General features: G+C 51.0%; 1 protein-coding gene across 1 annotated transcript; it reads right to left on the bottom strand.

Annotated features, from left to right (window-relative positions):
- Window positions 1-11,077: 11,077 nt before the first annotated feature.
- On the bottom strand, window positions 11,078-45,363 carry RBM28 (RNA binding motif protein 28). The gene is made up of 19 exons (XM_079992425.1): window positions 45,203-45,363; window positions 42,320-42,472; window positions 39,833-39,927; window positions 38,663-38,738; window positions 36,988-37,080; window positions 35,614-35,688; window positions 34,081-34,207; window positions 33,238-33,404; window positions 32,761-32,839; window positions 31,333-31,442; window positions 29,022-29,095; window positions 28,738-28,873; window positions 28,391-28,455; window positions 25,673-25,831; window positions 24,579-24,728; window positions 24,326-24,400; window positions 20,599-20,942; window positions 19,688-19,784; window positions 11,078-15,667 (listed from the first exon to the last, which is right to left on the bottom strand). The coding sequence occupies exons 1-19, from the start codon at window positions 45,342-45,344 to the stop codon at window positions 15,521-15,523; spliced, it is 2,364 nt and encodes a 787-aa protein (XP_079848551.1). The 5' UTR covers window positions 45,345-45,363; the 3' UTR covers window positions 11,078-15,520.
- Window positions 45,364-58,337: the final 12,974 nt, after the last annotated feature.

A 58,337-nucleotide genomic window follows, 5' to 3' on the forward strand; every position in this document is an offset into this window, starting at 1 on the left:
CGGCTCTGGGGACCCGGGCCCGGCCTTGGCAGCCGGCCAGAAATGTGGGGCGGGGGGCGCCCCCGACCTCCCCTCCCGGGGGCCCGGCAGCCCGCGCAGCGTTGCTGCTGACTTTGCAAAGGGGGTGGGCTTCGCTGGAAAGGCGCCGCCGGCCCCCAAACAGGAGCGGGAGGGTGGAGTCTGTTGCAAAGAAGAAGCCGCCCCCAGCCGCGTCCTCCCGTAACCTCCTCCCCCCCCCCGCCCCACGGCATCAAGGAGGCCTCTCGCGTGTGTCACGGCAAGAGGCCACGTCGGGACGCTCCTGCACCTGGGACTGGGGCGGGGAGGAAGAGGGGCTGCTGCTGTCACCGCCCTCTCCTACCCCAAATCAGCTCCCTCCCCGCAGAGCGCAGGATTCCTCCGGGGTCAAGAGGCAGGCTGCGGAAGAGCTTGCAGGATCAGGCCCATCTGGTCCGCATCCTGATCTGGAGCAGGACCCCCCTCTTCCCCTCCTGTGGTCTCCCCAAGAAGATGATTCTACGCTGGAAACTGCCCTGCGGTCTTCGGGTGATAAATAAATAAAGTAATAATTAAGAAGAGCCTGCAGGATCAGACCAAGAGCTCATCCAGTCCATCGTTCTGCTTCTGGGTTTCCCAAATGAGGCAACTTGTTGGCCACAGTGAGAACTCAGGATGCTGGACTAGAGGGGCCAGGGACCTTATGGGGGACAGTTGAGGGAGCTGGGTTTAACCTGTAGAAGAGAAGATTGAGAGGTGCTCCTTCTGAGATGGTCTGTCCACCTTTGGTCCCTACCCTGCACTCAGTTCTCACCGGTCAACATGCAACAGTAGCCACAGCCCAGGAACAGCTTCAACCGGCCAGCTAAACCAGGTGAAGATAGCTGATGGCTCTCAATTCCTTGATGGGTGGGGAATTCTGCCGCAGGTGAAGGCAGGCCCTGGTGGGTGGAGGAGGAGGAGACTGTCAAGAAGGCAGTTTCTGCAGGTGCTGTAGAGGGAAGTGGACCCCATCAACCAGGGAATGGAGCCCGTCCGGGAGAAGCAGAACTCTGATCCTAAAACTCCACTGCCTTGTGGGACATCTTTGGGAGAAGAGAAGGCTCAGGAGTAAATGCCACGCAAATCTGGAGTGGAGTCCCTCAGGTGCTTGGTCACACCTCATATCGCTCCTTTCCACAAAGCCTCTCCTAGCCCTGTGGCCACTGAAAAATCCAGGAAACTCTTAAATCGTGTGGTGGCACGCAAATTGCGTTATATGTATGGCCATGTGAGTCTGCATGCTGACATTATGGTTCAGCGAGTTGTCTTTGTTTCTTGAGGACGGTGTTCACCTTTCAGACCTCGGCAATGATATTGGGCTGGCCGACATCATCAGAAGTCTTAGGGATCGCTTGCAGCTGTGAGGGTATTGGCAGCCAGCCTCTTTTGGCTCGGGTGGCGGTTAGGCATTGGAATATGTTTGTGTATTGGAGGGCAGGGTGTGGCCATCGCCTACCCCTCCACTTTATGGGTATTCCAGTAAAGGAATCCGGCGGTCGGTCGTAGATCCTGTCCGACGCCCTGCTGGTGGCTAGGCACGACCCCCCCTCCCCGGTGACATCAGGGGGAGCTTTCAGTTGTATTTGCATCAACAGGCTCCTTCCACTGGTGGTTAGAATCATAGAATCATAGAGTTGGAAGAGACCACAAGGGCCATCGAGTCCAACCCCCTGCCAAGCAGGAAACACCATCAGAGCACTCCTGACATATGGTTGTCAAGCCTCTGCTTAAAGACCTCCAAAGGAGACTCCACCACACTCCTTGACAGCAAATTCCACTGTCAAACAGCTCTTACTGTCAGGAAGTTCTTCCTAATGTTTAGGTGGAATCTTTTTTCTTGTAGTTTGGAACCATTGCTCCGTGTCCGCTTCTCTGGAGCAGCAGAAAACAACCTTTCTCTCTCCTCTATGTGACATTCTTTTATATATTTGAACATGGCTATCATATCACCCCTTAACCTCCTCTTCTCCAGGCTAAACATGCCCAGCTCCCTTAGCCGTTCCTCATAAGACATCGTTTCCAGGCCTTTGACCATTTAAGAAGGTTAACCCTTCTTAGACTCACCCCTCCCTGAGGGGGTGGAGTCACGCTCTGTTGTTTTATCCAATGCCTAAGCCAACACAGTGGTACCTCAGGTTACATACGCTTCAGGTTACAGATGCTTCAGGTTACAGACTCCGCTAACCCAGAAATAGTGCTTCAGGTTAAGAACTTTGCTTCAGGATGAGAACAGAAATCGCACAGCAGCAGCAGGAGGCCCCATTAGCTAAAGAAGAAGAAGAAGAAGAGTTTGGATTTGATATCCCGCTTTATCACTACCCTAAGGAGTCTCAAAGCGGCTCACATTCTCCTTTCCCTTCCTGCCCCACAACAAACACTCTGTGAGGTGAGTGGGGCTGAGAGACTTCAGAGAAGTGTGACTGGCCCAAGGTCACCCAGCAGCTGCAGGTGGAGGAGCGGAGACGCGAACCCGGTTCCCCAGATCACGAGACTACCGCTCTTAACCACTACACCACACTGGCTCTCAACCTGGTGCTTCAGGTTAAGAACAGTTTCAGGTTAAGAACAGACCTCCAGAATGAATTAGGTACTTAGCCTGAGGTACCACTGTACTTCTCACATGCTGTAATCAATAAAGTGGTGGCCTTTTTTAGCCCATTAACCTAATATACTGTGTCCATGTGTCTTATTCCGAAGCGGGTGGCGGGTCCTTGAATCACAACCAGCCAAGCTGGTGCCAAACGTCTTGCTCTGCTTCCATCAGTGAGGCCGGGAGAGGGGTCTTGTCTTCTGGGCAGCTGAGGAGCTCCAGCCACACTGCCCAGGTTTTCGCCCTGGGGAGGCCACTTCAGTGCTGTTAATGCAATGGTTTGACTTCACCCCTGGAGGCAAATTCCATTGTCTCTCAGAGGCAGATGGATGCCAACAGTATGTCCCATGGAAGATAGAACAAGCTTGTTTTCTCCGGCTCTGGAGAGCAGCACCTGAAACGGTGGATTCATTTTCCAAGAAAGGAGATTCAGAGGAAGCGTTAGGAAAAGCTTTCTGAGCGTTAGAGCTCTTTGACTGTGGAACAGACTCCCTCGGAAGGTGGTCAAAGGTGTCATGGATTTTGAAACAAAATAAAAAAAATCCTTCCAGTGGCACCTTTGAGACCAACCAAGTTTGTGATTGGTATGAGCTTTCGTGTGCATGCACACTTCTTCAGATGCATGCTGAAGAAAGGATTTTGAAGATGCTTGAACTCAGGACAAAAGGGAGAAACGTGCTAAGAGGAAGGCTTGGCAAACCCTCATCTTTAAAGCCCTATACAGCCTAGGACCCTCGTACCCACGGGACCGCCTCTCCTGGTTTGTCCCATGGAGGACCATACGGTCTTCAAACAAAAACATCTTGGAGGTCCCGGGCTACAGGGAGGTTAGGCTGGCCTCAACCAGAGCCAGGGCTTTTTCGGCCGTGGCCCCAATCTGGTGGAACGCTCTGTCCCAAGAGACTAGGGCCCTGTGGGACTTGACATCTGTCCGCAGGGCCTGCAAGACGGAGCTGTTCCACCAGGCCTTTGGCCAAGGCACAGTCTGACCCCCTCCTTTGGTAATCCTCATAGAACTCTAGCCGAATGGTTGCCATTAATCTGATTTGATCTGATTTTAGAATGAAATGATTTTAGAAATGCTGTGTTACTTTTATTGTTGTTAGCCGCTCTGAGCCCGGCTTCGGCTGGGGAGGGTGGGATATAAAGAAAATTTTATTAGTTTTATTATTATTTATCTTAATCAACTCCCACTTGGAAACCAATGTCCCCACTGTGGAAGGACGTGTGGATCCAGAACTGGCCTCCACAGTCACTTACGGATTCACTTTTAAGACCGTGTTCTTGGAAGACAATCTTACTCGGCCACGAGGGATCGCCAGAGAAGAAGACGTTGTGATTCCTGCATTGCAGGAGGTTGAACTAGAGCAGTGTTTTCCAACCTTGGGCCTCCAGATGTTTTTGGCCTACAACTCCCATCATCCCTAGCTAGCAAGACCAGTGGTCAGGGATGATGGGAATTGTAGTTCAAAAACAGCTGGAGGCCCAAGGTTGGGAAACACTGAACTAGAGGATCCCCTTCCAATTCTACCATTCATTGAAACTTTGCTGCAGTTGCAGTTCCCGCGAGGAGCACCACGTGCTGGGAACCCCAGGCCTGCAGGGTGGAGATGGCATCAGCCAGGCGTTAAGCTGCAGCTGGCGTCTCCACGGCAACCCCAGGTCAATGGAGGATACTCAGAGTGTGAACACCGGCCAAGCCCTTGACTCCTCCGAGGAGAGAAAGAGAGAGTAGCTGGCAGGCAGCCAAACCAGGGCTGGGGGGAGAAGAGAGGGGAGACACACAGGGGGGGAGGCTGCCAGCGCACACAGAGCGAGGAACAGGGGGAGGAGGAAGATTAAGAGGCAGGCCGGGGGCTGCTCCTTTTTGGCTGCCTTCCCAGCAGCATCACCTGAGCCAAAAACTGGTGGCACTTGGGATGACGTGGCGGGGGAGAGCTCAGTCACCGACCCCACATGACCTGCTGAGGAATGAGAGAAGCTGCCTCATCATCTCTTGCCCAGAAGCCGCCGTCCCTCGGCCAAGCTCTCTGCTTCCCTCCAACCACCCCTGCTGTTCGGCTGCCTGCCCACAGCCCCACCCGGCAAGGGTGTCGTCACCATGCGCCGCTCAGCCTGCCTGAGCTGCATCCTCCGTGGGAACTGACAGCTCCTAGGAATGTCAGAAGAGCCGGCTGGATCAGGCCCAAGGCCCAGCTAAGCACAGCATCACAGTGGCCAGCCAGATTCCTCAATGGGAAACTTGCAAGCAGGATCTCCCCTCCTGTGGTTCCCAGAAACTCGGATTCAGAAGCACGGCTGCCTCTGGCTGTGGAGGAAAAGCAGAGCCGTCCATGAATTTGTCTAACTCTCTTTTAAAGCCATTTAGGTTGGTGGCCGTGGCTGGAGTAGATGGGCCACTGGCCTCATCCAGCAGATCGTCTTATAATCAACTTCTTAACAATCTCAGTGTGGCAGCCAACTGAAGCCCCATGAGCTGCTTGCTGAGCCAAACACAGGACTCCCCCCCCCCCCTAGGCAGACTTGCGCTGTTGGCCAGCTGCCTGGGGGGAGAAATTCGCCAATACATTTCCAGCATTCAGCCCCTGCTGCAGCTGAATGATCTGAGAGCGCCTCGGGGCAGGGACCCTGGCGTCCGTCCCCGCTGCTGCCTGCCCAGCACGGGTGTAGCGTGGGTTGCCAGTGCCCAGGGCAAGGCAAGTGTTGTGGTCTGTCCCTTCGCCGGCCAGCGCCTCATCAAGGGCATCTCTCCTTGCAAACTAGCTCCAACCTAGGAGTAGAGATAAAGCAGAGAAAGCGCCGCTATGTCACCTCACCAGGGCCGTCTTACCCACAGGCGTTAGGGGTGCGGGGTGCTCAGGTGCCGGGCTCTCTGGGGCACCAGGCCAAGAGTCCGGGGCCTGAGAGCTGTCCGGGGAAGAGCCCACCCATCGGTCGGAGCGCCACGGCAGGCTCTTCTGCTGTGGGTGGCTCCGTGCCACGACTTCAGGGGCAACCGAGCCAGTGAGACGCTGAGGCGGCTGGCCGGCTCCGCCCGCCTGTGCGCCTGGGACTGGGTAACCTGGTGGGCGCACGGCGCCAGGCGGATCTTTTCACCCTGGCACTGCATATGCTTAAGACAGCCCTGCACCTCACCCTCCTGTCCTTGCAGTGAGGCGCTCTGGGCAACGCACATGGCTCCGGCAGTGCTTTCCCACCTTCCTCTTCCTCCCTTCCTCTTTGGGGGGGGCAGTGGTGCTCTCCCCTCATCGGCAGAGTATGCGGGGGCATCCCTTGGCCAGCTGCAAGGAGGCGGCACTGCAACCTCCCAGCCTGGGTATGGCTTGCTTCCCTGCGGTTCTGGTCTCGACGAGGGAGCCTTTGCTGGGGGCGCTTGGTTTCACCCCCTTATAAATTCGCACTTGGGGTCACAGCCCCATGTTATTGCTGCCCAGCTAGAGGTCTGGGCTTTGAGGTCAAGGCCCACGGCTTGCAGGGTCCCTGGACGCCCCCTGGGAGAGCGGGAGGCGGCGTGGGCAAAGGCAAGCGGGGCCAAGTCACCCCCTGGCCTGCTGACCTCCGTAGCGGATGCCTCTGGTCACCACCGCACATTCCCTTGTTTCTTATTTTAAACAAGAGGTTTCAAGGCCGGAGGATGACGTTTGGGCACGCTCATGGTTGCAGAAGCCCCTTTCGTTCTGCTCGCTTGGAGAAGAGCCTTATCTTCATTCTGCTTCCTTGAAACATTCCGAGGCTGCTTTTCCCGAGGAGATGCCCTTCGAAGGAAGCTCGCAAGCAAAAGAAAAGATGATAAAAATAGAGCAAAATTTAAATCGGGGCAGGCCAGCTGTTCTTTGTTGCTCTAATAGGAGGAAGGTTGAAACCGCATGGAAATGTGGGGAGGGGAGAGAGAGAGAAGGGGCATGTGAATGAATCTGTGCCCCACAACGGAAGGAATGCTCACGGCTGCCTAGAGCCTCCCCCCACAACCCGTCCCAGCAACGCCACCAGGTCCTTGGGTCTAGGACAACCTGCCCGCCCCTGTCACCCTCATCCTATTTCACCATGACGCAGAGCTTGGCTCTTGCCTGAGCCAAGGAGAAACGGCTCCCTTCCCGCCTCAGGGTGAGGAAACAGATCCTGGGCTCCCGGCCCAGACTGCGTTGCCCGGGCCAGCCCAATGCGAGCATTTGGGGGGGGGGCCCTCCGGGAGCTTCCCTGGCAGACAGGAGACGGAGATTTTAATGAGGCAAAGCGAGAGGCATGAAATGGCGAAGGTGCTTGACGTCAGCCGTGACGCGAGGAGGAGATCGACCGGCAAGTCAGCATTCGGGGACTGCGCTCCCGTTTGACCGCAGTAGGTTTGTGTGTCGGGATGAGAACCGTTTCCCTGGAATTTGGGGAGTTACCGTATGTTTTGCTCTATAAGACTCACTTTTTCCCTCCTAAAAAGTAAGGGGAAATGTGTGTGCGTCTTATGGAGCGAATGCAGGTTGCGCAGCTATCCCAGAAGCCGCAGCAGCAAGAGGGATTGCTGCTTTCACTGTGCAGCGATCCCTCTTGCTATTCTGGCTTCTGAGATTCAGAATATTTTTTTTCTTGTTTTCCTCCTCCAAAAACTAGGTGCGTCTTGTGGTCTGGTGCGTCTTATAGAGCAAAAAATACGGTAATTTGAAATTGACGTGATCGGTCAGAGGGGTTTGGGTTTGACATGGCAGAGAGCTCTCTGTCTCCAGGCAAGGAGCGAAGGTCCCCGGGAAGGAAAGGCAAGAGTGACTGGGCATCTAATGCATGCAGAAAAGGAAATGAACAAATCCCACGAGATGAGCCTGCAAGACAAGGCCAATGGCATCCTATTCTCACTGTGGCTGAACAGTTTATTTATTGAACTTGTGTACCCCCCTTCATTCGCAAATCTCAGGGGGCTTCGTGGCATAAAAATGCAAGAAAAGAACACAAAATACATAATAAAAACAAGAACAAAACAAGCCACTATTGCTCCTCCGCCACCACAACCTCCTCTGCGCATTCGCCTCTGCAAAAGGCAGCAAGCAGGATTCGAACACAAGAGCAGCTCTCCCCTCCTGCGGTTCCCAGCAACTGGGATTCAGAAGCACAGCTGCCTCCGTCTGCAGAGACAGAGCAGAGGTGGGCAGGAGACATCCATCGCCCTCCAAGAGTCATTTTAGTGCCTGGAGGGGTCACTTTCTGGCTTGCATGGAGAAGCTGTTTTTAGCAGAGCCCAGCACTGGCCGGAAGAGCGCAGCTGTATGGAGGCAGCACCAGATGTTGAAATTTTGTGCTCCAAACAATTTTGCGCCCCTGTGGGCCCCCCTCATGCTATGCCACTGTTCTGGTTCTCAGGTCTTCCTTGGGGGTTTCCCATTGGGGCATCTAGTCAGCCACTGTGAGAGCAGGATACTACTACCATTACTACTACTAAACATAAAGGTACCCCTGACCGTTAGGTCCAGTTGCAGACAGCTCTGAGTTTGCGCACTCATCTCACTCTATAGGCCAAGGGAGCCGGCGTTTGTCCGCAGACAGCTTCCAGGTCGTGTGGCCAGCATGATTAAGCCGCTTCTGGCGAACCAGAGCAGCGCACGGAAATGCCGCTTACCTTCCCACTGGAGCGGTACCTATTTATCTACCTGCACTATGACATGCTTTCGAACTGCTAGGTTGGCAGGAGCTGGGACCGAACAATGGGAGCTCACCCCAGGGATTCGAACCGCCGACCTTCTGATCGGCAAGCCCAAGAGGCTCAGTGGTTTGGACCACAGCACCACCTGCATCCCACTACTACTACTATTACTTTATTATTTATACCACGCCCATCCGGCTGGGTTTCCCCAGCCACTCAGGGCGGCTCCCAACAGAATTAAAAGTACGATAAAACATCAAACATTAAAAAATTCCCTAAGCAGGGCTGCCTTGAGATGTCTTCTAAAAGTCAGATAGTTGTTTATTTCCTTGACATCTGGTGGGAGGGCATTCCACAGGGTGGGCGCCACCACCGAGAAGGCCCTCTGCCTGGTTCCCTGTAACTTCATTTCTTGCAATGAGGGAACTGCCAGAAGGCCCTCGGAGCTGGACCTCAGTGTTTGGGCTGAATGATGGAGGTATATCCTTCAGGTATACTGGACTGCGACTAGGTGGGCCATTGGCCTGATCCAGCCAGCTCATCAGAGTTCTAATGTACTTATTTGCATCTTCAGCGCCCCTTGGCTCTTAGCTACTCGGCGGGTGGCGCTGTGGGTTAAACCACAGAGCCTAGGGCTTGCCGATCAGAAGGTCGGCGGTTTGAATCCCCGCGACGGGGTGAGCTCCTGTCGCTCTGTTCCTGCTCCTGCCAACCTAGCAGTTCGAAAGCACATCAAAGTGCAAGTAGATAAATAGGCACTGCTCTGGCGGGAAGGTAAACGGCATTTCCGTGCGCTGCTCTGGTTCGCCAGAAGCGGCTTCGTCATGCTGGCCACATGACCCAGAAGCTGTATGCCAGCTCCCTTGGCCGGTAAAGCGAGATGAGCGCCGCAACCCCCGAGTTGTTCGCGAGTGGACTTAATGGTCAGGGGTCCCTTTACCCTTTACTATGTAATCCTACTGCCCCCCAGGGGGGTTGTACCACCTGCAATGGGAGCCAGGGCATTCGATCTCTCATGTAAGGCCTGCAAAGTGGAATAAAGGGATATTTTATTTGTGTGCATGCACACAAAAGCTCATACCAATAACAAACTTAGTTGGTCTCTAAGGCGCTACTGGAAGGAATTTTATTTTGTTTCCAACTATGGCAGACCAACACGGCTACCTACCTGTAACTAAAGCAATGCTTGTTCCTCCTACATTGCAGGTGGCTGGTCTAGATGGCCCCAGGGAGGTCCCTTCCAACTCTATAATTCTGCAATGGATGCTCAAGAACCACAGTGCCTCCAAACGCCAGCACCCCTGACTTCTGAAGCAGGAGCAAGAGCAGGATCAGAACCGGTGAGTCAGGGCTCTCTCCCACGTCCCCATCTCCCCCTGCATTTCTCTTGCATCAGCTTGCAGTTATAACACCGCGTGTCTCTGCTCTCAATTACCCAGCGAGGGAGAGCGGCTGGCCTTGCCCCTTCCCAGAAATCTGCCCGAGGTGCCAGTCCCCTCGGGACGCTCTGGTGCGTAAGAGGCATCCGACTCATTGGGCTGGCTAAGCCTGCGCCACTGGCAGCCGCAGGGGTGATAAGGACAGCCGACACCTCCCCGGGACAACCTGCTCTCCCACACCTGGCACTGCCAAGAGGGGATGGTGCCAGAGCCCGGGCCAGGGACCTCTTTCCCCGCCTTCTTGGCAGGCGAGAAGCCAGGAACGCATCAGGCCATCCGCCAAGGAGGCACAGCGGCTGGGGGAGAGACCCAGCCAGAAGGAAGCTTGGCTGGCAAAGGGCTTTTGGCAGCAGAGGGCCAGAGGGAGCAGCCGCAGCAGCTGTCGCAAAGCCACTGCACTTTGTTGTTATCATTTCTTATTTATGAAAGTCTTTCTGTACCGCTAAATCACAGAACACACTGAGGCGGCTGACTACATTTACAAAGATTTTAAATGAAAGTGTTTTTTAAAGCCATTCAAAAGCAGAAAAGCAGGCATCCATAAACCAAGATGCGAGATGCACTCGATTGCCTGTGTGGGTCCTGGAGGAATGGGAAATGCTCCCAGCACTTGGCACGGATGGTGCTATGGGTTAAACCACAGAGCCTAGGACTTGCTGATCAGAAGGTCGGAGGTTCGAATCCCCGCGACAGGGTGAGCGCCCGTTGCTGAGTCCCTGTTCCTGCCAACCTAGCAGTTCGAAAGCACGTCAAAGTGCAAGCAGATAAATAGGTACCACTCCGGCTGTGCGCTGCTCTGGTTCACCAGAAGCAGCTTAGTTATGCTGGCCACATGACCCAGAAGCTGGACGCCGGCTCCCTCGGCCCATAGAGCAAGATGAGCGCCACAACCCCAGAGTTGGTCACGACTGGACCTAATGGTCAGGGGTCCCTTTATTTACCTTTACCTTTTACTTGGCATGGAAGGAGCCTGTTGTCAAATGAGCCTCGCCAACTTGGGGAACATTCCCTCTGAAAGCCGAAGGTGGGAAAGAGACTTTGCCTTTTGTGTTAAGCGCAGGGCTACCAGGCATGTGGTCCACACATACAGGGCGGCGGGGGGAGGGGGGAGAGAATCTGAATCTGTTTCACTAAGGACCACTGGACAGATTCCCTTTCAAGTCTGCGGTTCATAATGGCCCAGAAGTCACAGCTTTACATGATTAAGGACTCGCATCCATAGAATTCATAAGAGTTGTAGAGTTGGAAGGGAACCCCAAAGGTCTTCTAGTCTAACCCCCTGCAATCTTTTGCCCAACATGGGGCTCGAATCCACGATCCTGAGATTAAGAGTCTCCTGCTCTACCCACTGAGCCATCCCAGGAAAGATTGACGTATTAATTCAAGTTCAAGTTCAAAAGTTTATTGCTCCAGCCAAAGGCCATGACAAACCTGTATTAGGCGATAGTATTAATAAAATAATAGAGAACATCTATCCATAATATAAAAACCCCTAACATTTAAAAGACTTTGCCAGGTTCCTGAGCATTAAAATAGCTTCCTTTGTGCATCTCCGATAGCTCCCATTCTAATATTCTTTTGCCATTTTAAAATCCAATTTGCCAACAACCATGAGATAAGAGAAGTTACTAGAGAAACCAACAAACTCAAATCCAGCTTGATTCCAGGTTATACCTATGAATCATCACAACTTGTGTGATTTAATCTAACTCCTTTTTCCTGATTTTTTGTTTGTTTGCTTGTTTTGCAGCCAGTGCATAGGAGGGCCACTGTGTTGTGAAGCTCTTATACCCTCTCAAAAGAAACCAAGCAGATTCTGCCAGGTGTGCCTGCTTCCTTGTGTGAACAAAGTTTTCAGAAAGCGATCTCTTGGTTCTCTATATAAGGGGCAGGCTAGTGGGTGATGAGTCATGCCTTCCACCTGAGAAGGTTACGTTTAGCCTGGAGAAGAGGAGACTGAGAGGAGACAGGATAACCATCTTCACATATCTCAAGGGCTGTCTCATGGAAGAGGGAGCAAGCTTGCTTTCTCCTGCTCTGGAGGGGAGGACTCGAACCCGTGGCTTCAAGGCACAAGAAAGGGGTTTCCGACTCAACACCAGGAAGAGCAGAGGATGGACGGCCATCTGTCACAGATGCTTGAGCTGAGATTCCTGCATTGCAGGGTTGGACTGGATGCCCTCTGGAGGTCCCTTCCGACTCTACCATTTTGTGATTCTATGGTTCTGTGTTCTTCCCTCTAGCAGCTTTTTGTTCCATGGCACAGAGCAACATCTTCAGTTCTGCTAATCATGCCGCTTGACTAGTCCTCCAGATGCTTTGGGACTACAACTCCCATCATCCCTGGCCACTGGTCCCTGTTAGCTAGGGATCATGGGAGTTGTAGTCCCAAAACATCTGGAGGGCCGAGTTTGCCTATGCCTGGCCTAGACATAGGGACTGGTTGGGAAAGCTTGTTGTACCCCCCCCAGATATGGGAACCCAAGAACTGGAAGAGACCCACACCCTGAAAAAAACCCCTATGTTGCTAGGCAGACACCCCACTGTTCTGCACAGATTTTCAAAATCTGACAGGCAGGCAGGAAGCAAGCAAAGCATCGCTGCCCTCAAAAATCTACGTGGCTGTTTTTCAGGCAGAGGGTGTTGTGAATTCAAACAGGCCCTGCCTCTCTTGTAAACCCCAAACCTCCCCCTTGGATCTCCTGGTCAGACTCGCCCAGCCCTGCCAGTACGACAGGCCAACTTAAAAAACCGTAGGGATCCTGCAAACAAGTCAGCACACGGATCCCCATTTGCACAGTGGGACTTTCCACCTCTCCGCGATGGGAGTCCCACGCCCTCCCCAAACCTGCTCCAGGGGGTTGGGGAAAACCCCGGAACAGGCTTTTTTTTGGGGGGGGGGGAGGGAGAGGAGGGAGAATGTCCATCCGAGCAGCAATCCTCACCTCACACTGACCGTAGTGCCACATGGCATTAAACCCAGCTTTCTTAACATTCAAAAATGCTTTCCCGATGTTTGCAATAGCTTGCAATTGGGTTTCATTCTTAACTGTACGGGTTTTTATTGCTTTGCTGCCCAGGGCTCCTGGGGGAGGGAGGGCAAGACGGAATTTTAATAAATAAGGAAGGAAAATGAGTCAGGAGCCTCGGAAGCCACAGCTGCCTCTGGCAGAGAAAAGGAAGGCCATTCACATCTCCACTGAGAACTTGGCAGAAAAAAAGACCGTGGAATGTTAAGAGCGCAAGGAGAGCCCGGTGGATCGGGCCCATGGCCCCTCTGGTCCAACATCCTGTTCTCACAGTGGCCAACCAGATGCCCCAAAGGGAAACCAGTGTCAGGATCCGAGCGCAAGAGCAACACTCTCCCCCCTGGGCAAAGAGGTCGCTTTCTCTCATCTGTCCTGGCTGAATGTGGTCAAGGATGGAGCAGCACTGCTACCTTGTGGAGCTGTACGGAAACGAACCAGAGGAATTTGGAGACCCCCCAACGCCTGGCTTTGGGTAAGGCCTGTATCAGGAGAGGGAGACTGTGGAAGTCATTTGAAGTTGCAATTTCAGCTGAATCTGGGGGAACCATTGGAAGCGTGCGTTGTGTTGGGCAGCTGAGCTATTTCAAGGGCTTTTGTTTGATTTGCTCATTGCAAACAGCTGAAGGTCTGTAAATTTTGATAAGAAACCTGATTTGCAATGGGGGGTTGAATATTTTTTGATTGCAACTGCATACAGGACAGCTGTCTACCAGCTCCATCTGGGACGCAGGCTGAGACCCTACCTGCCTGCAGACTGTCTCGCCAGAGTGGTGCATGCTCTGGTTATCTCCCGCTTGGACTACTGCAATGCGCTCTATGTGGGGCTACCTTGGAAGGTGACCCGGAAACTACAACTAATCCAGAATGCGGCAGCTAGACTGGTGACTGGGAGTAGCTGCTGAGACCACATAACACCAGTCCTGAAAGACCTACATTGGCTCCCAGTACGTTTCTGAGCACAATTCAAAGTGTTGGTGCTGACCTTGAAAGCCCTAAACGGCCTCAGCCCAATATATCTGAAGGAGCGTCTCCACCCCCATCATTCTGCCCGGACACTGAGGTCCAGATCCGAGGGCCTTCTGGCATTTCTCTCCCTGTGAGAAGCCAAGTTACAGGGAACCAGGCAGAGGGCCTTCTCGGCAGTGGTGCCCGCCCTGCGGAACACTCTCCCACCAGATGTCAAGGAAATAAACCATTATCTCTTTTTAAAAAGACATCTGAAGGCAGCTCTGTTTAGGGAAGCTTTTAATATTAAATGCTGTATTGTTTTTAACACTCGATTGGGAGCCGCCCAGAGTGGCTGGGGAAACTCAGCCAGATGGGTATAAAATAATAATAATAATAATAATTTGCACCTTGAACTTGGCCGAGTAGCAAATGGGCAACCAGGGGCAAGCACAGGTGTTTTCAGCTGTCAAGGCCTCCCTCCTGGCAGCAATTGTGCTGCAGCATCCTGCACTCCCTGTGGCCTCGCGGTCGAACGCACGGGGAGCCCCACACAGAGCGCATTGCAGGGCTGGGATTTAAGAAGCTGCATTTCTCAAACCCTTCGAATGTGGCGATGGCTTCCCTGAACCCAACGTACAGAAAGCCTGAGATACACCAACAGCCTTAACTCCAGCCGGTCCCAGCTGTGCTGGCTGGGAGCTGATGGGAGCTGGAACAGATTTGGGGACGGGCAGTTGCGCTTGTAGCAATATTTCCGTGCGTGCAACCGCTGGAGGGATTTTGGCGCTCCACCACGCCTGGCCTTGGGTTGCTGGGACATCCCAGGAGAAATCGTTAAAGGTGCTGAAGGGTGGATTCGAACTCGTGCGCACACGACCTCCAGCCAGCGTGAGAAGGAGCCCGCCAGGGCCAACCGGAAGAAGCTGCTCATTTATATATTCATTGCACCTTTTTTCCTTCTAAGGGGCTCCCAGGTGGTGTGTGTGGTTCTCCTTCTTCTCAATGTCACCCCCACTGCAGCCCTGTAAGGTAGGTGAGGCTGAGAGGCAGGGGCAGGGCTCACCCTGCAAAGGGCACACACCTGGGGAGCTTCACGGCCAAGTGGGAGCATTCAAAGCCTGGTCTCTACCAGGTCCCTGTAGTCAAACTACTCTGACCACTGCACCACACTGCCTCTCAACTGCTCTCCCCTCCCCCCAAAAAAAAGTGGTTGGCTGTTTTACAATAAATGAAAGTGAAAGAGTAAAAAAAACCCAGCAGGACTTTGGGCTGGGAGGGGAAGGGGGAGAGAGAGAGTAAGCCAGAGGTGCCCCCCATGCCCTCCAGCTAGCCAACCTTGCCCAGAGGTGGAGGGTGGTGGGGGCTGGCGACATCTGGAGGGGCAGAGAGCCTGCCCTCAGCCCTGTTCTGGGACTGAGCGAGGGAGCTGGTTCCCAGAGACTCCCTCTGTTCCTGGGGGGGAAAGGTAGATTTTTAATAAAACCCTTTTATTAAAAAATGTTTGCGGTGATAACAACACAGGCCTCTCTTGGTCAGAGATGGCAAAAATATATAGGGCAAATTTTCACCCGCTGGTGTGTGTGTCTCTCCCTGATCCTGGATCCTGCAAGCACTTGCCGAAAAATCTGCCGACTAGCCTTGGCCAGCAAAGGGGGGCACCTTGGGGACCAGACCCCCCCCTCTATGCACCCCTGCAAAGAGAGCTCTAGAGGCTTTTAGCTGCTTCCTTGCACAGTCCAGTAGTCCGAGATGGCAGAGATGGGGGTGGAGGGGTGGACGATGCCCTTGCCTGGGCTCAACCCCAGCCAGCCGTCCCTCTCCCCCCCCCCCCCGGTCTCCCCCAGGGCCTCCCTCAGCTCTCAAACCATTTGCTCCTCCTGGCTGACGCCGCAGCCTTGTTGCCGCCTCCACCCAGGATCTTGCGTTTGTACTGCTCCACCAGCTGCTCAAAGCGAGTCTCCGCCTGGCTGCGCTTCCCCCGAGGTTGCTTCCTGGGTACCTGCGAGGAGAAGGAGGAGGAGAGCTGCGTCAGGAAGGGGGTGCCCCATGGTTTGGCCAGGGAGGCTGGGGGCAGGGGCACTTGGGCAAAGCCAGGGGGCAGGGGCAAGGGAAGGAGTGAGCCGGTGGAGAGCAGCAAAGGAGGTTTTATCTCTGGCACCCCCTTCCCCGGGGAGGAGAAATTTGTCCAGTATAACCTTCCTACGTCGCAGCGGGTTGGACTAGATGACCCCAGGAGTCCCTCTCCTCTGCAAAATTCTAGGGTTCTGCAAATGGATCAGAAGACAGGCATATCCACCGGGTTTTCCGAGCTTCTCCGATTTTTGCAGTTTCAGCTCCGGGTTACGGGGATCCACGCGGAAGTTGCCTTCCCTGAGGACAACCCCCCTCCTAAAATCCCATTGGTTGGCTTTATTTTTCAAGCCAGGGATGGAGAACATGGGGCCCTCAGTTGGTTTCAAGAAGGTCTGGGGTGATGGTCAAAACACCCTTCTGCGTGCTGTTTGCAAGGAATAAACGGAGGCAAGCTTCTATCACCTCCTAGAGACACGTCCATTCACAGAATTGTAGAATTGCAGAGTCAGAAGGGACCCCGAGGGTCATCTAGTCCAAGGACTGAACCTGCGACTGTGGCATTATCGGCACTAGCCACGCTCTAACCAGCTGAGCTAACTGGATTCCATCAGGCATTAACGGGGCTCCTAAAACCCATCACGTGGGACGCGGGTGGCGCTGTGATCTAAACCACTGAGCCTCTTGGGCTTGCCAATCAGAAGGTCGGCGGTTCGAATCCCTGTGATGGGGTGAGCTCCCGTTGCTCAGTCCCTGCTCTTGCCAACCTAGCAGTTTGGAAGCATGTCAAAGTGCAAGTAGATAAATAGGTTCCGCTCCGGCTGGAAGGCAAACGGCGTTTCCGTGCGATGCTCTGGTTCTCCAGAAGCGGCTTAGTCATGCTGGCCACATGAGCCGGAAGCTGTATGCTGGCTCCCTCGGCCAATAAAGCGAGATGAGCGCCGCAACCCCAGAGTCAGTCACAACTGGACCTAATGGTCAGGGGTCCCTTTACCTTTACCTTAAAACCCATCACACCCTTCTGTTTTATTGTTTAGTGATATCTAACTGGACGTTTTATTCTTTTTTTCCTGGTGCATTTCCTTGTATGTTTGGTTCTAAATGCCTGCATGTTGATTTCTCTTCTGCTTTAAAATCTCTTGCTGTGCTTTCTGTAAAAACCACCTAGGAATTCTGTGTACTAAACGGTACATAAAATAACAGACTCCTCCTAGAGCTGGAAGGGACCCTAAGGGTCATCCGGCCCCACACCCTGCAAGGCAGGAATCACAATAAATATCAGACGATGAGAATGGGCTCCAAAAATGCATGCAAAAATGTGTGTTCTATGAAAGAAACGCAGAGGAAATGGCTTCCTTTAGGGGAAGAGCGTGTACAAAATACGTGAACAGTTCCTATGCAGTTTTTTTTTGGGGGGGGGGGGGCTTTTTGTTTTTTTCCTGCAGAAAACCCAGAGAAGAACTGATGGTTGGAGAACGCTGAAGGACCTCGCGATGTGGCCAGGAGCATACAGAGCATACAGAGAGCTGGTTTTACTATCCATTAGGTCTTCCAGGTTGGGAAGATTCAGGGCCGAGAAGAGAAGCAGCACACAGTTGAACCTGTGGAACTCACTGCCACAGGATGGCTTTGACAGAGGAATAGACTTTGGGGGTGCAAATATCCAGAGTGTGGAGGGGTCAGGTGGGATTGCTAAGAGGAATTATGAAATATGGAGCAAGCCATTGCGTCAGCAGAGTATTCTGCTCTGGTCAGACCTCACCTGGAGTACTGTGTCCAGTTCTGGGCACCACAGTTCAAGAAGGACACTGACAAACTGGAACGTGTCCAGAGGAGGGCAACCAAAATGGTCAAAGGCCTGGAAACGATGCCTTATGAGGAACGGCTAAGGGAGCTGGGCATGTTTAGCCTGGAGAAGAGGAGGTTAAGGGGGGATATGATAGCCATGTTCAAATATATAAAAGGATGTCACATAGAGGAGGGAGAAAGATTGTTTTCTGCTGCTCCAGAGAAGCGGACACGGAGCAATGGTTCCAAACTACAAGAAAGAAGATTCCACCTAAACATTAGGAAGAACTTCCTGACAGTAAGAGCTGTTTGACAGTGGAATTTGCTGCCAAGGAGTGTGGTGGAGTCTCCTTCTTTGGAGGTCTTTAAGCAGAGGCTTGACAACCATATGTCAGGAGTGCTCTGATGGTGTTTCCTGCTTGGCAGGGGGTTGGACTCGATGGCCCTTGTGGTCTCTTCCAACTCTATGATTCTATGACTGGGTTTGATTCATTGACAATAATTTCTGATCGAATCCCACAAGCCCCTGCACCGCTGCCATTTGCTTTCTCTACACCTGGCAGGCACGTATAAGCATTCTAAACACAGACCAGTTGCCAGTTGCTTCATCAGGCACCCTGGGTCATAAAGATAGTAGGTAGCTTCTTTGATGTACCTTTCTTTAGTTTTCTTAATCTAAGGGCCAGGAAGAGAGTTCCTTCCTCTCCTGATTACTGCTGTTTGTGACCTCTGGGGTTTCCTAAAGGCATTCCTCCTTCCTCCTTGATTCCTATTTTATTTACTCTGAACTATGTATGCATGCTCAAGTAGGAAATAGTTTCTTTGTAGTTTTAACTTTAACTTTGTCCCATGTGGGGTTTTTTGAAATGCTCAGAGGAAATCTGATTGGTTCTTACGAACACTGTGTACAGTGGTACCTCGGGTTGAGTACTTAATTCGTTCCGGAGGTCCGTTCTTAACCTGAAACTGTTCTTAACCTGAAGCACCACTTTAGCTAATGGGGCCTCCTGCTGCCAACGCGCGATTTCTGTTCTCATCCTGAAGCAAAGTTCTTAACCTGAGGTACAATTTCTGGGTTAGCGGAGTCTGTAACCTGAAGCGTATGTAACACGAGGTACCGCTGTATAAAGGTTTTTTTTTGAATAAAACTACTTGGGCCAGGGGGTGGAGAGGATTATTATTGGCACCTCCTCCCAGAGTTTTGCTGGTCAAGCCTCGTGTGTATTCTATTAATCAGGGTCCAATCCTTCCTCTGCTTTTGGAACGCAACAATAGACAAATTCATGGAGGAGGAGGAGGCGGCTACAGGATGGCTCCGCCTCCACAGATAGAGGCAGCCAGGCTTCTGAATCCCAGTTACTGGAAACAGCCGGGGGGGGGGGCTGCTTTTGTCCTTGCAAGCGGCTTGCAGGATTCCCGTTGGTGCATCTGGTTGTCCTCTGGGAGAACAGGATGCTGGACCGGACGGGCCGCTGGGCTGATCCATTCATCTAACCTTGGGTTCTTATAATAAAAATAATAATAAATTTTATTTATACCCCACCCTTCCTGGATCAGAAAACTGGGTTCAGGGCGGCTAACAACAAATTTAAAACACTTAATTGATGCAACAAAAAACAGCATAAAATACAATATAAAATCTGAATAACAATAAATTCAGAATTCAAACTTCAATTTAGGGGGGAAATCCATCCAATAAACATTAGATGATCACCAGGGCTAGCTGGCTAAATGAGTCCTGTTTGGGCCAGCGAGGAGACAAGGGGAGAATTAGCTGTGGGGTCCCAGAGCGGGTAATCTTCATAAAAAGGGGAGGGGGAGGGAAGGAAGGAAGGGGAATAAAAGATCAGGCTAAGGTCAAATTGAAAGCCAGGTGGAATAGCTCTGTCTTACAGGCCCTGCGGAAGGAGGTTAAATACTGCAGGGCCCTGCTCTCATGGGACAGAGCATTCCACCAGGTCGGAGCCACCACTGAGAAGGCCCTGGCCCTGGGGGACGATAGTCTGACTTCCTTAGGGACCTCTAAACTATAGTTATTCATGGACCTTAAGGTTCTCTGCAGGGCAGACCAGGAAAGGCGGTCCCATAAATCTTGACAAACCCTGGGCTGTTGGCATGAAAGAGGTCCCCCCCCCCTGCAGTGTCCCCACAACCGACTGACCTGCTTGGGCCCCTGGCTGATCTTCTCCTGCCTGCGCGTTGGGCCGGAGGGGGCCATCTTCTTCGCGGGGGGCTTCACTCTCCCCTTGTCCCGCTTCCTGCCAAGAGAGAGAGAGAGACGCAGTTCAGCAGACGGAGGGGGAGGCCGGGCCACGGCTGCTCTCCCTGATCCGGGGGAGACCCAGGACCCCAGAAGGAGCTGCTGACCCCCCCCCCCCGGGACCACCTTCCCAACTCCCCCTCCAGCTCCCTCTCCCTGCCCTTCAATGCACACCACACCCCCAGGGAGACAGGCTCTGGGTAGCCCCCTGACCAGACCCTGCCCTGTGGGGATCCTGGAGCTCAGGGGCCAAATGCGGCCCCCGAGAGACCCTCTCCCTCCAGTGCCCCCGCCTGGCTGCAACATGTCCCCCATCTGGGACGGCGCTTCTTCCTTGCTAGCAAGGAAAGGGCTGTGTGTTGTGTTGCTGCAAAAACCGCCACTTTCCGAGTGGCCAGAATGCCCCCCCCCCCGTGCCAAAACTGCCCCCATTGCTCCGTCCACTTCTCCACCTTGCCCCCGCCCCCCACGGAGACATGCCCCCCCCCGAAAGCATGCACATGATGGAACATGGCCCCTTCTCTGTAACAGCTTCCCCACCCCAAGGGCTGTGCTCCCTTAGTGGGAAAATTCCTGGAAAAGGGGGGGGGGGAGGGGAGCAGAGCAGGTGAAGGGCAGCCAGGGGGAGGAAGCGGAAGAGAAGGGCAAAGACGGAAGGGAAACCGAGGCAGGGGGCAGGCAGGAGGGGAGACTGGTCCTGAGGCCTTGACACAGAGCAAGGGGATGTTTGTGAGTGGCAGCGGCAGCACCCTGCTTACCCCCCCCCACAGGCTCATATACTCCCCGCCCCCCCTTCCTGTTTTGGCTGTTACCTGATCTTGGGGCCCCGTTTGGAGGGCAGAGGCAGGACTTTGCGCCGCTTCCTGCCGTCCGGCAGCTCCACCTGTTCTATTTCCGCCCGTGTCTGGAAACCCGCCCAGGATACGGCCCCCTCCGCCGGCCGGGGGGCTTCCGGACGCTGCTGCTTGGCTGCTGGGGAGACCCTGGGCTTCTTCTCGGGGGGCTCTGGCGGGTCCTCGTGCCCCTGAGAAGCCCCCTCTGCTTCTTTGGCCTTGGGGGGCTTCTTCTTCCGCCTTCTGGGCGGCTTTTCAGAGGCGCTGGCATTGGGCTGCTTGCCGGCCGCCTCCTCGGGGGGCTGCTTCTGCCTCAGCTTTTGCTGCACAGGAGAAAAGGGGGGCAGGGAAGGTTTGTCCCACTGCAGGACCCCAAGGGAGCTCAGCGAGGGAGGCCACCCACTTCTCTTTCAAATACCATATATTCCCCTCTCCCCCTGAGCACCCATTATTTTTATTGATTATAGTTTGGTAATTCTTTATTGTAACTGTTAAGTGTAAACTGTTTAATTATTATGTGCTGGTACTTTACTGTTTAGGGACGCAGGTGGCGCTGTGGGTTAAACCACAGAGCCTAGGACTTGCCGATCAGAAGGTCAGTGGTTCGAATCCCCACGATGGGGTGAGCTCCCGTCGCTCGGTCCCAGCTCCTGCCAACCTAGCAGTTCAAAAGCACGTCAAAGCGCAAGTAGATAAATAGGTACTGCTCCGGCGGGAAGGTAAACGGCGTTTCCGTGCGCTGCTCTGGTTCGCCAGAAGCGGCTTAGTCATGCTGGCCACATGACCCGGAAGCTGTACGCTGGCTCCCTCGGCCACTAAAGCGAGATGAGCGCCGCAACCCCAGAGTCGGCCACGACTGGACCTAATGGTCAGGGTCCCTTTACTGTTTACAATTAGAATGGATGCTCGGGCTGCGAACGTGATCCGTGTGGGATGCACATTTGCAACCCGCGTCTGTGCGCTTCTGCGCATGCGTGACCATCAAAACCCGGAAGTAACCCGTTCCAGTACAGTGGTGCCCCGCAAGACGAATGCCTCGCAAGACGGAAAACCCGCTAGACAAAAAGGGTTTTCCGTTTTGGAGGCGCTTCGCAAAATGAATTTCCTATGGGCTTGCTTCGCAAGACGAAAATGTCTTGCGAGTTCCTGCAGGTTGTTTTTCCTCCCCCCTCCCCCTTTTGCTAAGCCGCTAAGCCGCTTATCTGCTTATCCGCTAAAAGCCGCTAATAGCGTTAATCCGCTAAGACGTCAATGGGCTTGCTTCGCAAGACGAAAAAACTGCTAGACGAAGAGACTCGCGGAACGGATTCTTTTCGTCTTGTGAGGCACCACTGTACTTCTGGATTTTGGCAGTCCGTAACCAGAAAAAACACAACCTGAAGCAACTATAACCAGAGGTATGACTGTGCAGTATATTATAATGGGTTGTTGAATATTGCTTTATTTGAGATATGTTGCTTATTTCGAGGTTATGATTCCAGTATGACTTTTTGTACGCTGGATCAGACGTTTTGCGATCTTTGCTGCCAATTTAGTTGTTTCCCCAGCTTGTAGACTGCCTTGCACAAAGTAATATAGAAAGGCGGGATACAAACCGAAAGTGAAATGAAAAGAAAATCATGCATCAGGATCACAGAGCCGTTTGCAATATTCCAAGAATCGTAAAACTGTAGAGTTGGCCGGGACCCCCGAGGGTCATCTAGTCCAACCCCTGCAATGCAGGAATCTCAGCTAAAGCATCCCGGACAGATGGCCACGCAACCTCTGCTTAGAAATAGGGTGGCCATACGTCCAGACACGACCGGGATTTAGCCGTCGTGAAGAGCGTCTGAGCGGGAATTTCTTTAATGTCTGGGGAAACCTGGACCTTAAATCAACAACTTTTCAGTCCAGATTTTCACTTTCTATTTAAAACCTCCAAGGAAGGAGGGTCCACAACCTCCTTTGCGTGAAAAGGGCAATAAAAGCAGCCATGGGCTAATAATTAAACCAATTCCTGACCAGTCAAAAGGTGAAAAAAGAGAGGAGCAAGAGGAATTATGGTTCGGAAGGAAAATGGAGCATTTGGTTTCCAGCTGTTCCCTCCAGCCACTCAACTCCTCCACAGACAGACAAAGTGGGAAGGTAAGTCCGGAGGTGCATGGCAGGACCCCACAAACAAAGGGGTTCCACGCAGGCGGAGGATGACTCCAGGGGCTAAGCAGAACTTTCCCACCTGCCTGGAGAAACCACTGCAGGGGGGACAGAATGCACAGAGCCCTCTGCCTTGCGGGTCAGGACCCCGGCCCCAAACAGCACCCTATGAGACTTCCCAGGAGGCTGGCTGCAAAGCTGGTAAAAGGTAAAGGACCCCTGGATGGTTAAGTCCAGTCAAAGGCCACTATGGGGTTGCGGCGCTCATCTCGCTTTCAGGCCGAGGGAGCCAGCGTTGGTCCACAGACAGCTTTCCGGGTCATGTGCCCAGCAGGACTAAACCGCTTCTGGTGCAACAGGACACCGTGATGGAAGCCAGAGCGCACGGAAATGCCATTCACCTTCCCGCCAGAGCGGTACCTATTTATCTACTTGCACTGGTGTGCTTTTGAACTGCTAGGTTGGCAGGAGCTGGGACAGGGCAATGCGAGCAAGCTCCATCGCGGGGATTCGAACCGCCGACCTTCCGATCGGCAAGGCCAAGAGGCTCAGTGGTTTGGACCACAGCGCTACCCGTGTCGCAAAGCTGGACACCCCCAGAGCTGCAAAGGCCCCTTCCCAGGGCTGAGTCCCCACTGGTTCCTCTCCCTGGTGTAGGATTCCCCCTCCCCTCGCCCTCGGCAGCCATTCGCAGCAATGGCGCCTCCTTCTAAGAAGGCGGAGGGGGGAGGAGCATCTGACTGCGATTGCTTCACTGCTGGGGGTTGGATGAGATGAGCCTGGGGGTCCCCCCTCCAACTCTGCGGGGTTCTAGGGTACCTCCTGCTCCTCAGCCAGATGGGTGGAGTACAAATAAATTATGATTATGATTATGATTATTATTCATAGAATCATAGAATCATAGAGTTGGAAGAGACCACAAGGGCCATCGAGTCCAACCCCCTGCCAAGCAGGAAACACCATCAGAGCACTCCTGACATATGGTTGTCAAGCCTCTGCTTCAAGACCTCCAAAGAAGGAGACTCCACCACACTCCTTGGCAGCAAATTCCACTGTCAAACAGCTCTTACTGTCAGGAAGTTCTTCCTAATGTTTAGGTGGAATCTTCTTTCTTGTAGTTTGGAACCATTGCTCCGTGTCCGCTTCTCTGGAGCAGCAGAAAACAACCTTTCTCCCTCCTCTATGTGACATCCTTTTATATATTTGAACATGGCTATCATATCACCCCTTAACCTCCTCTTCTCCAGGCTAAACATGCCCAGCTCCCTTAGCTGTTCCTCATAAGGCATCGTTTCCAGGCCTTTGACCATTTTGGTTGCCCTCCTCTGGACACGTTCCAGTTTGTCAGTGTCCTTCTTGAACTGTGGTGCCCAGAACTGGACACAGTACTCCAGGTGAGGTCTGACCAGAGCAGAATACAGTGGCACTATTACTTCCCTTGATCTAGATGCTATACTCCTATTGATGCGGCCCAGAATTGCATTGGCTTTTTTAGCTGCCGCGTCACACTGTTGGATCATGTCAAGTTTGTGGTCAACCAAGACTCCTAGATCCTTTTCACATGTACTCCTACCAGGCTGCGCTGGGCTCGCTGCTCCTTCAGCTTCAGCTTCCGGCGGTCCTCCAGGGAGAATTCCACGATGGGACGCTGTGGGGAGAAAGGGCAACCTGAGAAGACCAGGAGAGTTGGGCCACCTATTCTCACGGGGGCCTCCAGGTGCCCCCAAGGGAAACTAGCAATGCACTCCAGAAACTGATATTCTATAGCCCTCTCCTCTGTGAATCTGCCCCATCTGGAAGGAACGGGGAGGCGGGGGGAACCTTACCTTCTGGTCCCCAAAGACCTGGGGGTTGTTGTTGAGGTGTCGCAAGGCAGCCAGGGCCTGCTCGTGTTCCTGGAACTCCACAAAGGCATAGCCCAGCGACTGGCCCTTCCCCTTCCCAGGGGGCGCTTTCAGGTCCCGCATCACACGGCACTGGAGAGGGAGAGAGAGAGAGAGAATCGCAGAGCTGGAGGGGAACCAAGGGTCATCCAGTCCAACCCGGGTGGATAAAAATCAATGGGTTAAAAAAAAATATCAGATTTTTTTATTTAAGTTGGATTTTCAAAATAAAATGCTTTTGGAGGAAAAACCTTTCTAAAGGTAGTTTTCCATTTAAGTTACATTATAGTCCAAAGGCTGTTCATCAGGAAATAAGGATTTGTTTTAAGTTTTTCATGTGGGCTAAAACTCAAGCCTGTTTTCTTTTCTTTTTTTTAAAAAAAAGTTTAACCACATCAGTTAACAAACATGGCTAAATATGCTATAATGCTATTGTTAATAACAATTGTTTAAATTGTTATTAAGGAAATGGCTATTTTTCTCCTTCCAATAAAGTACAGCAGAAAATTGTCCAGATTTAAAAGGTTAACTTATTAAACCTCACAATAATTTCATAATTATCTGTCTGTGTATTTCTTAATAGTACAACCAAACCAGTGATTTTTTATATAACTGTAATAACTACCCTGAACATTTATTATTCCAAAAATGAAACCTTCGTCTGGTTGTAAATATTAAGATTATACCAGCAAGAACGAGTCTTTCCGTTAAAAAATCATTTAAATCAAGTCTTACGGACTAGTGATTTAAATCAAGTCTTACTGACTAGTGATTTAATTCGAGATTTAAATCAATTTGCTTTAAATCAAGTCCACCCTGAGTCCAAGGCAGGAATCTCAGCTCAAGCGTCCGTGACAAGGATGAAGCCAGAAGCTCAACAGGTGGCTCTTGGCAGGAGATCTGAGTGACGGGAGCCGTTTTGTCATTTCATCCCCAGCTTTTCCTCCAGGGTGGCGTGGCTGGTTCCCTCCCACCCCTCCCCGCTTAATCCCTGCCACCCCGCTGCGGGGTGGGGCTGCACTGAGAGGCAGGCTCACCTCCTTGAGCCGGAGGCCGGAGCTTCCCTTGGCCGCCTGCAGCATCAGCTTCCGGAGCCGGACGTCGTCAACGCCCTTGGGCAGGTTGTGGACGCAGAGCCTGGTCCGAGACACGAAGATGTTCTGGTCCTTCAGCTTGTGACGCTTCAGCTCCTCAAACTGGGGGAGGGAAAAGGAGGGGTCAACACAGCCTTGCGAGGTGGAGCAGGCAGGCAGGCAGGATGGCTGGGGGGGGGGCAAGGGGGGAAAGCCAGCCCACCACTCTGCTTGGAAGACTCTCCTGCTTTTGCAGGTTATCTCCCGCGTCCATTGTGTTCGGCAGCTGAGCTGGCTTTTCACGGGCTTTTGTTTGATTTGCTCATTGCAAACAGCTGAAGGTCTGTAAATTTTGATAAGAAACCTGGGCGGTTGAATGAATTTTGATTGCAACTGCATACAGGACAGCTGTCTACCAGCTCCATCTGGGACGCAGGCTGAGACCCTACCTGCCTGCAGACTGTCTCGCCAGAGTGGTGCATGCTCTGGTTATCTCCCGCTTGGACTACTGCAATGGGCTCTATGTGGGGCTACCTTGGAAGGTGACCCGGAAACTACAACTAATCCAGAATGCGGCAGCCAGACTGGTGACTGGGAGCAGCCGCCGAGACCATATAACACTGGTCCTGAGAGATCTACATTGGCTCCCAGGATGTTCCCAGGCACAATTCAAAGTGTTGGTGCTGACCTTTAAAGCCCTAAATGGCATCAGCCCAGTATACCTGAAGGAGCGTCTCCACCCCCATCGTTCTGCCCAGACACTGAGGTACAGCGCAGAGGGCCTTCTGGCAGTTCCCTCCTTGCAAGAAGTGACGTTACAGGGAAGCAGGCACAGGGCCTTCTTGGTAGTGGCACCCGCCCTGGAAATAGACAACTATCTAACTTTTAGAAGACATCTGAAGGCAGCCCTGTTTGGAAAAGTTTTTAATGTTTGAAGTTTCAGTGTGTTTTAAATATTCTGTTGGGAGCAGCCCTGAGTGGCTGGGGAAACCCAGACAGATGGGCAGGGTATAAACAATAAATTATTATTATTCTTTCACAGAATCACAGAACTGCAAGATGGGAAGGGATCCCTGATGATCATCTATTCTGACCCCCTGCGATGCAGGAATCGCAGATCTCTCAAGCAGCACCTTGTCCCACACCCCAACTCGGCCGCAGGAGCTCATGCGCCGGTTACTTCACAACAGGATTCCTGCAATGTGCTCTATGTGGGGCTTCCTTCGCGCTTGAGCTAGAAACTGCAGTGCGTGCAGGATGCTGCAGCCAATTGCTGACGAAGGCCTTGCCGATTTCCTACCAGGCCAAGTTACTGTTAGCGTGCAAAGCCCTCAACGGCCCGGGACCACGAGATCGCCTTGTCCCATAGACAATCTCTGGACCACTTCAACTTATGGGATGGGCGCTGCCACTTAATAGCCATTCTATGTTGGCAAGAACTCAATCTTGGAGTGTGGCAGCATCTCCACTTTGGAACTCCCTGCCAATTGATATCAGGCACCAAACACGTTCCAGCGCCTGCTCAAAACATTTGTGTTTAGATGAGCCCACCCAGATGTTTAGAAAGTGTGCAGGGGTTTTGATTTGTTTTAGTCTGCTATCTAGTGGCTTTAACTTTCTGTATGTTGTAAACTTTTCTAGACTTCTATTGTTTTGTAAATTGCTTCGAGGCTTGTTGTTTTCAAACAGCATGTGATTCATAAAGTTCGTATGCCGTTTGAGTGTTAAAAAAAAACCCCACTCAAAGCAGTTTAAAAAAGGATAAAACAATAAAATCAAGAACTGTTTAAAGAATACAAAAGTTTAAAATAGTTGTTGTTTTTTTTTAATTTAACTCCCGTCAACTTCCTAAGCATCTGGGCAGGTTTTCCTAAGCAAGAATGGTTTTAGCAGTAGCTGAAAAGAAGACAGTGAAGTCGCCTTCTGCGTCTCAGCAGGCAGGGAGTTCCAGAGTTGTAAGGGCTGCCACAGTAAACAAATGCAGAACAGGTATCATGTGGGAAATAAACAGGAAAAAAGAAAGAGAGAGAGAGAGAGAGATTCGGCAAATTTATGGCTCTTCACAACTACACAACATGATGACCTCTTGCTATGTGGAGAGTCTGGGGCCTCAGTGGGGCCCTGTGTGCGAGGGGCAGGGATTCAGAAGCAGCAGAGGGCTCCTGTCCATCAGAGACAGGCTAGATGGTCAGCAAACTTTTTTCAGCAGGGGGCCGGTCTACTGTCCCTCAGACCTTGTGGGGGGCTGCATTTTTTTTGGGTGGAAATGAACAAATTCCTACACCCCATAAAGAAACCAGAGATGCATTTTAAATAAAAGGACACATTCTACTCATGTAAAAACACACTGATTCCTGGACCGTATGTGGGCCAGGTTGAGAAGGCGATTGGGCCGCATCCAGCCCCCGGGCTTTAGTTTGCCTACCCATGGGCTAGATTCAGCAGACCCACCTTGGCCTGGCCCAGCAGGGGTCTTCTGGCATCCTTAAGGAGGGAAAGCTTGGAGCTTCTAGGCCAGCCTTTCTCAGCCTTGGGTCCCCAGATGTTGGCCTACAACTCCCATCAGCCCTTGCGAGCAGGACCAGTGGTCAGAGATGATGGGAGTTGTAGTCCCAAGCTTGAGAAAGGCTGAGCTAGACACATACACAGAGAGAGAGAGAGAAAGAGAAAGCGAGAACTTACCCGTGCCCTCTTGGCCAGGTCAGCATCGCTCATCCCCTCGGCAGCTTTTGTGCCAGCACGGATCACTGCAGAGGAAAAAGGAGCATTGAAAAGCAGCACAGAATCACAGACTGGGAAGGGACCCTCCCAGCTCATCTAGCCCAACCCCTCGCAATGCAGGAATCGCGGCTAAAGAACCCCTGACACAGGGCCACCCAACCTCTGCTTAAAAAACTACAAGGTAGGAGAGCCTGCCGCCACCTCAAGCCCCTTCCAGATGGGAATGAACACGCCCCCGTCGCCCTGCACACAAGGCAAGGTGAGCCCAGGTGAATCCATCCCCGCCCAGCCGCCTCCTTCGCACTCACAGCCTTCGCGCGCCAGGTACAAGTTCCGGGTGCCGGTAGGTTTCTTCGTCTTCTGGCTCCGCAGCTGCTGGGCTTCCTCCCGGCTGACGGCCAGGTCCACTCGCAGGCGGCGGCCCCCCAGGTGCAGCCCCCCGCCCTTCGGGGGAGGAGAGACAGTGAGAGGCAGGGAGGCAAGGAAGGGGCACCCACGGGCGCTGCCAGAGACAGGCCGAGCCAGTCCCGGTGGAGGCAGGGGGAACTACCACGCTCCCACCCCACTGGGGGGGAAAAAACCCAACTCTCACCTCGCTCTCATCCTGAGCCACCTGAAGGCATTTCTGGGCAGCTTCCTGGGACAGGAACTGGGCAAAGGCACAGCCTGGTGGTGGGATTTTGGGGAGTGGGGAGGAGAGAGGCATGTTTAGGAAGCTGTCTTACAGTGACCCATGGCATTATAGAATTGTAGACTTGGGAGGGACCTCAAGGAATGCAGGAATCTCAGCTAAACAAATAGTCATACCTCGGGTTAAAGCCGCTTTAGGCTGCGTTTTTTCGGGTTGCGTCCCGCGGCGACCCAGAAGTATCAGAAAGGGTTACTTCCGGGTTTCGCTGCTCGCGCATGCGTTCAAAATGACGTCACACACATGCGCAGAAGTGGCAAATTGCAACCAGGCGCGGGTTGCTTTCTTTTCAGGTTGCGAACGGGCCTCCGGAACGGATCCCATTCACAATCAAGGGTAGCACTGTACCTTGTAACACAGATGCAATAGTTACAACATACAGTGGACACTCGGGTTGCGAATGTGATCGGTGCGGGATGCACGTTCACAACCCATAGCGTTCGCAACCTGCAGTGGGGTGTCTGCGCAAACATGGGTTGTGATTTGGCGCTTCTGTGCACAGCGCGATTTAGTGCTTCTGCGCATGCACGACCGCCAAAACCCAGAAGTAACCCGTTCCGGTACTTCCGGTTTCGGCGCGTCCGTAGCCTGAAAAAACTCAACCTGAAGCGGCTGTAACCCGAGGTATGACTGTGTAGAGCGCGACAGGCTGCGTGGCCATGTTTGTAACAAATGTCTTTACTAGTTCCTTCCTATCATATGAATAAAGTCCAGGATGAACAACTTATACAATCCTTAAGCAAGGTATATAACCTATTTAATTAAATCCAAGGCAGATATATTTCTTCCTTTCTTCATACATTCTTCTTTGAGTTCATATATTACACAGTCCTCGGATGTGGTTAAGGAAAGGTACCCAGAATGTCACGGGCAATACAGCTGATGAGGTTGGCTAGCATGGGTAGCAGACACAGGCAGGATGGCTCAGGCAGCTGGGGAGGGTAGAGGACAGAGCAAGGTTTCTGGATATTTCCTTGTTTCACCCCAAAGGGCTTCCTCAGCTATTAATAAAGGTAAAGGTAAAGGGACCCCTGACCATTAGGTCCAGTCGTGGCCGACTCTGGGGTTGCGGTGCTCATCTCGCTTTACTGGCCAAGGGAGCCGGCGTACAGCTTCCGGGTCATGTGGCCAGCATGACTAAGCTGCTCCTGGCAAACCAGAGCAGTGCACGGAAACACCGTTCACCTTCCCGCCGGAGCGTTACCTATTGATCTACTTGCACTTTGACGTGCTTTCGAACTGCTAGGTTGGCAGAAGCATGGACCGAGCAATGAGAGCTCACCCCGCCAACCTTCTGATCGGCGAGTTCTAGGCTCTGTGGTTTAACCCACAGCGCCAGCCGCGTCCCTTTTCAGCTGTTAATAGTTCTACATAACATAAATATGAACGCATAATAAAATAATAATAATAATAACAACAACAAAAACAATAATAATAATTTATTATTTATACCCCGCCCATCTGGAGGGTTTCCCCAGCTACTCTGGGTGGCTTCCAACAAAATATTAAAATACAATAATATATTAAACATTAAAAGCAAATACAAGGATTAATATTTGATATGTAGAAATTACAAATATAAATCTGTTACATCGTGACTAAAAACAGAGTTCATACATTATTTTGAGCATTATCAAGCATTAGAAGATACAGAGGCTGTAGATACCATCGAAGTGTGTAACAGATTACGTAAGCAATGATTCTTGGACGGTTCTCAATAGTAACGGCCAAGAAAGGAAGAAATATATCTGCGTTGGATTTAATTAAATAGGCATCTCAGCTAAAGCATCCCTGACAGATGGCCATCTAGCCTCTGCTTAAAAACCTCACAGGAAGGAGAGGCCATTATTTGGCACACGCTCATTTTCAACACATTTTCTAATACCAGAAAATTACCAATTCAGTGCTGTATAGTTCATGATAGTAGTGGCCTCTTATATAAAACACAGTTATTGTGCCAATGTGTTCTTGGCAAAAATAAAGGTCAAAATAAGGAGAATGATGTAACCCCAACAATGTTTATGTAAACAGATATAATACAGACCCCCCCGCAGGACGAAAAAAGAGATATTTTTTAGTTGCTACTTTTGAAGCGGAATCTGAACTCAGGTCTCCGAAGACTGCCCCCCCCCTCCCCACCTAATACAAAATTATTCTGGCTCAGTCTGCCCCCCCTCCCCTCCAACCCCCCCCCCCCCGGTCTCAGCCCCATTACCTTTGGAGTGTTCCGTGTCCGGGTGAAGAACGATTCGCACGTACTTCAGATCTCCAAACTGCTCCAGCAGCTCCCCCAGCTCCTCCTCCTCGCTGTCGAAGGACAAATTCCTAGGGGAGGAAGCAGGGGGCACGTGAAGATGCGCCCCACACCCAGGGGGGACAAGAGCGGGTTTGGATCCCAGGGAAAAAACATGTCCGGGGGCCCCCAGCAAGGGTGGACTGGCAAAAAGTCTTTGCACGGGATCAAAAAGAACAGCATGCTTTTGATTTCATGATAATGATAAATATGAAAATATTGTTGTTGTTGTTTATTGAATTTACTGTATTTTTTTGCTCCATAAAACGCACCTAGTTTTTAGAGGGAGAATGCAAGGAAAAAAATATTCTTTAAAGGCAGCGCTGAGCAGAGCCTGTATGCATCCCAGGCTCTGCTCAGCGCTCCCTTTCAGGAGTCGCGAGGAGCATGTGTGTGGCGCTTGCAGGCTTCTCCTCCTCAGGGAAAAGCCCCCAAGAGTCGCACACCCGCTCCGCGCGGCTCTTTAAAGGGAGCGTGGCTCTTGCGGGCTTTTCCAGGAGATGGAGTCCCTTCCTCCACCTCCCGCAAAAGCCAGCAAGAGCTGTGCGAAGCCTCCTCAGGGAGGCGGGTTGAAGCCCCCCCCCCCCGTGCCCTGAAGAGGCTTCACGCGGCTAAGCCAGAAGCTAGAACAGCAAGAGGGAGCACTGCGCAGCGATCCCTCTCGCTGTTCTGGCTTCTGGGATAGCCGCACAGCCTGCATTCTCTCCATAAGACGCACATAAAATCCCCCCTTACTTTTTAGGAGGGGAAAAATGCGTCTTATAGAGCAAGAAATACGGTATATACCGCCCTATACCCAGAGGTCTCAGGACAGTTTGCAGAAAAGATCAACATAAAAACCACAATATTTATATAATCAAAATAAAAGCAACAACCCAATAACACCCCCTCTTTACCTGTTGAGAATATTAAGATCTTAAGGGCTAGAATCAACAACAGAAGCACTCACATGATCGCTGCTGAACGAACCTGACACTGGTTAAACTTGTGTTGATTTTTTAGGAAAATATAAATATTTGCACCTGTTGAGAATGTTAAGATCCTAAGGGTTAGCATCAATGATATTCCAACCCCCCGCGATGCAGAATGTTAGGATGGAATGACCCCAGCCTGTTTTCCCTTCCTTCCCATATGGTATTACATATGTCTACAGATAGATATTTTGCTGTGAGTCACTTGGAGACGTTCAGATGACAAGCAGCTAATCAGCTTAAAAAATAGTAAGGAGAAACAGCCATAAATGTACGTTGGAGCAGGGTTCTCTAAGCCCCGTAGGGATGCAGAAGGAGCAGGGCAGCAGCCTCCTGGCTTCTCTCCCAAGGCAATGCTGAGCCCATGGCCTCCGCCCACCTGATGAAGACGGTCCTTCCTTCGGTGACGTCTGATGGGAGCTTCTGGACTTTTTTCCGCTTCGAAGGGACGTCAGCTTCTGGAACGGGAGCAGACCGGGGAGAGGGAAATCATGAGCAAGGTGTTCTCCAAAGGCAAGAGCAGGCCACAGAATGGTTGGAAGGGACCCCGAGGGTCATCCACTCCAACCCTCAGCAACGCAGAAATCTTTGGTAAATACTATTACTATGCCACTCTCACTGGGCAAGGTGGCAGTGCCCAGTCTCCAAAGTCCAAGGCAGAGGAGCCCCAAGTTCCCAGCAGAGGCCATGAAATTTCACGTGGGGGCTGGCAGCTTTCGGAAAGAGAAACGCTGGGTTGAAATTGATTTTTTAACCAGACCCCACAGGTCTTTCCTGGCGCTCCTTTCAGGCGCCAGCTTTTTAAGGGTTTGCCACCTGCCCTGGCATCCAACCCCTCACAAACGGCAAAACCAACCTTCTTCATCTTCCTCGTCGTTGTCATCTTCTTCCTCCTCCTCCTCATCAGACCTCATGGCTTTGCCAGGCTCCCCCTCTTCTTCATCGGAGTCCTGAGTCTCTTCCTCCTCCTCCTCCTCCTCCTCCTCGCTATCTGCAGGCGGTGGAGCGAGCTGCTCAAAGTACCTGTCCACGAAATGACGCAAGGAAAGAGCGGTCAGAAGCAGGCAGCTGAACTCTGCATCCAAAGGGCTTAATTCTGGGGTTCTGGAATCTCGGAGCTGGCTGGATTTGGGCAGAGGGAGGAAGCCAGAGGCAGCCCTGCCGCTTCCTGCTGGCAGAGAGAGAGCAGGGATTTGGTGTTGGGATGCGTCCAAGGAAACAGGGGCAATTGGCAGGCCCCAGCCCACTGGCCAGCAGCGGGGCGAACTCCGGTCCTTGGTTCTGCATCAAACTGCGACTCAGAGCTTCAGAAGCCTTTCAGAAGCTGAGCATGCAAGAAAGAGATAAGAACTCTTTGTAACGGAAGGGCAGAGAGAGGCATATGTAAAGCGTATTTACAAGCAGTTTATTCAGCATCAGGACAAAGGAAAAACATGTCTGCTGCCCTTCGTGTCCAAGCAAAAAGCACAAGCGAATGCTATACACAACGGACGTTCCCAGCAGGCTGTGCTGGAATGTAAACAGGCATGTGATATACAACAACTCCACATATCTGTTCCGCTTAGGGTGGAACGGAACATCGATATCCTAACACACAGAGGGCACAGGGGGCAGCTTAGTGTGCCCCCGCCCCCGATCCCCATGTCAGCAGCAGAGTGAGCCCGTCCTGGGTCCTCCGGAGCAAGCCCCTTGCGCTCACCTGCCCTGCCTTGCTGGCTCAGCAGGCTCTGAACTTTCGTCTTCCAGATTGTCGCCGCCGCCGCCGCCGCCAGCCTGAGTTGTGTCCGCTTGCTGGGCCTGGCTTTGCTTCTTCTTCTCCTGGACCCCTGGTTGGGGGAGAGAGGCAAAGAAGCAGGAGGGTGAGATGCCTCTGCCCAGTTTCTCTCAAGGAAGACGCCCATTTCTAGCTTCACCCATTAATCCTGGCAAATCTCGCCCTTGCTGAGTCCTGCTTGCTGGTTTCCCATAATAGGCGCCCGGTTGGTCCCTGTGAGAAGAGGAGGCTGGAGTAGATGGGCCCCCTTTGGCCTGACCCAGAGGGGGAATCTTGGGTTCTCGTGAAAAGCCATGCCAGGGAGGTCCCCGCGGCCAGATCCCAAACGAGCCACAGAGCAAAGAAACAGGATTCCAAACGAAGGAGCCACACCTGCAAAGCCTCGACTGGGCAGGAATTGGAACAGAAGGAGGAGGCTTTCTAAGGGCACAACGGCTGGCAGGAGAAAGACCCTGTCAGAACATGGCGCTTCTGATGCCCAGAGATCTGCCCTGGTTGCCCAGTAGCTACCAGGCCAATGCCAAGGGCTTACTATTAGTCCGTAAGGCCCTTCGCAACGCGGGACCCGTGAGATCACCTGACCCAGAGACACACAACTAATAATAATAATAATTCATTATTTATACCCCGCCCATCTGGCTGGGTTTCCCCAGCCACTCTGGGCAGCTTCCAACAAAATATTAAAATATAATAGTCTGTTAAACATTAAAAGCTTCCCTAAACAGGGCTGCCTCCAGACCACTCCCATTCACAGAATAGGCCCTGTTAAAAGTGCCACGTAAAATCCATTCCATGTTTTGTAGGAACTGAAGCGTTGAGTGTGGCTCGGCCTTCACTTTGGAACTCCCTGCCTCTTGACACGCTGCGCTCTTTTCAGCGCCTGCTGGAAACGTTCTTGTTTAGACAAGCCCGCCCAGATGCTTAGAAATCTGGTGCAAATTTTAACCTGTTTTTAGTCTACTGTCATTTCAGCTCGTCTAAAGTCATGAATTATTGCTGTTATTTTTTCAATGATGATTTTGTTCTTTTATCCACTCTGATGGTTGTTGTTGTTTTTTTAAAAAAGAAAAGAATCAAAGAGTGCATACATGTTGTGAATAATAATAATTTATTATTTCTACCCCACCCATCTGGCTGGGTTTCCCTAGCCACTCTGTGCGGCTTCCAACAAAAGATTAAAAATACATTTATGAAATGAATAAGCAAGAGGGCACTCCCCTTCCATGCTTGCTTCTGAAGGTCAGCTCTGCTCTCAGAACCAGACAGTTTCACACCGTTTCACACAGGCAATTGCCTGGCTACAAAGACTCAGGACAAATGTCCCCCTGCCACTCTCAGCCGGTTGGCCTGAGGTCAAGGTTGGGCCTCTTCACCCGCCACTCAACAGCACACACACAGAGGGAGGCCGCCTGCCTGAGATGCCCAGAGCAGGATGACTCCTGCCCCGGAGCCACTCACCTGCCGGAGATGCCACTGCCTGCATCGCTTGGTACTTCTCCCGGGCCACAGCCCAGTCCACGGCCACCGGGCGCTCTGCGGAGGGAAAGGAAGCTCTGAGGCTGGCTTGGCAAGGGGGCAGCGCAGCTACAAATCCCAGGGACCGAAATCCCATTCGTAAGAACTCAACTGTTTAGTGTGGCAGCCCCTACCCTCTGGAACTCCCTGCCTCTTGACACCAGCCTTCGCTGTACAATTATTGGCACCTGCTAAAACTGTTTAGACAGGCCTGTCCAGATGCTTAGAAAATGGAGGTAATTTTAATCTGTTTTAGTATTTTAACTTTCCTATGTTTTAAAGGAGGGTTGAAATCCCCATGCCAAAAAATGTTCGTGTTTCATATTTTTGTAAACCACTTTGAGGGCTTTTTTTTTTTTTTTACAATCAAGCGGTGTGCAAATTATATGAAATAAAAAGTCATGGTTAACACTGAGTTAAAAACAAAAGAGGAATGTAAATGGGTAAAACTGATGGTAACTGCAGCCAAACAGGTTATAGCAAGTAATTGGAAAAATGCAGAAGAGCTAGGGGTGAACCAATGGAGGAAAAAACTGAATAATATTATAATTTTAGAATTTCTAACTGTGAAAATTCACAGAATGAAAGGGTTTAAGGTCAGTGAGAAAGGGGAGGATTGGTTTGAGAAGATATTGAATTATTTGGGTGGGTTTGAACAATTTGGGGCAATTAAAATGTTAAAAGTTAAATAAACCTTGTGGATGGAGGAGCGTTAACATGTATAAAATTGTACATATGGTTGATTTGAATATGTTATTATTGATTATGTATACCCAATGTATCAGCTGCCTGGGAGGTTCCACTGTTTGTGTTTTGGTTCTTGGTAAAAAATTAAAAAACTTTTTTAAAAAAGTCATGGTGTCTGTGTGTTTGCGGAGGAGAGCCGAAGTCAGTCAGCCCCGCTGCCTGAACACCCCCTGCATATTCAGATCTCCTGCGGATGTTCTAGCATTCCCAGCACAAGAGGACCAGCAAGGGAGTCAGCGGTGGGGAATGGGGAGAGCGTCAGACTAGGACCCGGGAGACCAGGGTTCAAATCCCTCCTGCTCGGCCATGAAGCTCGCTGGGTGTGACTTTGGGCCAGTCGCTGAATCTCAGCCTGACCTACCTCACAGGGTTGTTGTGGGGATTCAGTGAGGAGGCAGAGAAGCATGTGTGCCGCCTCGAGCTCCTTGCAGAAAAAGGTGGGATATCAAGAGCAATAGATGAACGAGTATTATCTCGCCTGACCCTCCGCACAGGCAGCCCCCATCCGACATAAACACCCAGAGAGGACCTCAAATCACCCGGCTCCTTTTAAGAAAGCGCCAGACTCACCCTTGATCTCCTTCATGTTCATCCCCTTCAGGGCCTTCCCTGCTTCCAGGACGTTCTTGAACTGCACAAAGGCAAAGCCACGCATCTTTCCATCTGGAAGCGACAGGAAAGCAACTTAATTCTGACTATTTTAAAATAATATTAGTAGCCTGCGCATGGGATTCCACTTATAGGGAGACAAGAGGAGCAGCCAGAGCCATAACCAAGAAGCCAGGTGGGACTTCATTCTTCAGCGAGAGCAGGACCAAGATGGCGACTGAGACAGCAGCCTAGTCAGAGCTCCCGCCTTCCATTAAGCTTTCAAGTAGTTTTTAGCCACTTCCTAATTCTAATTTTGGGACGCAGGTGGCGCTGTGGGTTAAAGCCTCAGCGCCTAGGACTTGCCGATCGAAAGGTCGGAGGTTCGAATCCCTGCGGCGGGGTGCGCTCCCGCTGCTCGGTCCCAGCGCCTGCCAACCTAGCAGTTCGAAAGCACCTCCGGGTGCAAGTAGATAAATAGGGACCGCTTACCAGCGGGAAGGTAAACGGTGTTTCCATGTGCGGCTCTGGCTTGCCAGAGCAGCGATGTCACGCTGGCCACGTGACCCGGAAGTGTCTCCGGACAGCGCTGGCCCCTGGCCTCTTAAGTGAGATGGGCGCACAACCCCAGAGTCTGTCAAGACTGGCCCATACGGGCAGGGGTACCTTTACCTTTACCTTTAATTCTAATTTTATATTTTTAACGTTTTACTGGCTGCCTCATCACCTCTCCTTGTTTTTAGTTTATTGTTTTATTGTTTTACTGCTCAGACCCAGAAAGCTCGTGAGGCGGTTGGTCGTTAGTCTTTCTCTCGAAGCCTCCGTTTCCTTGCTAGGCTTCACAACTCCCAAAAGACCCAGGAGGGCTTCCTGCATCTAGAAGGACATGCTGAGGCGTTGGAGGGGTCTCCGGAGTTGAAGGAGACCACAGACGCCCACAACAGCGTTCCCTCCCCATGGAGAGAATGCCTGACTTCGGGAGTGATCCTGCGGCAGACGCTCCAAAGAGAAGAGGCGTCTGGTATCTGCAAGCACGGTTGGTCCCCCGGAAAAGCTATCAAAACATAGGTAATTAAGCATAAATCTTACGGCAGCTAGAGGCTTCTTTGAGCTGGAAGCTGTACAAAGGACTGGGAGTTCAACCGAAGCGAATGGAAAGATAGCTGAGTTTAACCAGACGCTTAATTAATGCAAGAGAAAGAGGTCAAACCCATTGCATTTTGAAATACAACCCAGGAAAAACAAGGTGGAGAAGAGAATTACAATTATATTGTTTTACAACAGCTTGCATGGACTGCTGTAATATCAAATCAAGAAAGAAATAAGGGGGGAAAGACTAAAAGGCGAACTATTCCTTTAATATATTGGAGAATGTTTGTGAGAGAATGTTGACAGAGCCTGAACCCCCGACGGAGCTAATGAACCGAGGTGAGACTTTTACCAACTCATTCTTCAGCTTAAGACGGCGGACAGCAGAAACATGAGCCAGTCAGTGCTCCAATCTCCGATGTTTGGAACTCCTAGTTCCAAAGGGAAACGCAGTGATCCATGAATGGCTCGGGATAATCCAGGACAGGTGTGCAGTTTAAATGGAATGCTACCTTCCTCCCCCAGTAGCGCCCCACTGGCCCTTTCCCACCAGGCCACCTGGCCATACCTGGTTTCTTGGGGATGGTAGTTTCCAGCACTGTGCCAAACTGAGAAAAGGCAGCCTTCAGGTCATCTTCTGTGCACTAAGGAGAGAAGAAACGAGACCAATGGCAGAAGTCATCACAGTGCTTTGTGTATTTTTCAAAAACTCCAAGTCTTAGGAAGGATCTGGGCTGCTGCTCCAATGTTCTGTGAGCAGACTGTGCTCTCTGGTGGGAAATCCAAGAGCGGGGCGTGGGGCTCCTATTACTGCTCCATTAAATGGAGCGCTCAGCTGTGATTTACACCAAATTACACAAAACAAATGAAATACCATGAAAATCCCTGAAACGAGAAGCAATGGACTAGAAATATTATCTTATAGAAATAAACTAAATAATAAAAATCAAAAAGTTTAAGGGAAAAATTAGAAAAACCTAGAATTGAACAAAGCCTTAATGGGATGACGGCTACGAACCTCGTTTCACTGAAATATTCAGTTTCCTCAGAAGGAAATAGAGAAATCGTAACCTTAAATGACCAAATTCAAAGAAAGTGGGTAAAACTCCCCAAAATTCTGAAGTATTATAATCCTAGCTCGACCTAGGTGAAGCAAAGCGCAGTAATAAAGGAATGAGGACTCAAAGGTACAGTTTCTAAAACTGAGTTTACAAAAAAGGTTTGAAAACCTAATTAGCAAGTTTTAGACAAAGCCCAACTTGAAGAAAGCCAAGCACAGTAATAAAGAGTTGAGGACTCAGCTGTGAAAATTTTAGTATTGCCTTTACAAAAAGGTTTATAAAACCTAAATGGCACAAATTCAAAGAAAGGAATACCAGATAAGCTGTTTTAGATTTTAAACAAACTCAAGAACAGGGCTGAAACGCTCCCATGGTGTAGATGTTACTGCTGATGTGAAAGACTGATTTACACCAAAAAGCTGCTAAGAAATGGACAGCTGGATGGCCATCTCTCGGGGAGTTGGACTAGATGACCCTGGGGTGGGCCTTTACAACTCTACGATTCTGCGAAACAGCATTACGTCAGTGCTCTGAATCTCAGACAGGAGTGCCGTGAAAGATTAACCCTGCCAGTGCACTTTTAACGGCCTCGTTCCAAGAAAAGAATGGGGGTGGCTCAGAAAGAGAACCCCAGCCCCATCAAAGAAGCAGGCGTTTCCCCTGCCTTCGGCTTGTACCTTGAAGCTCAGATTGCGAATGATCAGCCTGGCTTTTTTCGAGGCTCCTTTTGCCTTTGGGGGCTTCTTCCCTCGCTGGGGGGCCTCAGAGGCACCTGGAACCAAAGCAAATGGGACACGGCAAGGACAATGGCACACTAAGAACACAGCGGAGGAATCATCACGAGGCACAAGTGCTGATGCGCTCAGGTCACACCCACAAGCCTCCCATGGGCCCAAGCATCTGGCTGGCCAGTCTGAGAACAGGAGGCTGGACTGGACGGGTCTGGGGTCTGCAAGGACCGGGGACTGTAATAAGACTGAGCTTGCTTCTAATTTAAGGCCATGTCTCTCTTACAGAGTCAGCACGAAGATGGGCGAAAAGGGTGAAGGAAGTATGGAAAGTGTGAGGGTTTTTGACTAGCAATGCTGCTTCCCTGTGTTCTCCCCACGAAGCTATTTATTATTATTATTATTATTATTATTATTATTATTATTATTATTATTATTTGTACACCGCCCTATACCCGGAGGTCTCAGGGCGGTTCACAAACAAAATCATCATATATAAAATCAAATTAAAATCAAGAACCCAATAAAAGAAACCCAAAAGAGCCACATTCTAAAAGGGTATTGGATGTTAATCAGATCAACCAAAGGCCTGGTTAGAAAGGAAGGTTTTTGCCTGGTGCATAAAGGTGTGTAATGAAGGCGCCAGGCAAACTTCCCTGGGGAGAGCATTCCACAGATGGGGAGCCACTGCAGAGAAGGCCCCGTTCTCGTGTTGCCACCCTCCGGACCACTCGAGGAGGAGGCACACGAAGGAGGGCATCAGAAGATGATCTCAAGGTCTGGGTAGGTTCATATGGAAAGAGGCAGTCCTTGTGGTCCTGAGCCGTTTATTTATTGTGGTTTCTTATTAACCAGATGTGAGAACCTTGCCATACCTACAAAAGATGTTAACTTCTGTATGTAAGCTGAACAGTCTATAGATCAGCTCAGAAGAGAGTCTGGCTGGTGGAGGTCTTCTCCAACCCAACTGCCTTGTCTTGCTCAACAGGGTCTTGAGGAGGTGGGAGGATTATTTTTTTCTTCTGCAATTGGATGTGACCCCCTTTGGTCTGATCCAGCAGCCACTCTTCTGATGTGCTTATGAGAACCTCCTGTCAAAAGCCCGGGAATTCCTTCCAGTAGCACCTTAGAGACCAACTCAGTTTGTTATTGGTACAGTGGTGCCCCGCAAGACGAACGCCTCGCAAGACGGAAGACCCGCTAGACGAAAGGGTTTTCCGTTTTGGAGGCGCTTTGCAAAACGAATTTCCCTATGGGCTTGCTTCGCAAGACAAAAATGTCTTGCGAGTTCCTGCGGGGTTTTTTCCCTCCCCTCCCCCCTTTTCCTAAGCCGCTAAGCCGCTTATCGGCTGATCCGCTGATAAGCCGCTTAACAGCTGATCGCTAAAAGCCGCTAAACCGCTAATAGCGCTAATCCGCTAAGCTGTCAATGGGCTTGCTTCACAAGACGAAAAAACCGCTAGACGAAGAAACTCACGGAACGGATTAATTTCGTCTTGCGAGGCACCACTGTATGAGCTTCTGTGTGCATGCATACTTTTTCAGATGCGTGTGCATGCACACTTCTTCTTCAGGTATCTGAAGATGTGTGCATGCACGTGAAAGCTCATACCAATAACAAACTTAGTTGGTCTCTAAGGTGCTACTGGAAGGAATTTTTTTATTTTGTTTGGAGCAGGAGAGAAACTCCAGCAGACAAGGCATCTTCTCCCTTTACAAGCAGCCAGGCAGGACGGGCAAAGCGTAAAGGCGCTGCTGGAGAGGCGAGTGAAGGCAAGGAACAATCGGCTCCTCTGCCAGCTCCACCAACAGTCCTCCTCTTCATACATATAGGCCAGATTTGTATTTTAACAACTTGCCTGGTAGCCACAGCTGTCTAGGAATCCCATACAGGCCATTAAGTGGCAGTGAATAGACCGTTCCATCCCTCCTCGGCCTGCCAGCTCACCTGGTTGCTCTGCTGTTTGTGGAGGGGGTGGGGAGTCAATTCCTTCATAGCCAGCATAGGAAACAAGGAGGTTATTGGAGGGGAGGCAGGTGGCTGCATCCCTCAGTCCGCCTGACAGGAATCCCTTTTCTTGCCTGTTAAGTGGCAAGGAGCCTACACTTCCCTGCTGGCTGCAGAGGCAGTTTGTTCGACTGCAGAGGTATAACTGGGAATGTCTTGGTCTCCAAGGTGCTACTGGACAATTTTTCATTTTATTTATTGGGAATGTTTTGGAATTGTGTACTGTAAGGAAATCAAAACCCATCTTCTGGACTGTGAGAACATGTCCGAAAGGGTGCTGGAAGCCTCGAAGGCAGCGCAGGGTCATGTGGGACCAAAGACAAGCCTCTTCCGTCTTTCTAACTGCGTTCAGCAAAACTGGCGCTAAGCGTCAACAGCAGCGCACAGAAAATTCCGGCACCCCATACAAAACAAGACTTTGAACTTACCTTCTTTCTTCTTTCCTTTCTGCCGTGGCTTCGGATTAGCAAGGGCTACTGTGATCTTGCGTTTCCCAAAGGCTATGATCTCCTGGATGGCTCTCTGAGCATCTTCCGGCAAGGAGAAAGTGACAAAGCCAAACCCACGACAGGTTTTCTTGCCTATCCAACAGATTTAAAGGCATATTAATATTATTATGACTGGCTAAGCTTATTAAACTCCTTTTCCCGCTGCAAGGTGTCTTTCCAAATAACAACAACAACAACATAGAGCAAAGGTCAGCAACTTGGCCAGGGAACAAAGATCACATATAAGATCGGAAAAGCCATGTCACTCCACCCACCCCGTAATTCAAGAAAAAGGCTGGGGGGGAGGGGAGTTAGGTAGATAACCAAAACCATACAAAATACCATACAAAAAGCATGGGTTCATATGAAAAAAGATGTGTCGTTTGAAGGAGATGCCATTGCAACCTAATGCCAACTGGTTCTACAGTAGTAGCTCTACTTACGAATGCAATCCGTTTCGGGGTACCGTTTGCACCTTGAAAAGTCTGTAAGCAGAGTGCCGCTACTGCACATGCACAAAGTGTGATAGGGTGCTTCTGCACCTGCACGCGCAGCAAACCCGGAAGTAAACACTTTGCCACATTCATAATCTGAAAAGCTGCAATGTGCAGCGCAGCCAGGAAAGATGCCTTGTTGGGGAGGCTCATTCGGGTGCCAGGTGGGCTCCGTGACTGGTGGTGGTGCCAGCGGTCAATAATAATAATCATCAGTGATTTTTTTCGGGGGGGGGGGGGGGGACAACGACGACAAAGTGGTATGCATACCCATAAACATTTTGTGACTCTAAGTTTGGCCTCATTGAGGGGCAGTATTTCAATATGAATAGGAAAATGAGTGTACCCCTAAACATTATTTTTAGAAAAAAGCAACAATAATAGTAGTAGTAGTAATAATAGTAATAATATTAGGGGTGCAGCACTGCCAGGAAAGATGCCGTGTTGGGGGGGCTCAATCTGGTGCCAGGTGGGCTCCATGATCCACTGGTAGTCCTGACTGGTGGTGCCAGCGGTTAATAATAATAATAATAATAATGTTTTTCTTCCTCGAGGGACACAGGTGTACGCATACCCCTCAACATTTTGTGAATCTAAGTTTGGCCTCATTGAGGGGTGGTATTTGAATAGGAGTAGGAAAATGAGAGTTGTTGTTGTTGTTGTTTAGTCGTGTCCGGCTCTTCGTGACCCCCTGGACCAGAGCACGCCAGGCTCTCCTGTCTTCCACTGCCTCCCGCAGTTTGGCCAGACTCATGTTTTTAGCTTCGAGAACACTGTCCCACCATCGCGTCCTCTGTCGTCCCCTTCTCCTTGCGCCCTCCATCTTTCCCAGCATCAGGGTCTTTTCCAGGGAGTCTTCTCTTCTCAGGAGGTGGCCAAAGTCTTGGAGCCTCAGCTTCAGGATCTGTCTTTCCAGTGAGCACTCAGGGCTGATTTCCTTAAGAATGGGGAGGTTTGATCTTCTTGCAGTCCATGGGACTCTCAAGAGTCTCCTCCAGCACCAGAATTCAAAAGCATCAATTCTTTGGCGATCAGCCTTCCTTATGGTCCAGCTCTCACTTCCATACATCACTACTGGGAAAACCAGAGGTTGAACTATATGGACCTTTGTTGGCAAGGTTTTTTAAGATGCTGTCTAGGTTTGCCATCGCCTTTTCCCAAGGAGCAGGCGTCTTTTAATTTCATGGCTGCTGTCACCATCTGCAGTGATCATGGAGCCCAAGAATGTATAATCTTTCACTGCCTCCATTTCTTCCACTGGTGATGGGACCAGTGACCATGATCTTCGTTTTTTTGATGCTGAGCTTCAGACCATATTTTGCGCTCTCCTCTTTCACCCTCAGCAAGAGGTTCTTTGAAAGGGACGCGGGTGGTGCTGTGGGTTAAACCAGAGCCTAGGGCTTGCCGATCAGAAGGTCGGCGGTTCGAATCCCTGCGACGGGGTGAGCTCCCGTTGCTAGGTCCCTGCTCCTTCCAACCTAGCAGTTCGAAAGCACACCTCAAAGTAAGGTAAAGGTAAAGGTACCCCTGCCCGTACGGGCCAGTCTTGACAGACTCTGGGGTTGTGCGCCCATCTCACTTAAGAGGCCAGGGGCCAGCGCTGTCCGGAGACACTTCCGGGTCACGTGGCCAGCGTGACATCGCTGCTCTAGCCAGAGCCAGAGCCAGAGCCAGAGCCACACACGGAAACGCCGTTTACCTTCCCGCCGGTAAGCGGTCCCTATTTATCTACTTGCACCCGGAGGTGCTTTCGAACTGCTAGGTTGGCAGGCGCTGGGACCGAGCAGCGGGAGCGCACCCCGCCGCAGGGATTCGAACCGCCGACCTTTCGATCGGCAAGCCCTAGGCGCTGAGGTTTTAACCCACAGCGCCACCTGCGTCCCCTACACCTCAAAGTGCAAGTAGATAAATAGGTACCACTCCGGCGGGAAGGTAAACGGCATTTCCGTGCGCTGCTCTGGTTCTCCAGAAGGGGCTTTGTCATGCCGGCCACATGACCCAGAAGCTGTAAGCCAGATGAGCACCGCAACCCCAGAGTCAATCACAACTGGACCTAATGGTCAGGGGTCCCTTTACCTTTACCTAAGAGGTTCTTTAATTCCTCCTCACTTTCTGCCAGCAAGGTTGTGTCACCCCTCCCTAAACATCTTTTGGGGATGACAAAGAACTGCCTAGAACAAGGGGTCCCCGCGGGGTCATCTAGCCCAGCCCAACCTCAGAGGAGGGGCGAGGGTGGGGCAGTCCCTCGTGGGCCGCGGGGGGGGGGTGGTCACTCAAAGTCAAGTGTGTGGAAGTGCCCCTTCCCCCCCCCGGCCCCGGCCCCGCTCACCGGGCTCCGTCACGGCCACCGCCCGCCGCACGGGCCCCGCCCGGCCGAACTCCCTCTCCAGCTCGGCGGCGCAGGCCGAGGGCGGCAGGCCCCGCACCAGCACCGTCCGACCAGCGCCCGCCTTCGCCGCCTTCGCCGCCATGGCCCCGCCGACTCCCCTCCACTCGCCCAGCACGTTAGGCCAGCCTGGGCGCCGCCATGTTGGGTCCGCCGCTGAAAAGGGCCCGGCCGGAAACGCGGCCCGGCGCGCGCGAGTTCCTTCCGGAAGTGGGGTGGGCGCGGAGGGAGAGCGCCCTCTGCCGGAGAGGAGGAAACGAGGGAGGTTGCTAGTCTCTCTGCGCACGCGCGGAGGGTCCTGGGTCCTGGGAACACGCCGCGCGCGCCCCCGCTTCGCCTTGCAAGCCATGTGCGCGCGCGTTTTATTAAAATTATTGCAAGAACTGTCTTTGGGCGGGGAAAACGAATTTCCAGTGTGTTTGGTGGCACGGAAGAGGGAGGAAGCTCGTTCTCTCCTGCTCTGGGTGGTAGGACTCGAACTCAGGGCTTCCAGTTGCAAGCATGCAGATTCCAACTAAATAGCCAGAAAAAAAACTTTCTGATTGTAAAAGCTGTTTGGCAGTGGAACAGACTCCCTCAAGAGGTGGTGGACTCTCCTTCCTTGGAAGTTTTTAAACAGAGTTTGGATGGCGATCGGCAGGCCAGATTTCGGTTGCATAAGTCATGCGGCCCTTGATATGTCCAGCTGTCCTTTGTCCACAACAAATGGTCGCTGTTTTTTGTGTGTTGAATATATGCTATATGGTCATTAATGGACCTAATCGGTATCTAAAGCCATTTGCACATAACAAAATATGTATTTTATCAAAGTAATTGTTGAAAAGTCCATGCAGAATGCAAAGTCCCTGCAGAATGTAGGCACCCTATATCTAGAAAGGAGCAAACCAGTGATATTTGAGGGAGCAGGCTAGCAGGCGGGGGCCATGACTTACGGTACAGCACAGGAGACTACACAACACAAAACACAGTTGCTGCATGTAGGTTTTATTTTATTTGTTTTTTATCTTATATTTTGGAAATGTACATCCAGTTCCCCCCCTTTAATTTTTTTTTGGGGGGGCCCACAACAACCCTGTGAGGTGAGCTAGGCTGAGACAGACCTGAAATGTGCCTTTATTCCCTCCCTTTTTTCTTCTTGCTTCCTTCAGCCTTTTAGGAATTATCAGTACCCAGATCCCAAAGGACCAGAGGAAAGTGGTGCTTCAGGTTAAGAACAGTTTCAGGTTAAGAACAGACCTTCAGAATGAATTAAGTTCTTAAACCGAGATACCACTGTATTCTAATGTTTTGTTGTGAATTATTGTATTTTAATGTTTTGTTGGAAGCCGCCCAGAGTGGATGGGGAAACTCAGCCAGATGGGTGGGGTATAAATAAATTATTATTATTATTATTATTATTATTATTATTATTATTATTAGTGTATGAATCACTGTTTATGGCTGAGATATATTGCAAATAAAGAAAAACACCATTTCATAGAATCATAGAATCATAGAGTTGGAAGAGACCACAAGGGCCATCGAGTCCAACCCCCTGCCAAGCAGGAAACACCATCAGAGCACTCCTGACATATGGTTGTCAAGCCTCTGCTTAAAGGTAAAGGTAAAGGTACCCCTGCCCGTACGGGCCAGTCTTGACAGACTCTGGGGTTGTGCGCCCATCTCACTCAAGAGGCCGGGGGCCAGCGCTGTCCGGAGACACTTCCGGGTCACGTGGCCAGCGTGACATCGCTGCTCTGGCGAGCCAGCGCAGCACACGGAAACGCCGTTTACCTTCCCGACAGTAAGCGGTCCCTATTTATCTACTTGCACCCAGGGGTGCTTTCGAACTGCTAGGTTGGCAGGTGCTGGGACCGAGCAACGGGAGCGCACCCCGCCGCAGGGATTCGAACCGCCGACCTTTCGATCGGCAAGCCCTAGGCGCTGAGGCTTTTTACCCACAGCGCCACCTGCGTCCCAAGCCTCTGCTTAAAGACCTCCAAAGAAGGAGACTCCACCACACTCCTGGGCAGCAAATTCCACTGTCAAACAGCTCTTACTGTCAGGAAGTTCTTCCTAATGTTTAGGTGGAATCTTCTTTCTTGTAGTTTGGATCCATTGCTCCGTGTCCGCTTCTCTGGAGCAGCAGAAAACAACCTTTCTCCCTCCTCTATGTGACATCCTTTTATATATTTGAACATGGCTATCATATCACCCCTTAACCTCCTCTTCTCCAGGCTAAACATGCCCAGCTCCCTTAGCCGTTCCTCATAAGGCATCGTTTCCAGGCCTTTGACCATTTTGGTTGCCCTCCTCTGGACACGTTCCAGTTTGTCAGTGTCCTTCTTGAACTGTGGTGCCCAGAACTGGACACAGTACTTCAGGTGAGGTCTGACCAGAGCAGAATACAGTGGCACTATTACTTCCCTTGATCTAGATGCTATACTCCTATTGATGCAGCCCAGAATTGCATTGGCTTTTTTAGCTGCCGCGTCACACTGTTGGCTCATGTCAAGTTTGTGGTCAACCAAGACTCCTAGATCCTTTTCACATGTACTGCTCTCAAGCCAGGTGTCACCCTTGTTTTATATTGCTTTATGCAGACTGCTTAGTGTGTTTTTCTTTGATTGATTATGTGAAATAAATACAGGCCAGACTCAGATGAGCTGAAGGGAGACGTTTGGGGGCAGTTAAGGGGGCAGCGGCCGCTATTGGCGAGGAATGGGCCTTCTATTGCAGCCTCTGGTGGGAGGGGAGCGTAGCCGCTGTGGCTGGGAGCTCCAGATAGCCTGTCTTCCCATGTCAAGCACACGGCAGCTGTCAATCCTTGAGGTTGCAAAGGAATTGATGAGCCGGGTGCAAAGGATCCCTCTTCTCCAAGGAACAGGTGGCAAAAGTCTCTCCCCGCCCCCCGGCCAAGACTGGTCCCTGCTGATCAAAAGGGCAAAGCAGGAATCATCCTGGTCAGCCGGTTTAACCTCATCGCCAGCCTCCTGGGACTGATCCTGCAGCTGCTCAGGGGTGCTTAGTCAGTGAAATGGAGGCCTGGGGGCCACCTCTGCGTTGGATGAAACAAGACAGCTGTATGATTAAATTTGTATACCTTCATCCATAGATCTTAGGGCAACGGTTCATAAGATAAAAACACAAAATACATAATAAAGACAAGACCAAAACCAAACAATAACCCCCCTCCCCACTGTACTTTTTATGTGTTTTTTAAATTGTTTATGAGTACTTTGTTATGTTTGTAATTATGTCAGTCTTTTCATGTTGCAGGCTGCCTGGAGCCTGGTTTTAGCTATGGGAGACCAGCAAACGAGTGAAATGATGAACCACCCGACCTCTGATTTAAAACGTCCCATGAAGGAGTCCACCACCTCCTGAGGGAGTCCCATCTGCCCCCCAAATTAAATCTAAAACTAACAAGAAGAATAATTAATATCCAACTCTGTTTCTAAATGCCCAGACCTTCTGAGTCCCTCTTGCCATTAGCGTCTGCTTCCAGAAGAGGGCAGCAACACCTCATGGACCAGTTGCTAAGCAACACACACTCTCTCTCAGGTGGGTGCACAGGTGAGTGTGAACACAGAGCATCCAAGGGCCTTTCCACCCACTGCTGCGTCCGAAGTAAATCTGTGACCTGGTGAAACAGTTACGTTTTTCTCATACAGCCTAAATTTCTTTTAGGCTTTTGGGGTTTTTTTTTTGGGGGGGGGGTGTTTCCAGGCCCTAAGATTAGGGGGACCCAGGTTCAGATCCTTCACTCGTTAAGCTCCCTGTGCTAGTCGTGACCTATCAGCCTAGCCTACCTCGCAGAGGGCAAAACAGAATCAGGCAATTGCTTTAAGCTTCCTGGAGGAAATGGAATGTGAATAATAATAATAATAATAATAATAATAATAATTTATTTATACCCTGCCCATTTGGCTGGGTTTCCCCAGCCACTCCGGGCAGCTTTCAATAGAACATTAAAAACAGAATAAAACTTCAAACACTAAAAACTTCCCTAAATGTTTATATTTCTGAACCTCGAATTTTATTGTTATTCATGTTTTTATACTGTATTTTATGCTGCTTTTACAATTAAGTGTTTTAAATTTGTTGTTAGCCACCCTGAGCCCGGTTTTTGAACCGGGAAGGGCGGGGTATAAATTTTTTTATTTCTTTATTATTTATTATTACCATTATTAAACAGGGCTGCCTTCTCATGTCTTCTAAACGTCACATAGTTGTTTATTCCTTTGACATCTGATGGGAGGGCATTCCACAGGGCGGGCGCCACCACCGAGAAGGCCCTCTGCCTGGTTCCCTGTAACTTGGCTTCTTGCAGGGAGGGAACCACCAGAAGGCCCTCGGAGCTGGACCTCAGTGTCCGGGCAGAACGATGGAGGTGGAGACTCTCCTTCAGGTACACTCGGCCTTTGAGGCCATTTTGGGCTTTCAAGGTCAGCACCAACACTTTGAATTCTGCTCGGAAACAATTAATTCATGTTTGCACAATACCTGGAGTTGCAGCAGGGTAGAAATCTTGGGGAGGGGTGCATACAAAGGGGCTGGGGGGGGCCTGGAACTGGCAATGGGGCACCCATTGTGTTTCTGACAGAAGTACTGTAGGGGAGAGAGAAGAGGTGGAAGAGAAAGAGAGAACTCATTCTGCCCTCTTTCCCCCCCTTCTTCATTCCACCCCCCCCCCCCAAGTGTGGCTACTACCCACAATGGCTCTGCCCTGCAATGCTCCTGAATGGCAGCTGCTAGAAACCACACGAGGGAAGAGTTGCTCTTGTGCTCGGATCCTGACTACATTCCCTCCAACATTCCTCTGATGAAAATAGGGACATTCTGCTCTACATCTGTATCCCTGCTAGTTAGTTGCATTTATTGATTTGGGGTTTGCTTTTTCCCTCGGGCTTCCCTAAGGGCAATAACATCAACTTCATTGGACTGTGAAATATACTCGGAGTCGAAAGTGGATTTCCTGCTCTTTATTCAGCTCATAGTGGTGAGGAGGAATGGAAGTTCCTCCCGAACTGTCTGCTTTATATACATTATTTACACAATGGGCCCCACGGGATTGGCTAATTCCGGGATTCACCTGTAGGCCAATCAGGTTGCGGATTCCCTTCCGCCTGGAGCTGGATTGGGTGGCTCCTGTGGACCAATCAGACTGCTGCACTCTGAATACTATTGTTCCAGGACCAATCAGACTTCTGCCTTTTGGATCCTATTCAACTCAGTACATAACAGACTGGCCATGTTGTGCGGATGCCTGATGACCGTCTTCCAAAGCAACTACTCTATTCTGAACTTAAAAATGGAAAGCGTAATGCTGGTGGTCAACAAAGGAGGTTCAAAGACTCTCTCAAGGCAAATCTTAAAAAATGTAGTATAAACACCAACAACTGGGAAGCACTGGCCTGCGAGCGCTCCAATTGGAGAACAGCTTTTACCAAAGGTGTCATGGGTTTTGAAGACACTCAAACTCAGGACGCAAGGGAGAAATGTCCTAAGAGGAAGGCACGCTTGGCAAATCCACACCGGGATCAACTCCCACTCGGAAACCATTGTCCCCACTGTGGAAGGACGTGTGGGTCCAGAATTGGCCTCCACAGTCACTTACGGACTCACTGTTAAACCGTGTTTGTGGAAGATAATCTTACTTGACTTTGAGTGACCACCAAAGAAGAAGACATAAGTTCAAAAATACCTCTGCAGTTCTCTGTGTTTCCTCTAATAACTTTGGCACTTGACCTGGAGAAAATGCTCAAGCCGTGATAGTGATAGAGAAGAGAACGTCCCTATTTTCATCTGAGGAATGTTGGAGGGCATGTGCTTGTGGGTTCCCGCCACTGGGACGCCTGCCTGGCCACTGTGGGAACAGGAGACATTGGCCTGATCCTGCAGGCTCTCCTTTAGGTTCCAGCTACATCTCTGCTAGGAATGAAAGAAGGCAGGGCGGGGGGGGGGGGAGGAAGGGTGAGCAGGCCTTTGCCCTCTGCTCTGGGGGGCCAAATTTAATTAAAGCAGCAGGCCTTGGCAACTCATCCCAGAATCTGCCATCATCTCCTCTGCTGGCTCCTTCCCTCCATGCTGGGGCGGCTGAAGGAATCAGGGACTCATCAAGCCATCTCAATTAGCAGGCAGAAGTTTATTGCAGCCCAGAAAGTGATGGATGGTGACAGCAGCAGCCCTGCTGAGCTCTTGTGGTTTTTGGGGGTTTTTTTGCTGCGCCACAAGAGCCAGCCACCCAGGCAGCTGCTAGAGCCAACATTGTGCCCTGATTCTGAGGTCTCTCACCTACTTTTTAAGTCTCTCAATTCAATTTTATCCATATGAACCCAAACAGGCAAAAAAAGAGCCTTAGAAGACAAACGCATGAAAACCCAACCCAGGCTGGCATGAGATGTTCTATTCACAAAAAGAAAGTCTAAGATTCCAGTTGTTTCCTTATCTGGTCTGGAAACAACAGCAAATGCCAGCAGTAGAAGAATGGCGACAGAAGGTAATGGAATATGCAGAAATAACCAAATTAACAAGGGAAATAAAACAACAGGGCAAGGAAACATTTCAAAAAGAATGGGAAACATTTATGTTGTATATAGGAAAGATAAGACGAAATAGTGAAACCAGTAGAATTGGAAATAAACCTCATAATGGGAAAGATTAAGAAAAGTGATGGATAATGAAAATAATAAGAAGCAAAATGTATAAGGAGATTAAATGAATACAGACAACAAGAATTGTATAAACAGGAGGATTTATTTGCTTATGGATATACTATAGACAAATATGGAAAATGAATAACAATATACAAAATGGATGAAAATAATGCGATAAAATTATATGTGATATAAAAAAACCAGAAGGAGGAAAGTCAGCGCTTAGGAGCAAGCATAAATGTAAAATGCAACACATTATATGTATGTGGAGTATGTAACCGGAAAACTAATAAAGATTATTGGGGGGGGGGGAGAGAAGCAGCAGCAAGGATGAGAAGCTGTTTATCTGGAGATTTGTGGTGCAGAGGGGGAAGAAAGGGGGGAAGAGGCGAGGGGCAGACATCTCTCCTGCCCCTGAAGGGAGCATCCTGGGTGGAGTTGCCCCCCCCCCCAAAGGAGCAAGTTGCCACCTGAGGCAAACCAGAAAACGGCAAACCAGAAAACAAAAAAACTCACACCAGTATTTCTGTTTTGGTGTGCTTTCTGGTGACAATCTCATCCTTCTATATTGCATCTTGCAAACAGTTTTTCCTGGCCTTGTTTACCATCTTTGCCTCCCACTTGCGATAAAGAGTTTTGCGCTGCCTGTGGACTGTTAACAAAAAAAATAATATTAATGTTTTGTGTGTGGGAGTCTTGAGGGAAGGAGTAAACAGTTATTTGTCCTATTTTTTCTTCTTCTGGGTGTGCTGCATTCATCAGCCTTTCAAACAACTAACTGCCCCGGACCCAAAATGACATCTCTACTGCCGAAGATGCTTTTGTGATTCTGTTGCTAGTAGATACTATTCTTGAAAGTTGAAATATACAGTGATTTCATGCTCTTTATTGCAGCTTGTAAAACAGTGATTGAATTGCCCCCCAAACCTCAGGCTTTTATATACGTACATTATTTCCACAGTGAGTCCCATCGGATTGGCTGATTCTGCTTCCCTCCTGGAGCCTGATTGGTCTTTTCCTGCAGGCCAATCAGTTGTTGCATAATAGGATCCTAGCAGCCTAATCGGCTAATTAACTTCCTTCTGGAGCCTGATTGGTCTTCTCCTGAAAGCCAATCAGTTGTTGCATTCTAGGATCCTACTTGCCTATTGCTCTAGGATCCAAGCTTAGTACATAACAAAAGTGAATCAAAATAAACCCCCAAAATGGCACGTGCCCCCCCCGTCCGTCAACGCCTGAGGAGAGTGCGTCAGCGAGGCTAATGGGCAGGGCGGCCTGACTCTGTGGCCAGGGCTGCATCCTACCAGTTTCATCTGGTTCTCCACCTTTTTAAATAATAATAATAATATTTTTATTAATTTTTCCATTTTAACAATCCAATCAAATCCCATTAAATATTCCAAATTATACATATACATTTCAAATAATCCAAATGTTCTGCCGAATTATAATTTTGTTGTTGTTGTTGGGGCTTCCCATGCTTTTGATAGTCATTTCTAATAGTTCCTTTAAATCTTCCTGTTGCTTTCCTTCTTCCGCTGTCTCCAAGTTGTTTCCACAGGCAAGTTGAAGTAAAATGCTATGTTTCTGTGTGGATTCATCTGGTTCTCCACCTTTGGCTGTTCCCGGACAGGAACAACTTGACCACGGTGGTCCAGCCATGAATTGGTTGGATCCCCTTGAAAGCTCCCTCCTGTGGCAGGGAGTTCCATAGTTGAACTGAGCACAGAAGATGCAGCAGGAGGGCACTCTGGGGTGGCTCTTGTGGCAGCCCTCTGCCAGCTGCTCCCCCCTCTGCCCAGCCAAAGGCGGTTCCTGCCCTGGCCTCATTTGCCGGCTCCGCTAATTCCCCTTGGCAGCCCTGCCGGGCTGCACGCTCCCCGCTCTCTCCCCAGCCGCTCTCTTGGGCTGAGCTCACCGGGTGCTTCTCCGGCTCATCTGCAGCTTGGCTAAGCAGCCCTTTCATGCCTCCATTGTCCTGCTGCCTCCAGCCTGTCTGCGGAGCAGGAAGTGATTTCAGGGCCTGGGATTTGCAGGCTGTGCCTTTGTTTCCTGAAACAGAATGCAGGCCGGCCGCTTGCTTGGCAGCCCTCACCCTCCCAGGAGGGAGTCACAAATGAATGCCCAGCAATGGACTCTGCTCCAGTAGCCACAGGACACAGGGAGGCCTCCTCCCCCAAAAAAACTTGAGAATGTCAGAGGGTGCAAGGGGACGTGCGGAATTCCCTGCTGCAGGATCTGACAGTAGCCGTAACAGTGGTTGTTTTTAATTCATTCCCTCTCTTCTCTTTTTTCTCAATGTGTTATCAGGCATTATTGGGGGGCGGGGGCGGGTCCCAGATGGTCTCCCTCCTGGCAAACACCAGACTCTGCCCTGTTTAGTTTTGACATCTAGGGTTTCCAGACCCCAGAATGATCAAGGGGAAGGAGCGACGCTGCAATGAAGAAAGGTTGCAGAATCTGGGACGTTTTAGTTTCGAGAAAAGGCAAGCAAGAGGTGGCGTGACAGACATTAAAAAAATGATTAATGGCAAGGGGGAAAGTGACGAGAAGTCAGGAACATCCAGTGACGTAGAAGGTCTTAGTTTGAACCAGGCGCAGGGCCTCTACTGAATGCTAAGACTCAGCCACTGGATATAGGAAGACAGTGCCTCTGAGCATGAGCAGACTGCACAGGCAGTGGCCGAGTCCCTCGAAGACAACTCCTCCCACCTGGACTCTCTGGAGACTTTTCCAGGCTTGCCAAAAGAGCTCTTCATGCAGCCCCACTTGTTGTGGGGGTTAAAAGAGAACGATGTACGCCACCTTGAGCTCTCTGGAGAAAAAGGCATTATATAAAGACAATGAATAAAAATAAAATAAAATGAATGTCTGAGGCACAACGCATCCAGCTCCCAAAGGATGGCTGTGCAGCACCTCCCCATATTTCCCCCCACTCCCGGTTCAACCCCCACCTGCCTGGTACCCAGAGATCAGGCAGCCACCCCTGTAGCATGAAGCCCTGGCTCAGAGTAAGCCGTGCGCAAACGCAGGACCTCTGAATTTTCCTCCCCCTCAGATTGCTCAGGGCTGGCTGGTACGTTCTGGGGTACAAGCCTCTGCCCCTGCCCCAGGCCCCGCTCCGCACGTGTCTCCCTGGCAACGCTTGGCAGGGGAAAGTGCCTGGCAACAATTACATCACCTTCCTCCTGGCTCTCCTGCCTCCCTCCCGGCTCATTGGCTGCTGCTGCTGCTCCGCAAGAAGCCGAGAAGGGATGTCTGCAAAGAGACCACTGAGCAGCTGCCTTTTAAGAACTCGAGCTGGCAGGATCAGGCCAGTGGCCCATACAAGCCAGCATCCTGTTCCCAAGGTGGCGGGAGAGGCAGCCCTGAAAAATCTCGGCACCGGGTGCAGCAGCTGCTGCTACTCCTCAGCACGGAATGTGGGATTGTGTTGAGATGGAATAAGAGCAAAAGAATATGGGAAGAGGCCAATGGATCAGGCCAAGGGGCCCCATCCTGGCCCCCTTCCTGTTCTCACAGTGACAGATCAGATGCCCCACTGGGAAGCCCCAAAACAGCAACTGGTGTTCAGAAGCATCGCTGCCTCAAATTGTGGAGTCAGGAGCCATGATAGCCCTGCCTTCCTTCTCCATGAGTCTATCCCTCTTTTAAAGCCATCTGGGTGGGTCACCGTCACTGAGTCATGGGGAAGGGAGTTCCAGAGGTTAACTCTGTGCTGTGAATAATTGAATCACAGAATTAATAGTAAAGTTGGAAGGGATCATGAGCAGGGCCAGATTTAGGTCTGATGACACCCTAAGCTCCTGGACGTAATGGGGCCCTTGATATGTCCAGCTGTCCTTTGTCAACAACAAATGGTCACTTTTTTGTGTTGAATACAGTGGTACCTCAGGTTACATACGCTTCAGGTTACATACACTTCAGGTTACATACTCCACTAACCCAGATATAGTGCTTCAGGTTAAGAACTTTGCTTCAGGTTGAGAACTGAAATCATGTTCCGGTGGCATAGCAGCAGTGGGAGGCCCCATTAGCTAAAGTGGTGCTTCTGGTTAAGAACAGTTTCAGGTTAAATAAGGACCTCTGAAACGAATTAAGTACTTAACCTGAGGTACCACTGTATATGCTAGATGGTGAATTATGGATCTAATGGGTATCTAAAGCCATTTGCAACCAGTCCATGCAGAATGTACTCTATATATAGAAATGAGCAAACCAGTGATATTTTAGGGAGTAGGCTAGCAGACGGCAGTGGCGTAGCAAGGGGGTGCAGAGGGGGCCGGCCGCAACATCTGGGGGGGCGCTCGCCACCTCCGGAGTCGCCGAAGAGCCTCGGGCGCAGGCTGTAGCAGAGCCCCATGTTTCGTGGAACCGACGAGCTGTGCGCGCGTCCGGGCTGAAGACGTCCGGCAGGCAGCGGCTCTCAGCGCTCGCCGCGGTCCCCGCGCGTCAGGGCCGCGGAGGGCATGCCAGGCACCCCCTCCTCACAGCCCCGCCGCCGCTGCTGCAGCTGCTGGGCCATGTTGCATTTTCCTCGCCTCTCTGCCCTCCTCCTCCTCCGGGCAAGCGGTGTCGTTTGGGAGGCAGCGCCAGCGGCAACTCGCCTCAGATCACCTGACACGGACCCGCCGCCGCCGCCGCCATGGCTACCTTACCGTAAATACCCCAGCCCAGGCAGCAGCAAGAAGAAGCTGGCAGCGGCGGCAGGTTAGGGGTTAGGGGGCACAAATTCCTTGCCTTGCCCTGGGTTAGGGGGCGCAAATTACTTGCCTTGCCCTGGGTTAGGGGGCGCAAATTACTTGCCTTGCCCTGGGTTAAAAGGTAAAGGTACCCCTGCCTGTACAGGCCAGTCTTGACAGACTCTGGGGTTGTGCGCCCATCTCACTTAAGAGGCCAGGGGCCAGCGCTGTCCGGAGACACTTCCGGGTCACGTGGCCAGCGTGACATCGCTGCTCTGGCGAGCCAGAGCCGCACACGGAAACGCCGTTTACCTTCCCGCTGGTAAGCGGTCCCTATTTATCTACTTGCACCTGGAGGTGCTTTCGAACTGCTAGGTTGGCAGGCGCTGGGACCGAGCAGCGGGAGCGCACCCCGCCGCAGGGATTCGAACCGCCGACCTTTCAATCGGCAAGTCCTAGGCGTTGAGGCTTTAACCCACAGCGCCACCTGCGTCCCCTGCCCTGGGTTAGGGGGCGCAAATTACTTGCCTTGCCCCGGGTGCTCACAACCCACGCTACGCCGCTGGCAGATGGGACCTGTTACTTACATCAGAGGAGCCTACACAACACAGAACATGGTTGCTGTTTGTAGGTTTTATTTTACAGTGGTACCTCAGGTTAAGAACTTAATTTGTTCTGGAGATCCATTCTTAACCTGAAACTGTTCTTAACCTGAGGTACCACTTTAGCTAATGGGGCCTCCCACTGCCGCCGCACAATTTCTGTTCTCATCCTGAAGCAAAGTTCTTAACCTGAGGTACTATTTCTGGGTTAGCGGAGTCTGTAACCTGAAGCGTCTGTAACCCCAGGTACCACTGTATTTGTTTTTTATCTTATATTTTGGAAATGTACATCCAGGGGGTTTTTCTCTTTAAATTTTGTTGGGGGCCCCCAAGAGAGTGGGGCCCTAAGCTATAGCTTGTTTAGCTTATACGCAAATCGACACTGATCGTGAGGTGAGCTAGATGGGTGAGGTATAAAATCATCATCATCATCATGTTGAACCCCCCTCTTTTGCCCAAAGACGTGGGGCTCCAACTCGCAACCCTGAGATTAAGCGTTACATGCTCTGCAGACTGAGCTGTAGACTGATGGAGGATCTGTCCTGAATCTTCTAGCATTTGGCTTCCTTTGCCCAATGGGACTGGGGAGACCTCAGGGTGAGGTGGGTGCAGTGAAGCGCCCCCCCGCCCAACCACAGGAGGCAAGGCAAAAGCCCGGATGCCCACGGGGTGACAAGAGACTCCCCAACGCCTTCTGGGCTCTGGTGACATTTAGCTGCTCATTCCAGGACGGCAGCCTGGCTGGGAGATTCCCTGGTGCCAAGGGGCTCTTGCTCACCCTGGCAGCTGCCCTTACCACCACAGCAGGTGCTGCTGTATGCCAGCCATGGGCGATGCCAGCTTCCCTGGGGGGGGCAAACAGATTCCTCCCAGGAGAAGGAGGCGGCAGAGCTGGATCTTGAGAGTTCAGAGCGTGGCAGCCTGGCAAGGTCCCAATCCACAGCATCTCCAGGTAGGGCAATGGAAAGACCCCCCTTGCCCCCCAGGGAGAAGCTGCCAGTCAGTGTAGGCAATATTGAGTGAGATGGACCAAAGGTCCGGCTGAGTGGAAGGTGGCTGCCTGTAGTGTGTTTTTTTGGGGGGGGGTATAATTCAGGGGTGGAGCATCACCCAGTTCACAGGTTCATCTCCAATGCCACAATGGCTGGGCAGGCCT

This window comes from Podarcis cretensis (assembly GCF_951804945.1).
Source record: "Podarcis cretensis genome assembly, chromosome: 10".
Classification (NCBI taxonomy): domain Eukaryota; kingdom Metazoa; phylum Chordata; class Lepidosauria; order Squamata; family Lacertidae; genus Podarcis; species Podarcis cretensis.

What these genes read in the sequence shown, in the direction of transcription:
- RBM28 (XM_079992425.1), bottom strand. Translation starts at nt 45,344, where the DNA reads ATGGCGGCGAAGGCGGCGAAGGCGGGCGCTGGTCGGACGGTGCTGGTG. An exon ending in TACCATCCCCAAGAAACCAG is followed by an intron (nt 37,081 to 38,662) that starts GTATGGCCAGGT and finishes TGTCGCTTCCAG; the next exon opens with ATGGAAAGATGCGTGGCTTT. An exon ending in GGAAGGACCGTCTTCATCAG is followed by an intron (nt 31,443 to 32,760) that starts GTGGGCGGAGGC and finishes TTCCTCCCCTAG; the next exon opens with GAATTTGTCCTTCGACAGCG.